Source organism: Marmota marmota, unplaced genomic scaffold (assembly GCF_001458135.2).
Source record: "Marmota marmota marmota unplaced genomic scaffold, marMar, whole genome shotgun sequence".
Taxonomy (NCBI): domain Eukaryota; kingdom Metazoa; phylum Chordata; class Mammalia; order Rodentia; family Sciuridae; genus Marmota; species Marmota marmota.
This window is the reverse complement of record NW_026000021.1, coordinates 2,251,832-2,314,711: the sequence shown is the minus strand read 5'-3', so window position 1 is coordinate 2,314,711 and position 62,880 is coordinate 2,251,832. Positions and strand designations below refer to the sequence as shown.

At 40.8% G+C, this 62,880-nt stretch overlaps 2 protein-coding genes across 3 annotated transcripts in view; both read left to right on the top strand.

Annotated features, from left to right (window-relative positions):
* Positions 1–4,855: 4,855 nt before the first annotated feature.
* Positions 4,856–19,779, top strand: Ddx18 (DEAD-box helicase 18). Its single transcript, XM_015501721.2, has 14 exons — positions 4,856–5,047; positions 6,315–6,689; positions 8,860–8,982; positions 11,092–11,227; positions 11,576–11,676; positions 11,777–11,976; positions 12,063–12,177; positions 13,105–13,244; positions 13,686–13,847; positions 14,301–14,453; positions 14,788–14,901; positions 16,639–16,695; positions 17,010–17,187; positions 18,209–19,779. Exons 1-14 carry the CDS (start codon positions 4,963–4,965, stop codon positions 18,349–18,351), a joined length of 2,082 nt encoding a protein of 693 aa, XP_015357207.1. The 5' UTR covers positions 4,856–4,962; the 3' UTR covers positions 18,352–19,779.
* Positions 19,780–44,508: 24,729 nt separating this feature from the next.
* Positions 44,509–62,880, top strand: part of LOC107155712 (5-hydroxytryptamine receptor 5B) — a 36,761-nt gene continuing 18,389 nt past the window's right edge. Inside the window, exon 1 of one of the 2 annotated variants that reach the window (XM_048810435.1) lies at positions 44,509–45,895. In XM_048810435.1, coding sequence (XP_048666392.1) covers positions 45,278–45,895 — 618 coding nt within the window. In that variant the 5' untranslated portion in view covers positions 44,509–45,277. Of the gene's footprint in view, positions 46,055–62,880 lie in introns of both variants that reach the window. The other variant, XM_048810434.1, reaches the window with a different exon arrangement.

Sequence of the window (62,880 nt, the reverse complement as noted above, 5' to 3'; positions counted from 1 at the left end):
CCACACACACACACACACACACACACACACACACACACACACAAACCAAAAGCTACTTAAGAGAGAAAGCAAGACAATTAGAATGTTTGGGAAAGATAAAAAGTCTGTCATGGGTGACATTTGCCTGAGTACAAGGAGGCAAGCGAGAGTTAGACATTATAAGCAGAAACACGGCTCTATCAAGAAGAATTGAGAGGACCTGTTTAAGAAAGGAAGTCTCTTATCACTGTAGAAAGAAAAACATCAAAACAATTTTTAACTAGCATATGATAATATATGAGCTCCTTTGACATAGGATATTTGTTAGAAGAACCTAGAAAGTTAAAGCTAGTAACCACTGGGATGAAGAGAGGACCAGAAATTTTTATTTTACATTGTAAGTATCACAATACTTATGCAATAGTATCTTTTTTCTCAATTTTTAAAATTTGTTCTTATTAGTTTCATATGAGAGTAGAATGCATTTTGACACACTGTACACAGATGGAGTACAACTTCCCATTCCTCTGACTGTACATGGTGCAGAGTCACATGGGTAGTGTAGGCATACGTGTATACAGGGTGATAATGTCTGTCTCATTCTACTGTCATTCCCATTCCCACATCTCCACCCCTCCCCTCACTTCCCTCTGCAATTTTATCTTGATAGCTTGTTAGTACTTAAGTTTCTGAGAAGGTCTATGGTCAAGGACTGTGATATCTGTGAGCTTTTAAAGGATTCATTTATCCCACTCTGAGTTCTGTTAAAATATATAATTTAATATATTAAGTTACAAAAAAAATACCTATTCTCAAGACTCTAAATAGGGTGCTGATGGAAAAGATGATGGATGTATTTTTCAAACAATGGTTTAGGGGCACAGAAACCTTAAACCCATTAATGGTTTAATGTCAAACTGCATATTTTCAGGCAATATTTTTGGCTGTAAGTTCCTTTACTGACTTAAAAGTGTGACCTAAGTCTGCAGTTTAGCCAATATTTCTCTTTGCTGTGTGTGTGTGAATCAATCCCTCATAGAGACTTCAAGAATTTTTTTCTAGCTGAATAGTTGTAAGAATTGAGAAGCACTCTATTGAAGGAAAAGAGATTGTATCCCTCGTTTTAGAATCTTCATGCTACAAAAGAAAGTAGCTTATTAGAGAAAAGCCCGCTACCTTAGGGAAAATGATGATTTTAAGGATTATGAACCTGTCAGTCTATAAGTTATGAGCTGGAAGCAGCATCTGAAGTTTTGATTAATCTGCTCATTATTCAGTTGACCCTACTTGCTAGCCTTGACGGCAAGGAGAAGGATCTGCAGTGCTAATGTTACTTCAAGTAGAAAAACATGGAATTTGCTTCTCAAATGCAAGATGATGAAGCTTTCTAAGTAGTGGTCAATTCTGTGGAAAAGCAAATCAGAAAAAAAGGTACTCTGTGGCTTGAACTTTGTGCTTCCAAGAAGCTTGGTGCTTCCCCTACCTTTTGGAGAATTCCAGGCCAACAGGTCTGATCTATACTTGTGGTTCACGTGTCTCTACCAAACAAAGAAAGCATGCTGTGTTAGCCTAGAGCATGTCCAGGTAGCTGTGTTGTTGATACTTACCTCCTTTGTCTTGGGAAACTCATTTCTGTGGTTATGAAAGAATGTCTCTTTATTCTCCAAAACCTTTCCAGTTGGTTTACCTGATGTTTTTGAGTAAGGAAAAATCAGCTGGCATCCTCATTACCTATAAGCTGGAACCGAGTTGTACAAATGTGGAGGCAGTTATTTGAAAGTTTTGCTGGCTTAGGTATAAAGTGAGGATAATGTCGGTTTCTATTTTGTAGGGTCATTAAAAGAATGAAATGAGTAAATACATGTCAAGTGCAAAAACATGGTTGTCTGTAAAAGGAAGAAAGCCATTCCAACCAACAAAGAAAGGAGCTCCAACTTACCATGGAAGATCAAGAAAAGAAATGACTTTTTATATTTTTCTGCCTAAGGAACAAGCACGGAAAAGAGAAAAGAAGAAGAAAGCAAGCAGACCACACTTCATTCCTCCCCTTGAAATATTTGGAGGGTCTTGCCTCCTTTGCAGAAGGAAGGAGCTTGCGATTAAAGATGAGATGGACAAGTTCAACAGACCAGATGCTTTAATAATTAAAGATGGCAGAAGTTATGGAGTCAAACTGAAATATTGGTAAAGAATTCCACAGCACAGAGGGTACAGCAGGATATAAGAGTTAAAAGGCAAACACCCAGTGAGCCTCAAGCCATTTACCATAATTGAGGTTAAAAAAAAAACCCTTTAATATAAAAATAATATCAACATCATCTTAAACTATACCAATTTAAAATATGACACTTTTTAAGAAAATTCATAAGCCAAATGATATAATTTGGAAGCCAACTCAATTGTGAATGTCGTATTAACTTAATAAATATTTGATATTAAAAAATTTCCAGTGTAGGAACTTAAAAAGTGCACACAGATGAGCAATTAATTCTTCTGTAATCAGATGTCCATTGACAGATAAGATCAGCAATAAACAAATAAAAGAAGAAACGCTTTACACTTGGATTTGTGACTGGATCCTTGGCCAGACTTACCAAGAGCCACCATCAGTATTGCTTTTGAAATATCTCAGCTTGTTTTTTTCCATGGATAGTGATTAAGAAATAACTTGTAAAGGACAAATAATTTGCTATATAAAATTATATTTTTAGATGCCTCTTTCTGTTTTATTTTGCCTTAAAGATGATATTTTAAAGCTGAAGGTACAGGTTATCATCAAGTTCAGTGTTGACAGGACAAGGCATGAGGATCCCACATTATAGGACCTGATTCCCCCTTCACTATACTCAGAGTTCTCAGCACTTTTCTTTTGGTGGAATTCTTTTCCTTGTTCAAAACCAAGTATGTGATTCCTATTTCATTGCTTTCTCCCAAATTTGGGGAACATGTGAGAATATGTAATATTTTTTTCTGGAATCAACAAGCTTAATGTTCCTGATAGAGACTATTTTCCTGTATCCTGTCCACACCTCATGCCCAGAAGAAAAGCCTTTATAGTCTGCACCCCTCTCCATATCTACTTTGTAAGGCTTATGTTAAATACCTCAAGGTTCCTCAGAGACACTCCATGAATCTTTCCAACAGTGCCTCTGCCTGTCTCAAACTAGATCATGCCCCTAGACCCTCCTGTTTGTGAATACAAGTCAGAGACTCTGTCAAACAGGATTGTTTCTCTTCATCTTTACATAAACTCAAGCAAAGTAATTTTTGGGAATTTGCAATGGGTCATTCTCTGACATAAGCTGGAGAGTCAAACTAATTAGGCATGAATTTCATTTGCTTTATGTCATCTTCAACTAAGATACATGAAGATTCTCCATTTGGCTTTTGATAAGCCTCTAGTCTTTACAAGTATCCTAGTTTCGGATGTTTTGTTTTAGAAACAGAAAAGAGTCTAAGACATTCCTTTGTTCTTCCTTCACTTAATTCCCACATACAATTGGTCATCCAGTTATGTTCATTATTTTTTGGAAAATGTATCTAAACTCTGTCTTTTCTAGTCCTATGACCTTCCTAATATTCCTAATGAATCGTTGCAAAACCCACCTATTTCTCACCAGGAAATCAAGTCATGTGAAGGAAGCAATGTCTTACTTGTGTGCGGTTATTGGGCACTTTTTAAGTTCCTACACAGTGTAGAGTGGTAAACCCTATAAAAACAGCATTTTAAAGTTCGTAGAAAATCACTCAACAGTCCTAAAGCAGTGATTGGAGAGGATGAGTCAGTCATTTCTGACTCACAATTTTAAGGTGTTGGGAAAACAGATTGATTCCTCTTGGAGCACTTTTTATTTGATGAAAAGAAACTACACAATCTGCTTTTTATTTTACAAACACTTGTCTTTAAACTTAAGGATTTGGGGTGGAAATTGAAAGAACAGGTGGATAAGGCATCGTCTGTTAAATTTAATATTTTTAATAGGGTGGCAAAAAATAGAATATTGAGGTCCAAGGAAGATTTAAGAATGTCAAAGTGGTAGAAACTTTATTTTTTATTTATTTAATTTATTTGTTTTGATACTAGTAATTGAGCCCAGGAGCACCTCACCACTAAGCCACATCTCCAGCCCATTTTTATTTTTTATTTTGAGACAGGGTCTCCCTAAATTGCTTAGGGCTTCGCAATGTTGCTAAGGCTGCTTTTGAATTTGCGATGCTCCTGCCTTAGTCACTGGGATTACAGGCGTGTGCCACCAAATCGGCTTCCCTCTTCTGTCTAAGGCTAGCTCAGTGCCTATGCATACATAACAGGCATTGCTTGCATGAAGACGCCATCCCTCGCCCCATTCCCAGACCAGAATGTTGCTCCTTTTTTTTTGTGCTTCCCTTGTCATGGGTCATAACGTCCATCATAGTTCTTATTTTTCGTCTCCATGGAAGTTCCATAAGCTCCACTATTTTACCACCACATCTACCACAAACTCTTAGCACAAATATGCTAAAATAAGAATAGCTAGACAGTGAATAACTGTAGGGTAACTGCAGTCCTAGGAAAGAGATCCCTGTGATAGGAAGTCTAAGTGAGAAGTTTTTATTAAAGAGTTAAACATACGCTGGACGTGAGGGCAACAGGATTTTCAAAGGCACGTGATTAATGGTGCCCTACACTGGACCTTGTTTGTACATGCAGGGGAAACAAACTAAAGAAGCTCTCAAATCTTGGTCATGTGCAGCCAGATCTGGGACAAGGCGAGACCTCCGTCTCCCCAGGGGGCGCTGTACAGAATCGCCCACGGTACCGCGGTGCAAGCACTAGGACTCATTTCCGCCCGGGAAGCATTTCCGCCCTGCCGGGCTCGAGCGTTCCGTGACGTATTTCCAGTTAGCTGAGCTGAGCACTAGTGGCCTGGAAGGAAGTTACGTCCGCTCTGAGGACGGAAAACCGGTGCAGTGGCAGCGAGGTGAAGGCGTTTCTCCGGCATCATGTCTCACCTGCCAATGAAACTTCTGCGCAAGAAGATCGAGAAGCGGAACCTCAAATTGCGGCAGCGAAACCTAAAGTTACAAAGTGAGCTGAGTGGTGGCGGAGGAGGGCCCCGTGCGGCGGGGCCGGCGGCGCTGGGTGGGAAGTCCCCGCGGCTCCTGGATGCGCCGCAGTTTCCCGGGGCACGTGGGATCGCGGTTCGCTAGCAGGCAACCTGGGGCAGCATCCTGTCGGGTCCGCGCCACTCTCCACCAGCCGGGTGGCCCAGGACCGCTTCTGACCCTTTTGAGCATCAGTTCCTCCCTTCAGAGTTAGAAAAGGAGGCCGCTGGGTTGACTTCTTGGCTTTTGCACTTCACCTTAACCCATTTTGACTCTCAGCAGCTTCAGGCTCCACTTCGTCCCCCTTCTCTCCCATTCCAGTCAGACACGTGAACTAACTTTCTACGCATCTTTTCCATCTTCTATTTAATTTCTGTAATCCCAAAACAATTTTTAGATTTTGCTCTCTTAATAGAACTTACCTGATACCATCACCAACCTGCTGGCTTTTCACTCCTTATTATCAGCTCAGAAAGTGTCTTCTGCACATGTGAAAGTTTGCCTCTCCTGCCATTTTTTTATTATTGTCGCTCCCAACTTGAGGCTCAAAGAGCTTCTATATATGTGTGTACTGCCGTATGACTTAATTAGGGTTTGAAGTTTATATTCCTGACAGTGGGCCACAGATAATGAAGTCATTGTGTTATCCATTTGGATTCCATATTAGGTATAAATCCCCCCTATCCACACACACCAGGGGTGGTTTTCAATAGACATTGATTGATTGAAAGAAATTCTGGAGTGAGCAGAATTGAGCAGGGAAACTTTTGTAAAGACATCCTTGGGTATTTGTACATAATATATATTGGGACAAAGAGTGTTTTCATTAAGTGAAATTTCAATTTACTAAAGTCTAGGAGAGTTAGTGTTGAGTGTTGTAAAATTATGAGACATGGTACTTGTGTGAATATTAAATGCCTTTTTCAGTGTAACAATGAGTTATATTTGTCAGATACTTTCAATGTATATTTTGTAACTGCCATTGTCTGTGCCCATCATATTTAACCTCCTTGAAGTTTTCCTTTCCCAACTCCTTAAAGAGGGGTCTTTTGAAGTTAAGAAATCATTGTAACTTTCTGTTTTCCAGCAGAATGTCTACTTTTCCTAAAGTAGAACACCAACTTTATGTTCATTTTAACAATGAACATACAAGAAGTAGCTAAATAATTTGAGTCTCCGAAACCTTGGAATTTTTTATGTGAAAATGTTTACACATAAGCCCCCCTTCCTTCTGTTCTGTTTTTAAACAGGGGCCTCAGATGTGAACCTATCAGAAACTCAAAATGTTGATGTGCCTGAAGAAACAATGAAAGTCAGAAAAGTTAAAAAATCCCTGAAGCGTTCTGTAACTGTGGGCTTGTCAGAAGTGCAAAATGTAGATATGTCTGAAGAAAACGTGGAAAATATAAAAGTTAAAAAATCCCTGAAGCATTCTGTGAATGTGGGCCTGTCAGAAGCACAAAATGGAGATAAGTCTGAAGAAATAGTGGAAAATATAAATGTTAAAGAATCCCCCCAGTCTACCATATTAACCAATGGAGAAGCAAAAACACAGTCTCCCAGTTCAGAAACAAAAAAGAAAAAGAAGAAGAAAAAGAGAAAAATGGCAAATGATGCTGGGCCTGGTAGGTACTTTGTTCTTTGAACTTCAGCCATCTTATTCAAATAGTTTCTCATAGTCATCCCACCTTCCTTCTGTTGTTGCTATTGTGTGACATGTAAGAATTCCCCTGTGCTCCTCAGCATATCAGAGACTAGCTTTGTAGCTGAAGGAAACATTATAATACTAGAGATATGTTTTAACTTTCATCAAAATATTCAGCAGTGTGTCATGTTACATTCTTTAACCTTGAAGAAAGCCGCATACCTAGGTAAGAACTTATTTAGAATTATAGCAGTGTGCTTTTTGTGGGGGTTTTTTGTTTGTTTGGTTGGTTTGGGGCAGTTGTCTGAACTTTTTGTGATAAATAGAACATACTATGGTATAGTATTTTAGGTTTGCCTATTTCCAAACAGAATTGTAGGGTTATTAAAACCAAAGAAATCTGGGCTCGTGGTAAGGTCTCTCTCCCCTGGCCTTTCTGTGTCAAGGGTTTTCACATTAATGATTCTATTGATTTTTCTCATTTTTGGCCCCATATTTTCCTTTTTCTTACCATAAAGTCTTCTCCTTTTAAAAAGAGTCTTAATTGCAAATTGTATAAAATAGCATTTAGGAAAAGTTTTGAACAAAGAGAATGTTAATTTCCAAATGAGTAACATAGACAAGATAATGATGAGGGAGGGGAGAGGAAAGATGACTGCATGTAATAAACTCAAGCATTTTAATGAGATGTGGACGTGTAGAGATTTCCAGGCAGGATAGAACAGGGGTTGTCAAACTATCTGGCTTTCCACCAATTTTTTAAGTAAAACTACTAGATCTCCACATTGCCCATTTGTTTACATTGCTTTTATTTCAACAGAGACCATATGGCCTGCAAAGCCCAAAATATCTATTAGCCCTTTATAGAAAGTTTGACAGCCCTACAGTTAGAAAATCATGAGTGTATCTTGTCTGAAGATAAGGTTTCTTTTAGGAAGGAGCTTTCTAAAAGAACTTTCCTAAAGTATGACTGTTTTCTTGTTGTCTACAAACTAATAAATTTCCGGATGACGAGAAATTGCTTGATAAATAGGGAAAACTGAAGCTTAGGAATTAGTTTTTATGTAAAGTGATTTCAGTCCTAATGTAAAATTATTAATGGCTTCAAGAGTCTTCTGAATATTCTCAAGGAAGTAACATTTCTAATCTAAATCATATTATTGGAATTTTTAACCTATGGGTAAACTTTAAAGAACCGTTCTGCAGAAAACATGGAGAGCAGCTGGTGATGTCCGTGACTTTTGACCTTTGCTTACAGAGTTGACCAGTTCCCAGAAGAATTTCAGTAAGGTACATGGAAAGAGGCCAGTGCTGGGCTACAGAGCCCAGAGTTTTGGGTTACATCTTTTCTGTTCAAACTAGCACCAATGGGTGCCATAAATTTCTATTAAAAGCCCAACATCGTAATAAACCCAGTTGAGCCAGAAGGGATGTTTTAAGAGAGTTATGGGAAGTGTGACTGGAAACGCATTTTGGGACCATGTTATGCAAGTTGTGAATGTAAAGCCTCCTTCACCTCTTGAAACCTAGCATCAGTCTAGTTCTTGTCACCCAGTTAAGTAAATCATTGCCTTTGCTTTATAGTCCATCTCTAGGAAAATGATATCTTCTGTTTTTTCTGTTCATCTTTCAAATTAAAGTGGCTATTACAGAAAATGAATGGTAAATGGCATGAGGGGCATATAAGCACTTGTAAGGAGTTTTTAGAAATTACATTCACCACATATGCTCTTTTTTTACCCAGTGAGGTGTGTGAAAATTGTAACTAGTATCTTTATATTATTTAAGTCAACTCATAAGAAGTTTTTAAATGAGATGCTATAGTTCATTTAGAAGCCTAAAATAGGGGGTTGGTGTAGCTTAGTGGTAGAGTGCTTTCCCAGCATGTGTGAAGAATTGGGTTCAGTACTAAGCACCACATAAAAATAAATAAACATTTAAAAAGAATCCTAAAATTACAGTTTCATTGGAAAATCTTATGTACCCTGAACTTTTAAATGACATCTCTTTTTATGAAAAGGAGATATTCTGACAATATCAAATATGTTAGGCTTTGGAAAATATACCTCTTTGCATCACAAGTCATTTGTTTATCTCATTTGATATTTTTGTTTTAAGAAAAAAAATTGTTTTCTCTTTTAAAACCAAAGATACAAAAAAAGTAAAAGTTGAAGAAGGCTCTGAAGCTCCTGAAGAAACAGAAAACAGTGTGGAAAAGTCAGCTGGTGAGGAAGAGGACAGTGAAGTACCCAGCCTGCCCCTGGGACTAACAGGTAATTTGCAGGAAATTTTCCAGATACACCTTCTCAAAAATATGTGTCTGGCCAGACATGGTAGTGCACACCTAGAGGCTGAGGCAGAAGAAGCACAAGTTCAAGGCCAGTCTCAGCAGTTTAACAAAGGCTCTAAGCAACTTAACAAGACTCTATCTAAAATAATAAATAAAAAGGGGCTGAGGATGTGACTTAGTTGTAATGAGCCCCTGAGTTCAATCCCTGGTACCAAAAAAAAAAAAAGTAGGTTATGGGATTGAAGGTTCAGTTGTGACTTTTAATTTAGCTGGAAAAAAGTAACTGAGAAATTCTTTATGTATCTTTCTGCTGCAGTTTTTCCTCTTCATCTTCTATCTCATGGTGCCATAGTACTTTTGTTCCTTCCTTTGTTCTTTTCTCTGTTCCTAACATATTTTTGTACATGTGCAGCTTCTGGGATCCTATGTTTTGTTGATTTATCCTTTTATAAGGCTCTGTCCTTGTTGCAGTAGGGAAATCATGGCCTAGAAATTGACACCAGAGGTTTAGGCTCAGTTACTAATAAGGAGGGAAAGATAAAATTGACTTTATTGAGGAGCAGACTTGCCAAGTTAATCTCCTTTGACTTTTATTCTTTTATAAAGTCAAGAATTTAGATTAGAATTCACGGCTCTTAACCAGAATTATCTAGAAACTACATGAGCTATTTTTGGCTGGGGCTTTTTTATTAAGATGTTAAGATCCAACCCTAGACATGCTTGATCAGTTATAAAGGTTGGCTGGTGGTGTAGCTCAGTAGTAGATTACTTCCTAGCATGTACAAAGTCCAGGGTTCAATCTCTGGCACATTAAAAAAAAAAAGGATGTGCTAGTTATGGCAGTAATTTTCAACAAGAAATAGGTAGAGTTCTCAACCCTACCAGATGGAGTTACTAAAGCTATCCTGGTTTGCCCAGAAATTTCCCAGATTTAGCACTGAAAGTTCTGTATCACAGGAAATCTCCTGTCCCAGGTATACCAGGAAGAGCAGTCACCCTGTTCCTAGGAGATGTTCTTGGTTGTCAGATCTAGGAGAAGTCTGTGTAGAGCGTAGAAGTCAGGAATGCTGTGTAACTTTATAATAAATAGGCTAGCCTCCCATACCAAAGAGTTATTCTGTTTGAGGATGTGGCTCAGTGATTTAGCACCGACCTAGTATGAATGAGGCCCTGGATTCAGTCCTCAGCACTGAAAAGAAAGAGAATTATATAGCACATAATGTCAGTTCAGCTGTTCCTTAGATGGGACTGTATCCCAATGAACTTACTTCAGGTTGAAATTCTAAATCAAAAATGCATTTAATATACCTAACATCATCACTTCACCCACATTACACATGCTCTGAACTTTTCACGTTATTAGTTCAGATGTTACTTTGATAAAACTGTATCGTATCCCAGTAAACTTACTTTAAGTTGAAAACGTAAATCAAATATACATGTAATACACTTAACTTTATCACTTAGCCTACATTAAACATGCTCTGAACTCTTCTTACAAACCCTGTCTTGTAATTTATCTCATGTAATTTATGAAATACCTGAGAGTGAAAACTAGAATAGCTGTAAAGATGTGCTTTTACATTGTTATAAAGGTGAAAAATTGTAAGTTGAGTCATCTGTCATAAGTTAGGGATCATCAGAAGTGCCAAGGCTGAGAATCCCTGATTTATACTTGCGCAAGGCAGAGTGGGGAACTCCCCAGCATGTGTCTGATGCCACCCCTGCTAAGAACCACCACACCACTTGATATGTGGGGTCATTCTAAATCAGACTTCTTAAATATTTCATTTCTTTCTGGACTCTCACCCTCACCACTATCTTGGCATTTCCATTTCATGTAAGTACCGTAATTCTTCCTCTCTGCCCCTTATTACAGTGTGGAATTAGATTTTAAAGCACACAGCCATCATCAGTGGAGAAACTTAAAAATATATTTAGGACTTTTTTCTTTGTATTATCACATAGGAATGATTGAAGTTGAATTTTTTTTTTCTATAAAAAGATCTAAATAAAACTTTAGGCAACTATAAATGACAATATTAACTTTTAAAGAAATAAGTTTGCTAGTGATAAATTGTCTTCTGCTTAGGAGCTTTTGAGGATACTTCATTTGCTTCTCTAACTAATCTTGTCAATGAAAACACTCTGAAGGCAATAAAAGAAATGGGCTTCACGAACATGACTGAAATTCAACATAAAAGTATTAGGCCACTTCTGGAAGGCAGGTATGATAACATTGATGCTTGGACATTAGTGTCTATTTTTAGGACTGTAAGATTGTAAATATGAGTATGTTTTGTTGATTTTGATGTATCCAACTTGTACTGAAACCTTTAAGTTACTTGCTAATTACTTGAAGAAAGATATTTATTTCTGTTCTATAACAGTTCGTATTTCTGAGCTAAGTATATAACCAAGATGGTTGATTCACCAATAGGGAAGGCAGGAACTGGGTCTGTCTTCATGGTTGAGCTTAGTACCTAAAATGTGTGCTTAGTATGTGTTGGGTATTCAGTGAATATTTTTTTAATGAGTAGATTGAATATCTTCCTATTTTCCTTTTTAATATTTAGGGATCTTTTAGCAGCAGCAAAAACGGGCAGTGGTAAAACCCTCGCGTTTCTCATCCCTGTGATTGAACTCATTGTTAAGTTAAAGTTCATGCCCAGGAATGGTAAGCTTTTGATCAGTTTCTGGCATTATTGCACTAAAAGTTTGCTATGGGTTTTAGAGACTCGTGGTAACTTCAAAGTCTTGCTTTTTTTGCTTTTTAGGAACAGGAGCTCTTATACTCTCCCCTACTAGAGAACTGGCCATGCAGACTTTTGGTGTTCTTAAGGAGCTGATGACTCACCACGTTCACACATATGGGTTGATCATGGGTGGCAGTAACAGATCTGCTGAAGCACAGAAACTTGCTAATGGGATCAACATCATTGTGGCAACACCAGGCCGGCTCCTGGACCACATGCAGGTAGAGTACTGTTACGTAGTGCCTCTTATTATCTTGTATGAAACATACATTTGACAACTGACAGTTTTTCTTTTCCTTTTTATTAGAATACCCCAGGGTTTATGTATAAAAACCTACAGTGTCTGGTTATTGATGAGGCCGATCGTATCTTGGATGTTGGATTTGAAGAAGAATTAAAGCAAATTATTAAACTTCTGCCAAGTAAGTAGGTTACATCTACATGTGACTTGCATAATAGCAATCAAAGATTAATTAATTAATACAATAATTAATTAATAATTAATTGATGCAATAATTTTCCTATGGGAGCAACCATTGCTGAACAACCATATTGTATTAGTATCAGAATTTTATTGTGGCTGTATGATGTACTTGTGCCAATCATTCTTAGAGGTAATTTGGAATGCATGCATCAAGCTTTGTTTTTGTTGTTGTCATTTAGTTGTTGATGAACCTTTATTTTATTCATTTATTTATACATGGTGCTGAGAATTGAACCCAGTGCCTCACAAATGCTAGGCAAGTGCTCTACCACCGAGCCATAACCCCAGCCCCATGCATCAAGCTTATTACTGATTCATATAATAATTTTGCTGTTTCAGAAGTTATAAGGCAAGTTATACAGTGTCAACATAAGTCTCATACCCTCCCCTACCATCTTATGTCTTCTTACTTTGTCTGATGTCTTCCAGGTAACCATAGTCTTGTTGCCTTCTGTATTATATTTGATGTGTACTTACTTTGGTTGTAGTCTTGCAACATCTTATGTAAACTGTTTATATCCATAATACAACCATGATCCCATTTATTATATGATTTATGTGTTAATAAATCATACAAAGCATCGTCAAAATATGCTCTTGGCATAATAAGCAGTACCTATTTAAAATTCATAATGTTTTATACTCTTGCCATGTTTATTCTTGGAAACTCACTGTAATCAAAATGATGAACATATCTTTCACTCTCAAGTTTCCTTATGCCTCTTTGCAAGATGCCTTATGCCTTATGACTCTGTCCCTTTCCTCCTCACACATGTAACTTCTCACAGTGGTGACTGACAGTTTTATGAAGCAATTACAGAGATGCCCTGAAAGACTTGAGTTATCTCGCATGTGTCTATTTCAGCACGCAGACAGACGATGCTCTTTTCTGCCACACAAACTCGAAAAGTGGAAGACCTGGCAAGGATTTCTTTGAAAAAGGAACCATTGTATGTTGGTGTTGATGATGATAAAGCTAATGCAACAGTGGATGGTCTTGAGCAGGTACTTTTTAAAATAAATAACCTAATACTTCAAGGATCTTATTTGGTATTTCCTTGTATATAGGATGTAGAAAAGCATCCAGAAAGCAAATGGATTAATGAGCTTTTAATTCAAATATAGTGATATTGTGTATTTGACCCTTCTGGTATAAAATACCCTGAACTCTTAATAAGGAAATACTGGCTCTGGGATGTATAGCTGTAAAGATGGAGAAGCGGTGATGTGAAAGTGGAAACTTTAAGGTTGAGATTTTTGTGAATAAAATATTCCTTGTAATTAGATGAGGCTTAAAAACCTTTGCTTTGGTTGGTTTTGTTTTAAAATGTTTTCAGAAAGGCTGGGTAGCATATATGCTTTTTTCACAGTGCTCACAATCAGTATTGGCTCATGATGCTGGAAGTTCACTTGGTTAATTTGTATCTTTATCTGAACCTCATGTAGGGATATGTTGTTTGTCCCTCTGAAAAGAGATTCCTTCTGCTCTTCACCTTCCTTAAGAAGAACCGAAAAAAGAAACTCATGGTCTTCTTTTCGTCTTGTAAATCTGTAAAATACCACTATGAGTTGCTGAACTACATCGATTTACCTGTCTTGGCCATTCATGTAAGTGACTGTGATGGGCTTATTGAAAATTGATTAGACTTGCTGAGGATATAGCTTAGTTATAGAGCACTTGCCTAGGGTGTGGGAGCCCTTGGGTTCCATCTGTAGCCCTGGAAAGGGGCAAAAAAAAGAATAGGTTACACTTAGGAAGTTCTATAGATTATGGGATTGGATGTATTGCTCTCTCCTTGAAACATAAGTTATAAGTAGTTGAAACATTCATAGGTGATTGTTCCTATGTGGAGGGATCTCTGCTGGTGTGGAAGGGCATGGGCTACAAAGGAGTGAAGGACACGATCCTCCTCCTGTTGGGGAAATAGAACACAGTCCAGGGATGGCACTTGAAATAAAATAGAATGGCACCTCCAGTTTAGGGTTGCTGCATTTATGCTTCCCAGCAGCAACTCAGAATTCCAGCTCTGATGAATGTTTTTTGGTTTTTATCCATTCCAGGGAAAGCAGAAGCAAAATAAGCGTACCACCACATTCTTCCAGTTCTGCAATGCAGATTCAGGGATATTGTTGTGTACAGATGTGGCAGCAAGAGGGTTGGATATTCCTGAAGTTGACTGGATTGTTCAGTATGACCCTCCAGATGACCCCAAGGTAACTGAGTCTTTGGGGTGTCTTCAGAATGGCTCTATGAGGAGTACATTTATTCTCCATGTTCCCAAGAAGCACCTCATTCATATTTATAAGGGTTAGCCCTACTGTACTGACACTGCAATACTTCTCTAGTATTAATAAATGGTTAGGGCTTTGTGGGTCCCAAAGAGAATTTGAGAGGCATTTGTGGTCATAAATTAGGAACAGTAGATCCTTGGAGTAATGTTAAGAACAGAAGACCTAAAGGAAGTAACATAATTGAAAAATGTGGCCACGTGGTAACAGACATACATGGAAGTCAGTGCCTTAACACAGCTTTTTTTCTCTACCCAAGGAATATATTCATCGTGTGGGTAGAACAGCCAGAGGGCTGAATGGAAGAGGGCATGCCTTGCTCATTTTGCGCCCAGAAGAATTGGGTTTCCTCCGTTATTTGAAGCAATCCAAGGTAAATATCTTTGGTTAGGATAAAAAATTTTATGGGGTGGTGCGGGATGGATCTTAAATTGGGAACAGAGTCCTCTTGGTGGGGATTGTTAGCAAGTACATGCCCCCTCTAAATGTATCACAGAGATCTGAATCAGGGCAGAGTATGGTTAACTGCAGTTGTTCAGCAGGTTAAAAATAATAATATTTACATGCTTCCGACCCAGGAATTACAGACAGAAGGATCTACCACATGGCTCAGCCCTCTAACTGTGTTGTTCAGCTATGCCTTTTATGTCTGTTTCTCCTCTGCCATTCCCTGAAGCCCTATTTAAAACTCTTCCACCACTGTAGGCTCCCTCGCACCTAGTCATCGCTTTCCTACCTCCCTCCCTCCTGCAGTCTTCTCTACACCCCCTCATCTTGGTGTCTTTCCTTCTGGCCTCCTGTGAGGCAATGGAGATCCTCAGTCACTCCTATCTCTGCTGCCTCCTGCTTTCTGTCCCTTGTCTCACCTCCTGGTCTTCCGTCTCCCTCATAGTTAGCACTTTACCACCAGAAGTCTCTCACTGTAAAGTATAATCTCAGCCCTCAACCCATTCTCTTATAACTGCCTCCAAGGTAGCTATTGCCTGCGGCCTTTCCTCCGTTTGCCTTATCTAGCCTCATTCCATTCTACCAGAACAGAATCCATCAAAACCTTAAGTGGTAGTTGGGCGCAGTGGCACACACCTGTAATCCCAGCAACTTAGGAGGCTAAGGCGGGAAAGGGGCTGGGGATGTTGCTTAAATTAGTAGTTAGTGTCCCTGGGTTTAAACCCTTATACAAAAAAAAACTTTAAGTGGCTTGTTTCTAGATGTTGTGGATGCATGTCGGATATTCTCTTCCATGACATCTGTCTCCCTGTCAGCCTGTCTGGCACAGTCTTGCCTGGTGACTTTCCTCCCCACTGAAACTTGGTGTAGTTCATGAAATTGCCCTGTAGCCCTTGTACACTTTCTCTAGAAGCTCTTCTCCTGGTTTTCTGGAATGCTCTGGTTTCAGCTACTGCTGTCTTTTATGGGAAGCTTTCTGGTTTCCTGCCCTCTGTGTTCCCACAGCACAAGTGTTCATTTATCTGTCTCCTCCACAGGACTGCAAAGCAAGCTCTGTGAGGCCGGAGTGTAGAACTTGGGCACCTGTTTCCCCTCAGAACCTAGCACAGGTCTTGTGCTTTTTATTTGCTTATGATAAATGATAACAAATCCCTCTTGTGGAAGTATGTAGTCATTATGACCTCTGGTGTCACCGGGTCACAGAGCAAGATGGTATTAGAGCCCCTCTTCTTACATAGAAAGAAAGGGCTGATGGTCCTGCTAACTAAAAATTTCAGACCCTTCCAATAATCAGGATGATAGAGATCCCTAGAGAAAAGAACTTACTAGCTCATTATCTCCGTTCAATTCCTCACCTTCTCGATCTTTTAGGAAGAAAGAAATGAAGGCTCCTAGCATGGTTCGTGGAAACTCAGCAGAGTAAATGTGGAACTTTCCATTGACATGGAGAGACTGGAGAAAGCAGATTTTGCTACCTGTCCTGAGGGAATTCCACAGGGCATCCTTCTCTGTCTTCAGCTTATTAGCTACATTGAACCATGGCTGTCTGGTTCTATCACTTTCCTCACTGTTTATGGAACACTTTACACTTTCTTCATTCATCCAGAAATGTGAATATTGATCATTCTGGCATAATAATTTTTGTATTTCTGTTGTTTTCTAGGTTCCATTAAACGAATTTGAATTTTCCTGGTCCAAAATTTCTGACATTCAATCTCAGGTATGCATCTCCTCCTCCCTTGTATTTCTGAGTAAACAGAAACCTTTATTGTGTTGTCCCTGTGCTCTGAGGCTGCCCTTTTGTAAGATGGGACCTGTTGTTAAGGTTTCCTGTTGTCCAGTTTCCCACTGCTGTGCTCTTGCTCCTCTCAGTCCACCCCTGAGAGCATTGTTCTCCCCACGGTAAGAATTTACATGTAATCCAAAAACCGGAGCAATGGTATTAGAACAAGTATCTTCTGAAGATGACTTTGTTCTAATAGTTGAGAACTGCTTTTTTTTGTATTTTATTAAAACCAGTGTTTTCTATTTCAGCTTGAAAAATTGATTGAAAAGAACTACTTTCTTCATAAGTCAGCCCAGGAAGCATACAAGTCCTACATTCGAGCATATGATTCTCATTCTCTGAAACAGATTTTTGATGTTAATAACTTAAATTTGCCTCAGGTTGCTTTGTCGTTTGGTTTCAAGGTGCCTCCTTTTGTTGATCTGAGTATCCTTTTTTTAAAATTAAGTCATCCTGGAACTAAGGGGTAAAAACTTTACCAAGGGACATTGGACTCCACAGGGTTAGTATGTGCTCTGGCAACTGCCCAGAGGCTTGGGTGTTTGTCCTGGTCAGCATCTGCTTCTCTGTACTAGCAAAAGAGTAAAAGTATGGTTTATTGAACAGGGGTTAGCCATCAGGATGGGGGTCACGGGAACAAGGCAACTAGTGACTTAAGTGTTGGTAAGATAAAGGACTTTGAGTGACAGTGAGAGGTAGAAGTGGTTGTGCATTCCAGGAAGAAGCACAGAAGTAGAAGAGCAGACATTAGGTGGTTGTCCAGGTCAAAGTTTTAATCCTGTTAGAGCCATTGAATGGTCTTACACAAGGATGAGGCAAATTTGTAAAGGAAAAAAAAAAGTGTTGCTCAAGATAAAACACAAAGGGAATAAGACCTCCAATTGATATTGCTGCATTTTATGACATGTGCTTTGTCCTCGCATTGCCATCAAAGAAACCAAGCCAGCTAAGGCAAGGCTTATTCTTTACTGTTAAGGCAGTAGTTCCTGGGGGACTAGATAGAAAACCCTATTGGGTTGCTGTCCCCGTTGTAGACACTGGGTAAATGTCTGCCTTAATGAGTACATGCTGAATTGGGACAGGAAAAGCAGCTTCCTCACCTGGCCACACATTCCTGAATCAGCTTTGAACAGAAGTGAAAGTCATTTTGTTGTGATACAGGTTACTTTTTAGTGTGTTCCTTTGTCCTCATAACTCCTTATCTCTTCTTGTTTTGAATTTCATTGTGTGAAGTCATTAACTGTTACATTTTGTTTTAAAAATCATACCTGCTAATTTTAGTCCACAGGTACTTTGGTGACACCTAGTTTTCTGCAGATTTGTCCCAGAATGTCCATGTTTTCATTGTTGGGGGGTGATACAGTGCATGCTGGGTTCTCTCTCTGTAGGTGTTAGATTGCAGTTCATCACCTTTGTTGCTTGATTTCCTTAACATTTTCATCTGTAGATGTGAACAGCAGTGAGGGCAAGCGTAAAAAGAGAGGTGGTGGCGGTGGATTTGGCTACCAGAAAACCAAGAAAGTTGAGAAGTCCAAAATCTTCAAACATATTAGCAAGAAATCATCAGACAGCCGGCAGTTCTCTCACTAAAATGAACTTCCTTTCATCTTGAATAACTTTGCCCTGAAATTTTTTTCTTTCTCTTCCAAAAGGAATTTTTGTAGCCTTAGATTCTTTTTGATCTCTACTGTGATGAAATTATATTTTGATTTTAAATACCATACCAAAAAAATCAAATTATGTCATTGTTTTAGTATTCTTGTACTTTATGGTATGTAAAGATTTTATGGTATGATTGCTATAATAACTTGCTATAGAGAGGGATGTTAATACACTGGACAGGTGGTGTTAATGTGGAAAATAGTCTTGGTTTATTTTTTTAGTTTTGCTTCTGAAAATGTTGATTGTATTTTTATCTAAAGAAACACTTTAGGTAAAAAAAAATCACTTTTATATATTCCCAGTTTTAAAATGATGAGCCTTTCTCCAGTTGTTTGTTTTTTTAAAGAGTAAGAAATAAAGGTTATTTACCATTGTTACTTGAATAAAGTGCTCCTAAGCAATCTTCACATTATGGAGGGAGGGAGAGAATTAAAATTGTTGAACCTCACAGTAATAGAAATGTAATATTCTTTTCTTTCATTTGGTAACTTAGCTAAGACCTTTTTTAAGAATAAAGAATGGTGAGTCTAACTTCAATTTATTGTAAGGTGATTTAGAATTTAATAAGCCCTTCCAGCTCTTCAGAGTACTTAGAAGACAAGGCCAACTATCAGTAGACTCAAAACCAAGTCATGAGACAGTGCCCAGTGTACATTAATGTTAGTTGTTTTGTGAGGAAAAAATCTCCAGATCCATGAAAGATACATTTGTACTGAAAACTGAACATGAACCAAGGTCAGAAAAAATAGCAATCAGCTATTTAATCAGTTAGGATTTTTGTCACAGGAGTCCTTCATTTCTGGTGTTCTGTGTAGTACATAACTACAAAGTAGTTCTATTTTATAGCAATTCAAAACCAAAGTTGCTAGCAGCACTTTGCTGTTGTGCCAGTTAATATTCATAGTGTCATTAATGTAATTATGCAGAGAATATCAAGTGGAGAAGAAAAAGTTGGATCAAGGTTACAGTAGGAAAGGAAAGAACTATGTTCCACCTCTAGGCTTGGCTTCTGTCTCTTGAGTTTTGGACCTTGACTGCTGAGTGCCTGCCTTAGCTTCTTAGATTCCTAACTCCTACCATTTAATAACTATTTCACTCCTCAGTGCTATTTGTTTATTCATTTCAGAAATGATTATGTTTAAAAAATATATAAGCAGAGGGAAGAATATTTAATCAGTGGTCAGAAGTAATAATGTTGATATTTTGGCATGTAACATTCCAGGTTTTGTATGTGTTTATACATTTTAATTTTTTATCAAAAATGAGGTCATCCTCTACCTACTACTTGTTCAACCAGCTTGTTTCATAATGTGTTGTTTTCCTGTGTCATTAAATAATTCCCCCCTATTCTTGTAATTCATTTGTGGCAGTGCTTTGTTAATCCTTGCTTGGTCCACCAGGATTTGGGTTCTTGGATTCCTGCTTGTCCCAGTCAGAGTCTCTTGATTCAGTGTCTAGTGCCCCTATTTGTCTTGCCTTTGTTAACCCCTAGTGTGAGTCAGCCTCCAAAGATTTTGTGAGAAAAGTAAACCTGTTACTATATAACTTGGTTTTAGCCATTTCAGAGTTCTACTGAGTACTAAATGCTATTCTGGTGGCAGGATGATCCAGGCTAGGGACATTTAGACAACCAGACTTGAGCAGCCTGGCCAGGATGCAGATGTGAGGGAGTCTGTTGCCAGATCATGCAAGGCCAGGGCAACACCATCCTTAGGGCTCATTAGCACAAGAAGTTTTTTCTCAGGCTCTCAAGAGCACACCTGACAAATAGCATTAAGTGATGTCATGAAGGTTAGAAGGCAGCATGGGCAGGAAGCCAGCTAGATCACTACATGTAATTAGAAGCCCTGGGGTCTAATAGTCTGCAGTGATGGTTAATCATTGCTGTATCTGAAGTTTTTAGTTTGAGCAGTTTAATGTAAAGCTGGACTAAAGATATCCAAAAAATGGATCTTATTTTTCCATAAATTAATGTTTTTCATAAATTTAGTGCCTGGGTCAAATTCCAGCTATGCCACTTAGAACCTTCTTTGGACCTATTTCATGAGATAAACGAAAGTAATATTGCTTAATTCGTAAAAAAGGTAAGAAACGAATAAGGTAACTGGCATGGTGCTCTGTATATGTGAAATGTTTTTGCATCCTCTGTAAATAGCTTGCTACCAAACAGCAGGAGTAGCAAGGGCTAACCCAAGATCCTGAGCCCATGTGGGCTCTTTTGGAGTAGACAGGATTTCCAAACAGCAAACTCAGGCCTAGGGAAATGGTCCAATTGCAACATCCCTCTAAGGAGGCTATGCAGTAGATGCTGTTTTAGCTTTTGCATCACTGTGACAAAAATACCTGACAAGAACCACTTAACAAAGGAGGTGAGTTGTGCTGTAGAGGAGTATTGTCTTCCAAATAATATGAATATGCAGACATATTCTAGCTATTTCTAGGCCTGAAAATCCTGCATCCTTTTTGGATTCCAGTGGACTAAGATTTTCTTGTCCTGCTCCTCCATCCTCCCCCCTGCCCATCCCTCAGGGGAGATTGTGGTTCAGAGGGCTTACATGGGGCAAGGTATCCGAGTGATTTTCATGCAGTTTGCAAACAAGTGAGAATCCATACATATACAGCCTCTTATTAAACTTCCATCTGCTCTGACCTCACAGTGAGAATGTCCAACCCAGGAAACAGTGTTAATATATATAGTTAGCCACAAACTATGATAGCCCTAGGAGACACATACGCTCTGGTGTTCCAGATGGAAAGAGCTATGCTTTTGTTTGAATATCTAATGTGGGAAGAAGCATGCCATAGGCAACCTAGCACCCATGGCACCCTTATCTCCCCAAGCAGATCACCACCTTGAGATCTCAACAGTGCTGCATTCAGTCACTGTCGAAAGGTGTTGACACAGGAGATGAAACTGATTCACTTTGTCCACAAGTCCCTGAGAAGGAAGCCATTCTCTCTTTGGATTCATCATTTTCATCTATAATTTCATGGGGAGAAAAAAAGTGGGCCTTATTGGTTTCATGGAGCAGCCCAGAATCTTGACTTCCTGTTTAGAAACCATACCATTCAATTCCTGGTGGATCGCTGAGATATCTTCCCATCAGAAAAGCAGAAATGCCTTCCCTGTAGCCAAGGGAGAGCTGTGACCTGGGTTAGATCAATTAGAAATAACTGACCAGACCCTGAATCAGATACTAATGAATAAAATGAAGGAGCAGAAATAGTGGAAGTGATGGCCTCCTTTCCAGACTCCAGAGGCAGACTCCACCTCAGAAGCAGGTGGTTTCTGGCTGTGGCACCCAGGCAGTGGCAGGACGGAAAACAGACCGTGTAGCATGACTTGGGTCCTTCCCATTGTGTACTCACCCTCATCTCTGCCTATTTTTCAAGCTGGTTCTCTTCAACCATGTAATATCTTTTCAGTTAATTCCTGTTCAGTCTAGATCATTCATAGTAGCTTTTTGTAGCTCATAACTGAGAGCCTAGTATATAGTTTCTCAAATTCATTTTGTCTTTGCCTCTGTGTGTAACTGCCCAGGTTGCTCTCTACCATTCCTGCACTCCATGCCCAGAGCCTCCCTCTCCTGGGTTCAGGGAAAGAGGTTGATTTCAAAGGAGCACAGGACTTCAAACATCTAGGGCAAGGACACATCAAAGGAAGAACAAGGGGCTAACTAACCACCTCTGAGGACAGAGGAAGAAGCTGCTCTGAATCTGGAGGTTTGGGAGGCAGGAAAAATGGGGTCGTCAGCATTGCTCACAGCCTCGAGGGCAGTTATCTATAGCTGGAAAAGGGTAGGTGGGATTGTCAGACCCTCAGGGACTGTATTTTCTGGAACCTGGCAGAATTTGCCCTGAGGCTTTGACCAAACGACTTCTCTATGTACCTATTTTCTCATCTGCAGAAAGGAAAGAATGATACCTACAAGGCTGGTGTGCACAGAAGGCAGGCAGTCAGCTCTCAGAAACAAGAGCTGTTGAGAGTACCACCAAGAAAATCAGGGGGGAAAGACTGGAAGCCAGACTTCATCTGCTTCTCACATCCTCTCACCACCATCAAAATGGCAAGTTTGGGGTGCTTAAGGCCAAGAGACTGCTAGGAGTTCTTTTTCATGGTTTCCAATGTCCCCAGCAGAGGGCCTCTAAGACGTGCTGAAACCAAACAGGCCAAGTGCTACATGGGGCCTGTTGCCCTCTCAGACCCTTCCTCCTGAAGGAGGAATGATTCTGATTATTTTTTTAATTGACAGATGAGTACTATAAAGGCTTCATTTTCTCCAAAGGAAAGAAAGGACAGAGCAGGGGAAGAGCGGCGACATAGACATGTCAGGCTCTATCACACTCAGAGCATACATTTGGGACAACATGGAGAAATAAACCTGATTCCAGGCTGGTCTTCTAACGTGTACAAGTTCTCCAAGCCTCCCAGCAGCCCTGGGAAGGACGGTATCATCAAGGAGGAAGCAGAAGTCAGAAGACAGCCCGTGAGAGCCCCTAAGTAAATCACCTGGTCTGGATACGAGTGCCGTTCTGCCCGCCCAAAGCCAGGGCATCTTCCCACTCTGACTCCACAGCAGGCTGAGGTGGGCTTTTGTCCCCCTGCTTCCCCTGATGGGATGCGGCTGGTGTCCTGAGACACAGAAGAAGGCTGCAAATGCCTGATAGCCTGAGCCCTGACACCACGGATGGTGCTAGGACAAAGACACAAGGTCCATTGTTTTCATAAGCTTTCTCATCACTGTGACCAAAAGACTTGAAAAGAATAATTTTAAAGGAGGAAAAGTTTATCTGAGGCTCACAGTTTCAAAGGTCTCAGTCCACAGACAGTCAACTCTGTTATTCTGGGCCCCGGGTGAGTCGGAACATCAGTTCAGGACATGACGGTCACAGAGAGCCTATGCTGGGCTCACCCCGGACAAATTATATGCCACAAAACCATGGCCCCAGTGACCCACCTTCTCTAACTACTCCCCATCCATGTACAGTTAACAACCAGTTACTCCATTCAGCTGGATTAATGCACTTATGAGGTTAAGGCTCTCATAACCAAATCATTTCACCTCTAAACTTTCTTGCATTGTCTAACATATGCGCATTTGGGGGATACCTAATTCTAAAAGACAACATCTGGCCTCCAGCCCCGATGCTCTAGTAGAGATGGTTAAGATGGTCAGAGACCACAGGAGCAGCATCCTTGACTTCATTCTCATATCATGTACTTGACCATCTAAAAGGAAGAGCCTAGAAATGCAGGGTGATTTCTGTTCCACAAGCTCATTGTGAGAAGTATCGGAGGCAAATCCTGGAGGGTGGGGATGTATCATAAAGAAAAATAACCATCCCCAAGGGCTGAGCATTCGAGAAGAGCTTTGAGAACGTGTGAGGGAGTTGAGTCTTGAGGGATGTTTAACCGGCTGCAGAGGGGGTGAAGGACACCAGACAGGTGTTCCGACAGTGATTTACATCAGCAAAGGCAACGAGGACACAGCATTGACTGGTTTGGGGGATAAACCTGGACACTGGGGTTTGCCCATATTTGAGTTCTAAGGGTGTCGCTAACTAGCAAGGAAGTTCCCTGCGCCTCATCACCATGATTTATAAAATAAGAACAGTACCATCGCCTTTACTGGCTGCTGTGGGATGGTATGAACTGGCAGAGAGAGCCTGTGAGAAATGTTAGCTATTAGCAAAGCTTGTCATACGTGCTAGGATGGTTGTGAGAAGTAACAGTTGGGGACCTGGGGGGAAATCAGAAACAAGGCTAGAGCCAAGTGAGGTTGGAATTTGAGTTGCTTAGCACTTTGCTTTTTGCTGAGGCTGGCTTTGAACTCACGATCCTCCTGTCTCAGCCTCCCAAACTGCTGGGATTACAGGTGTGCACCACTGTGCTGGCCACAACAGGAAAAATTGATGCTGGTAACTGGAAAAACAAACAAACAAACAACAACAAAACTCAAACCTATAACTGCTTCCTATCATTCTCCAAATGAAGAACCCCTGTTCTGCAGGGAAAGGGAGATGCACAGAAGTAGATCTGTCATAGGCAAGCTTTGTGGGAGCCCAGAGGAGGCACAGCCAGGAGAGTCTGAAAAACTTGAGGATGACCTGAGCATTGGCCAGAAACAGGAAGGACCAGTAAAGGTCTCTGGGGTAAAGAAGAAGAACAAAGTCTGGAAGTGGGAAGGGCCTGTGAGAATGGTAGAAATGCATAGCTGGGCTGCAGTGAGAGGATCATGTGGCCGGAGTACGAGGTGGGAGCCGGGACAGTCAAAGGAACAGGAATCATTGTTTGAATTTGGTTCACAGTGGGGAGAAAGTGATGTACTGGGATTCATCCTGGTTAATATTTAGAGTAGAGCACCTGAATGAAACCCAGACCAGAAGATGGAGAAAAAGAACAAATGGGGTGGGGGGGGACACTGTGACACTGCCATCCTCCAGGCACGGGCAGTGATGCTAGGGTGAAGCCTCAGTAGTTCTGGAATAAGAAGAGGGTGTGGTGATCACAAAGATGTGGGGTGGAGAGAAAGGTGTTGGGTTTCTGTTCACGACTGAAAGGCTCAGGGGTCACTCCAGGTAAACTGGGCTGACTGGGCTGTGCAAAATAACCACACAAGAGACACAGATACCTTTTTCTTTGGGGTTGCTGTGACGGCTCCTCTGACCTTAAGGGTCCGCAAGAAGAGAGAGCGAGAGAGCACGCACTGACCCCTTTTATTGAGAAGCTATTCAAATGAGGCAAGGGGTCAGGTTTCAGGGGGCTGAGTCTATCTTCATGATGTCCACTGTCAGCAGGTTGACTGACACCTGGGTAGGCCACACCCAAGGGCACAGTAAGAGAAGGGGACACACACAAGGCACTTCCATGGAAGATTCTATCCTAAACAGGGCAAGGGGTTATATTACAAAGAAACAGGTGAGCGTAGCTTCACCCATGGGGCTGTAGCAAGACACACCCATGCAGGAGACACCGACCCTCGAACCCAAGAAGGGTGGGGAAAGCTCTGCCACATTTCTGTGACTGAGCGCCTCAGCACCCAGCCGGGGAGTGTGACTCAGTCACATGCAAGGTTGGTCTCCCACAGAAAGGTGTTTTCATTAGCAAATGCGGAGAAGCCTTTAGTGCCTGACTGCCCCCTTAGCTCACTTCCCTCACCATGTGGGGAATTATGGCTGTCAACAAATGCAAACCAGCTTTTGCATAACAAAGGCTAAACAAGCCTGAGTCCTTTTGTCTCCGGTGAAAATGCCATCTTCTGTTGCCTTTTCATTATTTCATCTGGATAAGATTTAGCTTTTGGGGTGGAGATAGACGTGTCTTCAGAGTCTTCAATTTCATTTCCTTTCAAGACACGTCTGTATTGTTGTACTTAAACCTACCTCATGTTGGAGTTTTTTTTCTTGCTGTATCTCTATGCCTCTGTATTCCGACCACAGCACTGTACCTACCTTTGTTTTCCTTAATTCTTTCAAGTGCCTTTGGTAATAAGTGGTTAGAGTGCTGAGGTTTTTAGTCCAGCTTCTTTTTCTTCAACTCTAACCTCTTTACATGGAAGAACAGATTACCATAGTAATATTTTCTGAGCAATAGGTGAGCTAAAGTGCACTATTGAAGGTACCCAGGAGAAAATACTAATAACTTCCTGAGAAAGTCTAATCATTTTCTAGAACCTCAGGACTATTAAAACACTGAGTTCGCTGCATGATCTGAAAGCAGGTCATCTGCAGCTCATAGAAAATATAGTGTAGGAAGCTACAATCATCCCCAAAAGACCCCCAATCTCCTCACCTTCAACCCACCCCTACAAGCTGCTCAAATGACAAGTGATAAATCTAAACTGGGGGGAAACATTTGATCAAACTTGTATCAAAAATTGCTATATCTCAAAGCTCTCCTTGTAGGAATTTTGGGAAGATCATGGCAGCTATGCTAAAATAATGTTTGAATTTTTCTGAATTCCAACAGATAGAACACCTGGAAAGGAAAACCAAGAAGCCTTGGACAACATTTACAACAAACAGGTGACAAAGTATCACCTTGAATCCCAAAATACAAGTGGGTGAGACAGATCACCAAGGAGCCACAAGCCCTTCTTGTCATGGGTTATGTGTGGAAGGAAGCCCAGGTGGGTGACCTCAGCTGAAGGGCCTGAGAACAAGAGAAACCAAAAGAACCCAACTCAAGAACAGAAGCTGAACCAGGAGATTTCTCCCGCTCAGTAGTGAGGGAGGGCAAGGGGTCTTATATGAAGTCTCAAGGGCCTGGAGGGTCTAGTCCCTATGAATTTTAAAAAATTTATTTCTTTTTATTTCTTGTTTCTTTGTTTTGAAGCAGGGTAACTTTTCTGCATAGCTTTGTTGAGATATAATTCACATACTACACAATTCACCCATTTGAAGTGTATAATTGGGTGATTTTTCACATATTCACAGTTATGAAACCATCATCACAGTTTTAGAACACTCTTGCTGCCTCAAATAAACAGCAAAAAAAAGAACATAATGTTTTTCATGAAAAAAAGAACCCTATACCCATTTTGCCATCAGTCCCCATTTCCCGCCTGCCCCCAACCACTGGCAACCACTAATCTCCTTTCTGTCTATAACTTTGCCTGGTCTGGACATTTCCTATAGGTGGAATCATACAATGTAGCCTTTGAGGTCTGCTTCTCTTAGTTATCACAGTGTTGTCAACATTCATCCACATGTAGCAGGGTTCCCTTTTTATAGCTGGGTTGTATGTATGGGGATACCAGCTCTTGTTTATTCATCTGATGGATGAATGGCTGCTTCTACCTTTTGGTTACTATGAATAGAGTTTCTGTGAACACTTGAGTACAGCTTTTCTTTGAAAACCTGTTTTCAATTCTTTGGGATATTTTGTTAGGTAGAAAATCCTGGGTCATATGGTAATAATTCTGTTTAGCTTATTGAGAAACTTTCAAACATTTTCCATATATAACAAACATTTAGTTTGTTATATATGACAACAGAATGCATTACAATTCATATTACACATATATAGCACAATTTTTCATATCTCTGGTTGTACACAAAGTAGAGTCACATCCTTTGTGTCTTCAAAGATGTACCTAGGGTAATGATGACCATCACATTCCACTGTCTTTCCTACCCTTATGCCATTGCACTGTTTTACATTATATTATCTGAGGTTCCAGTTTCTCCACATCCTTGCCAACATATCTTATTTTTCATATATGTTTGTGTGTGTGTGTGTGCACGTGTGTATGATTATATTAAGCTGTCCTAGTGGGTATAAAATGATGTATCATTGTGGTTTTGATTTGCATTTTTTTAATTACTAATATCATTTAGAATCTTTTCATGGGTTTGTGCGCCATTTGTATATCTTCTTTGGAGAAATATCTGTTCTGATCCTTTGCATTTTAGAAAATTGGGATTTGTTATTTAATGAAAAGAGTTTTTTATATATTTTGGATCCTAGATTTAACAAATAATGATTTTCAAATAGTTTTTTCCACTATATGGGTTGTCTTTTCACTCTCTTAGAAGTATTACAAGTGTTTATTTTTTAAGGGGGACCAGGGATTGAACCCAGGGGCACTCAACTACTGAGCCACATCCCAGCCCTATTTTGTATTTTATTTAGAGACAGGATCTTGCTGAGTTGCTTAGCACCTGACTGTTGCTGAGGCTGGCTTTGAACTCATGATTCTCCTGCCTCAGCCTCCCAAGCTTCTGGGATTACAGGCGTGCACCACTGCACCCAGTTTTTACAAGTATTCTTTGATACACAAAAGTTTCAATTTTGACCAAGCTCAATTCATCTATTTTTTTATTTTCTTGTGCCATTCATCTCATATTTAAGAACCCATTGCCAATGTCACAAGGATTTTCCTCTATTGTTTTCTAAGAGTTTTATAGTTTTTACTCTTCATTTCAGTCTTTGATCCATTTGAGTTAAATTTTTTTAGGATGTTAGGTAGGGATTCAACTTCATTCTTTTACATTTGTATATCCAGTTGTTCCAGAACCATTTGTTGAAGAAGATATTCCTTTCTCCCTTTGAACAGTATTGGCACGACTGTCAAAAATCAATTGACTATAGATATATGGGAGTTTTTCTGGATTTTCAACTCTTTCCCATTGGTCTATATGTCCATCCTTATGTCAACACCACACTATTTGGATTATTGTAGCTTTATATAAATTTTGAACCTTCAACTTTATTCTTTATTTTTAAAATTGTTTCAGCTATTCGAGGTCTCCTGGGATTCCATATGCATTTTAGAATTGGGTTTTCTATTTCTGCAAAGAAAGGATATTGTGATTTTAATAGGGATTTTATTGAATCTGTAGATCTCTTTGAGGAGTATTACAATTTTAACAATATTGTCTTCCACCACGTGAACATAAGCTGTCACTTCATTTATTTAGGTCCCTTGAAATTTCTTTCAGCAATTTCTCACTTAGAAGTCTCTGTATTTAAATGTAGCCCTACATATTTCATTCCTTTTGATGCTGTTATAAGTGGAATTGTTTCATTTCCTCTTCAGAGTACTCTGGCTTTATATGAAAATACAACCCATTTTTGCATTCCAATCTTGCATCCTTCAACTTTGCTTAATTCATTAACTACCTCTTAATATTTTTTTTAATTCTTTGGGTTTTCTATATATAAGGTTATGCCATCTTCATTTCTTCTTCATAAGAAAGAAGTTTTACTTCTTTCTTTTCAACTTAGATGCCTTTTATTTCTTTTTCCTTGCCTAATTGCTCTAGCTGGTACTCTACTGAACAAAGATGGCCAAAGGGGCATCCTTATCTTAACATTAGATAGAAAGTTTCCTTCCTTTACCATTGAATACGATGTTAACTATGGGATTTTCATATACACTTTCTATTGTAATAAAAAACTTCCCTTCCAAAGAATGTTTTCTCTTAAAAGAATGTTGAATTTGTTAAGTATTTGCCATATATGCAAGTAAATTTTTTTAAAGATTTGGAAACTAAATGTCATCTTGTCCCTCTATTTCATATTCAATTGACACAAGAAAGAATACCAAGTTTTATTTTCCACTCTGATTGACTTCCATTAGCCCTTTTTGAAGTCATTAATGGAAATAATGACTAATATTTTTTGAGCAAGTTTCTAAAGAAAGAATTTCCAGACTGAAATACATAGCATCTGGAATACTTTCGTCAGCTATATTATTGTATCCTCAATAAAGAACACCAGGATACTTCGAGTTCTGTGTCTTACCAAGAGAATATAAATGTTAACTCAAAAACACAGTAAGAACTAGCATCTCTTTTGACTAGATGAGCTCAACTGTCAAATGGCTCAGGAAACAGAGAAATCTTCACTGGACTGTACAGCCACAATACAAGAAACTCAAAAAAAAAAAAAAAAAAAAAAAAAGAGAAACACAGACAGCCAGAAAATCCTCCATGACAAGATTATCTGAGAGGTAAAAAGAAATGAGGTTGTAAAGCTTCAAAACACAAGGTGTGAGCAGTAGCTTAAGCCCATGAAAATCTTTTGGTTGTTAAGTTTTTCATTCCTTCATGTGTGATTTGAAGTCCACCTATTTCCAAAAAGATTTACAGGGGGGAAAAAAAGAAATGATAAATAACAGAAATAGGGAGATAACTTATAAAATTATAGCAAAGGAAGGGAAAGTATATGCGAAAATAATTTCTGCAATTAAGAATTAAATTTGAGGCCCAATGAGAAAACAGATAACATGAAGAAATGGTAATCTTTATACTCTGCTGGTGGAACATACAATAGGGCAGCCAAGGTGGAAAATAATTTGGCAGTTTCTCAATAAATTAAACATAGAACTACCCTCTGATCCAGCAATTCTACTCCAAAGGAAATAACAACAAGGACACAGACTTATTTATGCACCCCTGTTTATGACAGCATTATTCATAATAGCCAGAACTTGTAAACAACCCCAATAGATGAATGGACAAACAAAATGTGGTTTCTACATCCCAGTTGAAGGCTATTTAGCCTTAAAAAGGAATCAAATTCTGATACATGCTAAAAAAAAATAGTAGAACCTTGAAAACATATGCTAAGTGAAAATAACCAGACACGAACAGATAAATGTTGTACAATTTCACTTATATGAAATATCTAGCACAGGTAAAACTCAGAGAAAGAAAGGCTGAGGGAGAAGAAAATGGGGAATTGGTTAATGGTGAGAGTTTCTGTTTGGAGTAATGAAAAAGTTTGGAAAGTTGAGCACATTGTTAATTTAATTTATGCTACTGAATCATACACTTAAAAATATGTAAATGAAAACTTTTGTATCATATATGTGAGTGTATGTGTATAAAACCACCTTGATAAATCAGAGAACAAAAATTAAGTATGATTCTAAGCATCCTGATGCCCAAGGCAAGAGTGAAATGAGATTAGCATGCTAACAAGTTCAAGGTTGCTGGCTCTTGTCCCAGAAGAGCTATTCCTGGTCACATACTAGATGCCCACTCCATTCACACCCTTTAGTCATAACAAGTTGGACTGTGAACAGCTCCGTGAAAGCCATGGGCCTTAGAAAGAAACTCAGAGCGGAGTGGTGTGGTCCTCTAGGAAGGGAAGTTCATTTTTCCCTTGAATATGGAATTTAGAAAGTTGGACTATCAGGGTGAGCAACAGAGACAGGAACAGTGACTCTTGGACTTCCCAGGTGGCAGCACTTTAGATGCACTCAGGGGGTGTGGCCTGGAACCCTATAGACTCCGGTTCTGACTCCCTCACCCCTACCGCCATTTTCCCTGGCTCCAAATCAGGCAGAGTTGAAATGGTCTTGGCCGTTCCCATTATTGAGGCCAGTTCCCTCCTAATGTTTGTTCCTCTTCCCAGAGTTGCTCCACCTGATTTCAAGTTCCTCCCTCCTCATTGGATCAGTATAACTTCAACTGCTTTGGTTTGGATTTCAAATGTCCCCCAGAGGCCCATGGAGCTACTGGGGGATGATGGAGCCTCTAGGAGGTGGGGTCCAGGGGAGGTCTTAAGGCCACGGGGGAGATACTGTTGAAAGAGATAGTGAGACCCCATTCTCTTCCTCTTTCTCTTGTTTTGCTTTCTGGCCATGAAGTGAGCAGCTTTGCTCTGTCCCATAAAGTGCTGCCTTTGTTGAGAGCCACAGCCGAAGGGGCCCCAGCAAACTTCCAGCTGCCGGCTGATGATTGGCTCACAGTGGCCCCAGCAACATCTAGCTGATTGGCTCCTCTGCGGTGATGCTCATTGGACTGTTTCCCTGCCCTTTCAGACCACGGAGCTGCTCATTGGGGGACTTTTTTGGCTCCACCCACGTGACCCAGCCAATCGGCCTCAAGAGCAGGAGGATTGTGGGAGGTGGAAAGAGGCTTGTGTGGGAGAGAGAGGCTTGTGGAAAGCCGGTGGTGGCAGTTGAGGCTCTGAGGATTTTTCCTGAGAGGCTGTTTTGTTTGGCGTGTGTGGTTCTAAAAATAAAGTTAGTTTCTTTTGACAAGTGGCTCCTGATTGTGCCCAGCCAGACTGCGGCAGCCTTGCCTCAGACCCCAGAGCAACAGGGCCAATCAATCACAGATGAACCTCCAAAACTGTGAGCCCAACAAACCTTTTCTCTTTATGAACTGATTATGTCAGTTATATGTTATAGTAATGGAAAGCTAACTAATATACCACCCAAGAGATTTTCTTCCTCTAATTCAGTCCTAACACTAGCCCATCATATAAACTGCTGGGTAAAGTGATGCTCCCAAGCACACTAACCCATAAAGGCAGAAGGAAGGGAGGTGACATGTCCTGGGTACCCTCTCTCAAAGTCCTGTCATTTTCACCAACATTCCAATGGGTAACAGCAATGGAACCGCCATATGTTCTTAAAATGGCTACCCGCATTGTAAAATCTGAGTCACCATTCTACCTTACAACGAAGTGAAAAATAGTTGATTTTTGTTAAGACAAGTAAAATGAGGAGTGATTTTGTGTATTGTCTTCAGTATTATGATAACATGCCTGTCCACCCAACCCCAGCAATTATTTAGTATTACCTATGTCTAAATAAGATTCATTGTGTCTCTCTTTTGTTCAATATGCCTAATTGTCCTTCTCCTCTTGTGGGTGTTCAAACACCTCAGCCAGGCTCTCAGAGTTCTTCCAAATCTCTCTAGCCACCAGTTAGTTTATCCAAACCACAGGCCACATATCCACCTCTACTTTGCCCAAATAAAACTCACTATTTCACAAACTCGAGAGGTTCATTCTCAAATCACTTAGGCAATTGCCTTCACCTGCAGTGCCCTGTGTTGTTCCTCCTCCTTTCCAAATCCTACCCATGGACAAGTCCCAAGTCCTCCTCCTCCAGGAAACCTCCTCTAACTACTCTTCCTCCATTGACGTTTTCCTGTAAATATGTTCTTTGAATTGCCAATTATGACTCCCCTTTGACCACCATCTTGTATCACCGCTAACCTACTGAACGCATTTCCTTTGTCTATTAAATTGTGTCTTCTGCATCCATCTCATCTTGGCTATTGAAGGTCAGGTTCCTGAGAATACAGACCCTAAGATGAGGATTAGTGTGCAGGAGATTTTCCTGAGGTATCCTTAGAGGGGAAATCACCTACAGGGAGTGAAGGAAGTTGGGGGCCAAGGGAGAAGGGGAGCTATTACACAGTATCAATAAATGTCCCAGACTACTTCACTGGGGTATTCTGAAGCTGAGATGGCCCTATAGACTTGTCTCAAGTTGGAGTGAGGTGCCTGGGTCTCTTATACTTGGTCATGATGGCAGCTGGGGACTGCTCCTGGAAGCGACTGTGAGCATGGGGGAGGTGACCCCAGAAGGGGCCAGGACTGAGAACTGTTTGTCTTAACTTCCTCCGCAGCCAGGGAAGCAAATCCTGAAGGCTTGGTACTCAGTGCAGCAATATTCAGAGGTGGGGTTTGGGGGAAGTGATTGGATTGTGAGGACCCTAATCTCATCAATAGATTAATCTATTTGGTGGGCTTACAGTTGAATAGAATATTGGAGGGTCGAAACTATAGGCAGTGGGTCATAGTTGAAGGAGTGTTTACTGGGGACATGTCCTCAAAGTCTATATTTTATCCCTGACCAGCTCTCCCCTGCCCTTCTTTCTAGCTGTAGTGAGGTGAGAAACCTCCTCTACCGTACACTCCTGGTGCCCTGGTATCCAGATGGTTGCTTCACCTCAGTCCCAGAAGCAATGGAGCTGGCCAACCTTGAACAGAAATTTCTGCAACTATGAGCCAAAATAAATCTTTTCTCTGCTAAGTTGTTTTTTTAAAGTTATTTTGTCACAGTAACAGAAAGCTGACTAACACTCATGGTAATAGCCCTCTCCTACTACCCTCAGGAAATCAGATTCCAAGAAAGAGAAAGATTAGAGCTGTAGAACAGAGATATGGAGGCAAAAGCCAGGGTTCAAAGACAGAGTCAAGTGGGTTGGTGGAATCTACGTGACTTGAAAGTGTTAGTCCCTTCTTCCAACTTAGAGCTGCCAGTCAGAACACCGAGGAAATAGGAAACGCCAAGGTTTTTCTTTGCATCTCTAGTATTTGAATTAATTTCAGAAACACTCTGGGGAGATATGAAAAGTCTAGGGCTTCCAGAAACCAGAATATCTTCTGCCCCAGGGATCTTGGGCAGAATTGGGGTTTTTCACCTTGGAATATGAAACATGATAGCAAGTGAGGTGTTTTTCTAAGAATCTATATTAGACCCATGCCTTTTTCAAAATATTTTATTCCTTTCTTTAAAATCTTACAACCACGTTTCAGCAACAAGCAACACATCGGAAAAGATTTTTTTATGGCTCTTTGTATACATTCTATAAATCTGTGCATGAAACTAACCAAGTATCATCTTGCCTTATTCTGTTTTTCTCATCTATACTTCCCTCAGTGATGAATTTCCTAATTGCCATTTCCAAGTGGCGTGTCTCCAGTTTGGAAATGTTTCGGAGTTTTTTGATTCATGTTGTTTTTAAGCACTTTCTCTTTGCTTCTCTGGAGTTAGAAATTGCATCTATTGGTCTTCTTATGGCGGGTGGTTCCATTACAAGATCTGAGACTAAATTCCCTGGTTCTTGTTACCCTGAACTATGAGCCAGGTCTAAGCAGGGTGCAAGATTTAAAGCCTTCAGGGGAAACATAGGTCATGCCCACACCTCAGTGCAGCCCTCCTTCCCAACTTTGCCTTCTGTGAATTGCTTAAAATGCAGAAAAGCCCGGATGAGACACTTGCTCTCTCCATGCACTTCTTCTCCATCCCCCATCTTATTCTGCTTCTGATGGGGATGCACCCCAGTTGACAAAGATGAGCCAAAGAGAACAAGAACATGTGACATCAAACTGGGAAGAACACTCAACTCTCATGGATCCACCTAGCAGCAAGTGGGTGTGGTCTTTATTATCATCATTGATTCTGGAAAACTTAGCGCTCTTGGCCAAGGGGCTTTGCTATGGAGATCTCTTAATGAGAAAAGTGGTATGTTTCAGAGCTGGAGTTTGAATGCAAGATTTTTAAAAGTACCTTTGGTCATATAAAAGAAAGCAGCTGGGGAAGTGAAGGGGAAGGAACTCATCTGCTAATTAAAACTCCAAGAGTAGTAGGAGGAACAATTACCCTAAGGCACTCTCTCTCCCCACATTCCCGGCAAACAAATTAGTTTCCACCCCCACACAGTAGGAACAACAAATGCCAATTATGCCTAGATGTTTCCTTGAACATGTTTTCTCTTCCCATCTCCATCTGATCCTTAACATCCCTTTGATAAAGGGTTGGAGGTAGGCCATTGCTTATCTGAAGAAATTATTTCCACCCACTCTTATTCTACAGCAGATCCGCCGCAGTGAGGTGGCTGGGACCAGCACCAAGCCCAGATAGAGCAGAACTCTCTGGATGGTTGAATACCAATAATCATTTTTTTCCAGCAGAGGAAAGGAGGGGTTTGCTTTTAATTGTTAGATTTCAGTGGAAAACATGAAGGAATATGGTTACGATGGTTGCACAAAGGCAGAAGATGCTATGGCGTAGGTTAATGTATAAACGGATAATAATGTCTAAACCTAGACTTATCTCCAGCTGTAGAAATAATGGGTAACTGGATGAGGCTAGATGGCATGATTCTTTTTTTCTTGGTTGCTTGGGAGTTTGGGCGCTGATACAATCATGAGTAAAGTTTCTATAAACAGCCATGTGCAGGTTTTCGTGTGGACATCAATTTTCTTTTGTTTCCACGGGAGTTTTGAAAATGCCGATGGCATGCACCAAGGAGTAGGTGGGAAAGAGACAGTTATTTTAAAGTCATAGGCAGCCTTTCAGTTTCTCCGGAGGTGGAGGTCTGACTTTCATCTTTGGTGGCAGGCATCCGAGCCTTTTGGTTATGCCAAGGTAAAGCAGCAATTCTTTTTGAAACACAAAGCATAAAAATGCCCTGTGAGAAGCGTTTCACTGCATAGGGTGCATCTCTGCCGATTATGTTCTCTTTGGGAGAAAAAGTTGCTGTAAATGTGGGTTCTGCTCTCCCTAAAACATTTTTATTTGTTTTCAAGGTGATATGTGTGTGTGTGTGGCGGGTTTGTGTGTTTGTGAGTACACAAACATTCTTGTTCAAGAGTTAACTACCTGTGGGTGAGAGCCGGACGGAGCAAGGCCGAGCAGGAAGGGGGCAGTAGCCCATCTTCATTTCATGTTCTCTTTTTAAAGCTTCACACTGTTACAGAGCTGGGGCCTTTTAGGAAGCTGAGGCAGCATGAAGACCCTCTTTCAAACATTGATTCTTGCAATCAAGTCAGGAAGATTTCAGACATGTCACTCAAAGCAACAGGCATGAGTTTATTCAAAGGATAGGAAAAGGGAAAGGGGACACTCTCAAGGGAGAGAGTGGGTCCTCTCAGAGTGTGCCTCTCTTGCACTCCAGTTTTATTGTGGATCCCAGAGAGGAATCCAGAGAGTCCCACCCAGGTCCACCTCTTGATCTTTGTCTGACAGCAGGATGACATCAGACTTTCAAGTCTCCAGTGCTATGACAACTCTAGGTCACCTTAGCCCATGCTGACAGGTTCTCATTAGATTCTTGACTATAAATTCTTACAGATTTTATGATTAGGAGGAATTATCCTCATCTCCCTGAGTTTGGGGATCTGGTCTTTGAAAAGGCACATAAAGTCTCCCCCTTCAGAGTAACTTGGGTTCCTCCTATTGACATTATTTCAGGGCTGCATTCCTCCTGCAGATAACAGGTAGTTTGGTAAGGAATGCAACATATCCTGTATAGTTAAGCCATGCAGGGATGCAGGTAAATTGCTTCTTAGGAAAGAAAGTATGTGAAGGGTCAGCATAGTGTCCCTTAACCTTATGTTCCCACCACTCACATCAACACAAGCTGTCATGTCAAGGCTGATTAATTCACTGTGACTTGGGAAGTAGGAGGATGCATCTCTTTGGGAGTTGCGGTTTTGTCTAGGTAAGGAGAGAGACCAAGGCAAGACCTCAGGAGAATCCTTTGTTTCTGATGGGAGTGGACATTAGGGTGGCAGACACCTTGGAAATGGCTAGGATGTGAGGAGTGAGGGACTGAGGCTCAAACTGCAGGGAGATGACATCCTTAAGAGCCTTTGAGTGAAGGGAGATGGCTGACCCTTTCAATATGGTTATACAGAACAGGCATATCCAAGTGGTTTTCTGCACGAGGCTCCTTGAAAAGGAAATGTTTTCTCTTGGGAAACCAAGACAAGGAGCCACGCCAATGCTGCAGAACTTTTTGTGGGAGGTTGTAGGAGGGGAACTTGGTTGGACTAAGACTTCCTGGAGTCTAGGACAGTTGAGACAGGACATGCAGCTGGAGACATCCGAATTACCAGATCTACTGTTCTCAACAGAGGCAATTCTGTCCCACAGGGTATACTTGGCATGACTGGAGACATTTTCGGTTGTCACAATTTTGAGGTTGCTACTGGCATCTAATGGGTAGAGGCCAAACATGCTGCTAAACATCCTAGAGTGCATAGGACAGCTCCCCAAACACAGAATTATCCAGTCCAAAATGTCAGTAATGCTTAGGTTGAGAACTCCTGATCAAGTTGTGGAATTGTAAATACATTTATTTGCAAATGCAAATAAAACTGAATCTCAACATTGTTAGTAATGTTAGTAATGTTGATCTAAAAAGAAAATGTCACATAGTACATGACAACATAACAAGGTATATTTATTCAGGATCTAATTTTCACAGGACAAACTTCTGGTCCTTATGGAACATATGTTGTAGCAGAGAGGGAAGACCCCTGGTAATCATCTGCATTTCATACTGTAATTATAATATCCTTTGTGAATTAATTCTTTTGATCCTCCCAACAAGCTTATATATGCTATTATAATCCCTAGAGGCAGAATGGGTTCAGTAACTTGTATAGGTCCCATAGCTGACAGACCCAGTGTGGCTTCTTTACAGCATTTAAAGTTCCTCTTATTAGTTAAACAGATTTTAGAACTAGTTATGTGATTTTGGTAGCATGATTGAATATTTCATGCTTCTTCATGTGTACAATGGAGGGAATAAAATCTCATGAAATAGGTTGTTGTAAAAAAAAATGTATCAATTTACAGGGAGTCCTTAAAACAGTGTTTGGCCTACAGTGAGGGTTAAAAAGTTACATAAAGGAAATGAAAAGTAGATAAGGGTTGTGAATCCTACTGAGAACCTACAGTGGTTCTCAAAATGTGCATCAGGGCCATCAGCATCCTCTGGGTACTTGTTAGAAATGTGAACCCTTGGCCCCAAACCCAGACCTAACTCTGGAAGTGTCTCAGCAATCCGGGTTTTAACCAGCTCTCTGGATGACTCTGGTATATGCTGAAGTTGGAGACCCAGTGAATGACCAGTTCTGAGGTCCAGCTGCGTCACAGGAGTGGACACTTGGTCTTGTCCTAACACCCTCCCTGACCATAAACGTTAAAAACAATACAACTAAATAAAATAAAGATAAGTGTTCTATATTTTTTCTCTTTTGCTGTTTATTTATTTTTACTTCACTTCACGCTCAGCAGATCCTTCTCCTCACCTCCTATGACTGGATGATATCTTCCCTGATATAGTGAAACACCCAGAATTACTGTTCTTCATCTTCAGGGAGCTGGTTCTTAGTTTCTTCCCTTCCTTCCTCCTTGCCTTCCATCCTTCCTTCTTTTATTTCATTTTTCTGAGCCCATGCCAGGCCTTGAGTGGGTAGGATCTTAGGAGAGCCCTGGCCAGACACAAGTTCCTGCCCAGTGAGGCTTCTGGGTCCAGCCAGAGCAGGAACACCATCCAGATCTGAGGCTGGAGCAAATGAGGGCATCAAGACCAGCTTCTCCAAGGAGATAACACTTGGTCTGAGATTTGATGAAACCAGAAAAGAAACTGATAAAAAATAATATTAAAAATCATTTGGAAGAACATTACAAGAACAATGAATGCTTTTTAATAACTGCACAAAAGATAATCATAGGAGATATGTGAAAATACTGAAGAGAAATGAAAGGACCAGCTGAATAAAGATAACAGAAATGTTTTTCTTAGGTTTTCTTTAAAATCAAAAATTGACAAGTCAGAAGTAAATGAACTATCACTTAGTACTGGACACTACCTAGTTGTTCTCTGTGGGTGGTTTGATATTGCTTTGCCTCCAGGGCTTTGTTCATCTTCTTTCTTTCTCCTGCCAGATACCCCTCCATTCTCCTCTCTTCTCACTTATTAATGAAAATTATCCCTTTATTTAAGGCTCAGGTCAAAAGCTGCCTCCCCCAGAAGCCTGCACTCTTCCTCCCCATCAGAGATTTATTCTCTGCAGCAAGGCCACCAACCCTTATTGACATTTCTAACCTTCTGTTAGCACTTTTTTGATGCATTATGGTTATTACACAATTATTACAATTATGGTTATTACACAATTATTACACATAATTATTACAATTATTACTACTAGATCTCATCTCTATTAGATGAAATTCCTCCGGAGTCAACACTATCATACCCATTTTAAAAGTCACAGTGTCTTGCACTCAGGAATCAGGGTTGAACCCCATAGACAGAAATACACACAGCAAGAAGGAGAGATGGCTGCACCCACATCTCCTTCCAGACATAGCCATAGCTCCAGGAGGATCAAAGAATCACATCTGTAAATTATTCATAAACTTCAATAATGGATATAGGACACAGGAAAGCAATTGGTGAATACCAAGCAAATTGAAGATACTGATGGAGACAAGATTGATGTGTTCTATCGTATAAAACAAGAAGTCATTTAACAAAATATAATCAAATAAACGCAAAGAAATTGATGAAAGTATGATGGTGGCAAGTACATCAATTTACAAAATTGATAAATATCCATAGAGTCACTACCTAGAGTCCTTTAAAAAAGAATGAAATATTTCTACAAAAGAATATATAGATAATAAATCACTATGTGGGGAAAATGCAGCCCTTTTAGCCATTAAAGAACTAAAATTTAAACAATGAAAATACACCATAGCATACCAATTAAACATTTTTTAATGATAAAAAATTGATTTGGGACAAAGCTGTCAATTTCTCTCATTTCTCCAAAACCACAGCTAAGAGAACAGTGAATCCATTAAATATCTCTGAGGTACAATTTGAGAATATACAAAAAGAAATAATCATTCCTACATTCTAACTCAGCTAATAAATTTCGGAGAAAATGTATCAAGGAACTATTCCCCAAAGGGAAAAAATTCTGCCAATTATAATTTTAAAAATAAATCAACTGAATGTTCATCAAGTACTGTGCAGATTCTTGAGATTTTACCCTACTTTTAATCTAATGAGCAACCTTGTTACCATTTCATAGAAGCTGGGAGAGAACAGGAGATCACTGGGTCAGAGACAAATGACTTTATTACTCTGGGCAAAAGCTTTAGCCAGGGCTGCCCTGAGTTCAATCCTCAGTACTGGTCGGCGGGGGTGGGCAGGGAGTTGTAGTCAGAGTTTTGAGTTTGTTTGCACTAGTTGCCCGTGTTTTCCCAAATTCCTGTGGGGTGGCAGAAAGAGCCCTGAGCTTGGGACTCATCACTTTAATAATAAGTGGCAGAAAGCCTGCCCTTTGCCCAGGGAAGAGGTTACCTCATTCTTTAAGATTGCTTCCTACAAGCACAGCTGTGAGAAATGGCCTAGGTAACAAGCAGTCAGGGACTCACCTTCTAAGCACACCCAACAAAAATGTTCAAGGATGTTGAAGCCTGTGGATCACCTCTGCCAACAATCCTTTCTTCTTTCAAATGTATCGAGTTACCTACTATGTGCCTGGCATGGAGCCAGAGTCTGAGGATACTTCAGGGTACAAATTTCCTACACACAAATAGCTTACATTTCAGTAGGGAAGGCAGATAATGGGAAAGGAAATAAAATAAATAGTATGATGTCATTTCCGTGATGTGCCAGGAAGAGAAGGAAAATAGAGTGGGGGGTTAGAGAACACCTTCCAGTAGAGTGATCAATCATAGATCCAGTGGTGAGGGATGGCCTGAGACGAAAGCAGTAAAGCAGAGACTCAAATGGAGTCAGAAAATGATGCCTTAAGCATTATTATTGAAGATGGTACAACAGCCATGGAGCCCCGAGAGGGAACGTGCACATCATGTTCAGGTCTGCAGAAGGTCAGTGTGGCTGGACTGCAATCAGCTGGGCAGGGGAGTGGTTAGAGATGAAGGGAACCCCAAGGAGATTTGTAATTGGGATACAAAAGAGTTTTCTAAAGGAAGAGCACAAGGACTTTTTATGTTATGGTTTAGATATGAGATGTCTCCCCAAAGCTCCTGTGTTAAGCCAGGATGTGAAACAATTAGCTTTTGAGAGCTGTGACCTAATCAATGGAATGATCCATTTGATGATTAATTATTTGAAAGTCAACTGTAGACATCTGGTGGGGGGAGGGGTCACTGGGACTATGCCCTTGGGACTATGCCCTAACTCTTCCTTTCTCTGTGCTTCTAGCTGCCATGGGGTGAGCAGCTTTCCTCTACCACTGCTCTTCCATGGTGTTTTGCCTCATTCAGGCCCAAAGTGATGGAGTTGGCTGACCACGGACTGAACCTCTGAGATCATGAGCCCAAAATAAAACTTTTCCTCCTCTAAGTTGGTCTCTTTGGGTATTATGATCATGGTGATGTAAAACTGACTAATAAAGTTAAATGAAAACAATTCTTGAACTCCATAGTCCAGTAAATGGAGGGTACATTGGTGTCATGGACAAAAGAGGAATAGGGAATCAGAAAGTTAAATTCCAGCTGGGAGCCTCAGGCTGTTATAATGAATTAGTTAGCTCAGGCTGTTATAATAAATGCCATACACCAGCTGAATTAAACAATAGAAATTTATTTCTCATTTATGAAAGCTGGAAATCCAAGATCAAGGTACTGGCTAATTCAGTTCCTGATACGGACTCTCTTTCTGGCTTGTGGGCAGAAGCCTTACACTGTGTATTAGTCAGGGTTCTCTGGAGAAACAGAACCAACAGGAGATATATTTATGATTATAAAAAGGGGATTTATTAGATTGGGCTTACCCAACCAGAAGCTGGATAGTCCACAATGGCTGTCTGCAGGCTGGAGAACTGGAGAAAACAGTAGCCGTGTGGTCCAAGATGCTGAACCCTCAGCACAAGAGGGATCAACAATACTACCCCAGAAGGAAGGCTTCTGAAAACTCTCTGGAGAGTGGACTCACCAGCAGAGTCCACTTTGGAAGAGTGAAGGAGCTGGAGCCTGGTGGCTTCAGGCAATAACAGCAGCAATCAAGAAGAATCCAGTTTCTATCTGCTGCTGCTTCCTTGTTCTTCCAACATTTATTCCATCCAAGCCTCCAACCTATTGGATGGTGCTGCCCACACTTAGGGAGCATCTCTGCTTCAGTTCACTATTCCATATGTCAGTCATTGCTAGACACACCCCCATTGACACACTGAGAAACCTCTTAATCATTGGCATCTTTTAATCCAATCAAGTCGACCATTCAAATTAAACATTACACTCTGTGTCTTCACAAGCGGAGAGAGAGAATGAGCTCTCTCCTCTTTTTAAAAGGACATTAATCCTATCAGATAAGGGCTCTTACCCTTCTGATCTCATTGGATCATATTACCTCTTTATAGGTCCTACCTCCAGATGCAGTCACATTGGAGGTTACAGCTTCATCATATGACTCTGGGGGTGGAGGATACAATTTAGTCCATTGCAGCAAGTTGACAAATCTTAGTTTTTTTTTCTTAATCTGTAAATGGGAATGGTGCTACAAAGGTTGTAAGTTCTATTGAAATTAAGTGTTTTGTTGTTACAAATATTTGTGAGATTAAAACTACATAAAAATAAACACAAAACAATCTTATATAAAGATTAGAAGAGAACTGAAGCTAAAGTTTGGTTAAAAAGAACAGGAATGGTCATCATTTACTGAATACTTACCCTGTACTACTGGTCTTACCTAACTTTAGTTTTATAACAATCTCATAACATGGATATTTATCCCCACTTTTAAGATGAGAAGACTGTGTTAGAAAGGTAAAATGGCACAACATTAAAAAGTGTTAACTCGGAAGAGAATATATTGGAGCATGAAAAGTGTTAAGAGAAATTGGCAAAATAAAAAATTGATTTTAAGCATGAAAAATGTATGTGGAGTAGAGCAAAGACTGAGAATCAAAGCATGTCATATATCTGACTGGTGCAATATGAATATTTATACATTTATAGTATTCATTGCTTTTGTTATGCTTATTTGAAAAATGAGGGAGGATATCATTGCAAAAGTATTTTGAAGGCTAGTCTCCATTATATTATAAAGGATGTTTCCCTGCTTTAGGTTAATTCTCCCAAATTCTGCCTTCTTCTGGATCCTTAATATCTACCTGCATGTACACCCCATGTGCATGTGGCTTCCACTCAGCCATTCACAGTAGAGCTGGCCTGCTCTCCTCCTCTCCCAATCTGAACTCCTTCCTTACACTTCTGTAAAATCTCAACAGCCCCCTCCTCCAAGAAGCCTCCCTGATCCCCACTTCCCTATCTCTGTGCTCTCTGAAGAATTCACCACTTCTGATGTTTTTATTAACTACTTGAAGCTTAAGCCTTTAAGTAGTTAATAAAAACAAGTACTTTTACTTTGACTCCTTTAATGTTACTTTTTAGGTCCTGTGAGTATGCTGTCCTATGTGAGTGAGAACTGTCATGCATAGTACCAAGAATGTAGACAGTGCCTACATGTAAAGGAACAAATGAGGGTAAAGGAGAGGACATTCTTAAGGGTTTCCAACCAGCATGAGAAGATGGTTCAGTCAGGTTCTAGGGGGTAGGGTGAACCAGGGAAGAAAATCCCTCCACCTGCCTTCATCGTGGGTGGCCTTTCCAGAGTCCTCTCTGGGAGCTCACTCTCAGGGTGCAGGGCCCATTGGGGTCTCCTGAGCGCCCAGATTAGTCTGCAGCTCTGTTCTCAGAGGGTTAGTAACAAACCAATTATGCTGCCATGAAGGGGGGGGGGGTGTCAGTTATATTTATCTTCTACTCCCACCAACAGAAGTGATGCAGCTTTAGGTTGATTTCATTACAATTGAGGGTTTTTGTTGTTGTTGTTGTTGTTGTTTTTTAAGTATGAGACTGAAAAGGAGGAGTTGGAGTTGGTGGAGAATGAGAGAGTGAGAGGAATCTCATGTTTTTAAGTGTTTTCTACCTTTGCCCAAGGGTCAATAAAAATAACTCCTGGAACTAGGGGTGTAGTTCAGTGGTAAAGCACTTGCCTAGCACGCATGCGGCCCTGGGTTCCATCCCTAGCATGGCAAAAACAAACAAAAAAGAAAACCCTACAGTACGAATTTGGAAGACAGGGATATTAGAAAGTAAAAAGGAAGGGAGGGCGCTGGAAGTTCGGGTGATTTGGGGATGGGGATAAATTCCTCTTCCTGGTCTTTGCCAAACTGCTCAGAAGCCTTTTTTTTTTTTTTTGGCATATAACCAGGGAGTGAACTTCTCAAGGTACTTAGTAGCCCTCTCCTGGCAGAAGGGCTGCGAATGAAGGGGCAGTACAAGGGCAGGGGGCTGTCTAGGAGCTTTATCTTTTTCTTTCTTTCTTTAAAAATTTTTTTTTTTCCAATAGGCACCGGTAGACTCCTCGATTCCAAGAAATCAAAACCCCTCTGGCCGGTATGCGGCGGCACCCTACGTTTTCAGTGTCGAACAGTGCCACCAGACAGGTCCGAGGATTCACGGAGGTGGCGGCTACGGAATTCCTATAGGATTCTAAATCTTTGTGGGAGACTACCGCAGTCAGGGTGCTTTCCGCGCCCCCAGAAGCCGCGAGACGGGTGGGGACGACCTTGCAGGTCTGGCTCTTATTGGTAGGTTCTCCAAACCGCTCCTGCCCAACTCCAGGAGCAGCTCAGCTTCAGCCGCCCAGGGGAGGGTGGGGGCAACGCTCCAAGCCCGCCCCGGCGCGCTGACCCAGAGCAGCGCTCTCGGATTCCCGATCTTCAGACAGCGGGTTGCCCCGGGGACCGCGGTGAGGTGGGAGGGAGCAGGGCGCTGAACGGAGCTGGAGAGAGTGGAGAGGTCCAGTCTCTCATTTTCCCCCACTGGAAAAGAGGGTCCAAGGTCCACGAGGGCTTCAGGCAGAAGCAATAAAGAGAAACTGCAAATCAGAAGAGAGATCAGGATAGGGCGACCTAAATCCACTTGGGTCCTCCCCTGAGTACGCAGTGCCCTCTCTCTGTGCCTGCACCTACCCTATCCAGGTACAGCTTCGGGACAAAGCGAACGTCCCCTGCCCTGCAGCCCCAAGCCAGAGCACCATGGAAGCCGCTAACCTCTTGGCGACCACCAACGGAGCCGCCCTTCTCGTAGGACCTGAGACTTGCACCAGTACCCCAACCCCGAGCGAGATCCTCGGGACCACCCCAGGAGGCACCGACCTGCCTGGCCGGGAGCCGCCCTTCTCCGTCTTCACCGTGCTGGTGGTGACGCTTCTCATACTGCTGATCGCGGCCACTTTTCTGTGGAATCTGCTGGTTCTGGTCACCATCCTGCGTGTCCGCGCCTTTCATCGAGTGCCGCATAACTTGGTGGCCTCGACGGCCGTATCGGACGTACTAGTGGCAGCGCTGGTGATGCCCCTGAGCCTAGTGAGCGAGCTGTCGGCCGGGCGACGTTGGCAGCTGGGTAGGAGCCTGTGTCATGTGTGGATCTCCTTCGACGTGCTGTGCTGTACCGCCAGTATCTGGAACGTGGCGGCCATCGCTCTGGACCGATACTGGACCATCACGCGTCACCTGCAATACAAGCTACGCACCCGCCGCCGTGCCTCAGCTGTCATGATCGCGCTCACCTGGGCACTATCTGCGCTCATTGCCCTCGCCCCTCTGCTCTTTGGTTGGGGCGAGGCGTACGACGCTCAGTTCCAGCGCTGCCAGGTGAGCCAGGAACCCTCCTACGCCGTCTTCTCCACCTGCGGCGCTTTTTACCTGCCGCTTGGCGTGGTACTGTTTGTCTACTGGAAGATCTACAAGGCGGCCAAGTTTCGCTTCGGTCGCCGCCGCCGGGCTGTGCAGCCCTTGCCCTCCACCACGCAGGTGAGGGACAGGCTGTGCCGTTGGGGATGGGGAACTATGAGGGAGGAGGAAGTTTAGCCTAAGGTAGAGCGGGCGGAAGCTTGCAGGCTTGTGCGCGCTCGAAAACGGGAGCTCTTTGGAAGACCAAGTGGAGGGTTTTATTACCTGAGTTTCGAGGGCCCCTGCACCGGAGAAGTGTCAGCCACCTGCTGGTTGCGTGCAAGGGAAGAGGTTCTATCACCTATATATTAGGGCTGGAGCACGAGCTGATGTTGCGGCACTGTGGGGTTGAAGGGGACTTGCAGGTATGGCTTGTCTAGACAGTGGCGAGGTCGTGTCTAATTAGCTACACACTCTGTATTCCTCGGCTTAGTTATGTCTGTATCAGTCCTGGAGCTGCCAACGTCTTGATCTCGGCTAGATAATGTGGGATTGTGGTGTGCTGGAATCCATCTTGCTGTAGAAGACGAAATTCTTGTGGCTGTTCACCCTTTATTTTCTGTCTCCATCAGATTCCAGTCAATCTTTTGCAGTCCAAAGACCATATTCCCAGTTCTTTTGGCTAGCTCCCTGCCAAGGGGAGAACTGCGGTAATATAATTCGAGTATCACTTTCCTTGGGCATCCCAACCCCAGTGCTATCCCTCTAGAGGTCTTAGAAACTGAATCATTGAATCTAGCCCTAAGTACTAGCTTAGGGCATTAGAGTGGTTGCTTAATTTCTGTATGCTTTGTTTCCTCATCTTTAAACAATTTAATTCCTACCTTATATGGCTCTTGGCAAGGATCACATGAGATGAAGAAGGTCCAGTACCTAGCATAGTGCCTGGCACAGGATGGGTGGCAGAACAGGGTAGAGAAAAAACAACAGGGTGTTTGTTGCCTGTCAATATGTAAGTGGAGGGAAGATTCTATTGGAAATGTAATGAATGAGATGAAGAAAAGTACATTTGGTAGCTCTTCCAAATGAATTTATCATTCTGCATGCAGATTTTTTTCCGTTCAGCCAGAGCCCTCCTCACCCATGCTCAACTCCCTCCTCACCCTGGAAACCCAAACTTTCTTATTTAGGGGTCAACTATTTCAAGTAACAAGCTCCCAGTCCTAGAGAATAATGGGATTTATTTACTTGCCCTTTCCAAATACAATATGTGGACTGGGAAGGGAGTGCACAAGGGGCGGGGGCAGGGAAAGTTACTTGTCCTTGTTAGCTTTGTTTGAATGTTAGAAAATTAACCCAGATACTTAGGTTAGTAAGTACATGCTTTTAAAAGTAGACTCTTTTTCATTAAATGGCAGAAGAACTTTGTATCATAAAATAGGAACGTCATGGCCATAATTGCAAAGTGTTAAAAGGGAGAACTTTATTCAGAACTAATGATGTTATTTGAGAGGGCGCTTTGGAAAAGCCTGAGTGATTATAGCTTTTCTGTCAGTGGTAGGGGCTGACTTGTAATTGCTATGTCAATCCAATGTGCACCCAGAGAAATCACAATGAAATGAACTCTGGAAAGGCTTGCCAAGCAGGATTTTAGCGTTCCTTTTTTATGGACCCTATTCAGGCAGGTGGCCTAAGGAAGAGGTGACCAGACAGGAGGCTGTCCAATCCTAGAGTGGCCTGTGTTGGGGAGAAAGAGCTCCAGGAGGTAGGGGCAAGCCCTTATTTTGGACCTGCACTTCTGTAATACACAATATTGGTCTGTCATGTTTACAAGTCTTGAATCACAGAGGCTGAGACTGTAGATGAGGTAACGTCCTAGAGCATCCTGCTTCTAGGGACTCTAGCAAGTCCTTGATCAAAATCCTGAGTAATTTTCCTGTGTCAGCATTTGCAAGTCTCTAGCTATAAAACACAACCACAGATATTTAAAATAATGCCAGAAATGCTATCTCTGTACTTTCCCCCACCTACTTCTTTTTACACTTCCAGTAGTTAGTTGAGTTGAATTTAGGTGCTGCAAAGTGTTTGTACTGTTTTCTGTGGGCGACAGGAGTCCTGTTGAGGAGGCTGTGTACATTCCTTATTTTTTTTTTTTTCAGAATTCTGTGGCTAGGTCCCAATACTAAGATATTATCAGAAAGTAGTCTGCAATAGCTGCTAAACAGTGATTAATCCTTTAGGATAAAATGCTATTTTCAAAAATAGACAAGGAAAAATGTGAATTTACTATTTTTGATGCTTTACAATCATCTTCTTGAGTCCTCATGATGCACCAAAGTTGGCATTTATAATCTCTCCTAGTCAAGAAAAGCTAAGTTGTGCTGCAGTAACATATAACCTTGAAACCAATAGAAGTTTATTTTACTGTCACTCAAAGTTTTATATGGGTCTGGGGGCCCTCTTGCATAGCTCTCTTGCAGACAGTAACTCATGGATTTGGGTCACTTGTCCTTTCTTTGAACATGCGGCTTCTAAAGATGCTGTGGGAGGAGGAGAGATGTGGAATATATCAGATTTTAACAGCATTCTTCTTCTTCTGACAGTCTCCTGGTCAGCTATTAGCTATAAACTAGAGGGGAACATGGGGATATTTGGTGAGCACTAACTGTGTTTGCCACATAGCTCTAATTTCGCAGATGAGAAAACTAAAGGACCCCAAAATGAATCCATCCCAAACCACACAGCTATCAGGTGGAGAAGCTGAAGTTTGTACTAGATTTAAAATCACTGTTCTTTTCATTATTACTCTCTGTGGTTTCCAGGTGCTTAACTCTAAGGGCTTTCCTCCTGCCCTCAGGCATCTCACCTGGAGAGGAATGAGAGGATCTCAGGGAGCAGGATCTTAAAACTATTCTCATGAACTCTCCTTTCAAGACCAGCTGAAAGCAACTGAGTAGAGAGGCACTGCCAGCTTCTCTTAGAAGATAGATTTAATTCCTGGCCTGGAATCCTTTCTTTCAACCTGATATCCTGAGAAACTGAGCTCCACATGCACAGTATGCTCTGCCCACTCCAAAGCAAGCCCCATGGGTTGCTATTGTTTTCTAGTATCCCAGTGCCCATGAGAAGGAGAAAAACAGCAAAACTGTCAATAGACATGATTTCTTTGACTTTCAATGTGTAACATCAAATGTTTTTCTTTGGGGATTTTTTTTCTTTTCAATTGCTTGATTTCTGTGCACAATTGACACCATGGCCTAGAATCTATCCATCAGCCCATGAGGCCCACCACCTAGAGCCATAAGTCTTTTGGAGGCCCATGGAAATGTTTCAATTTTAACTTCCTTTAAAATTAGTGAAAAAAATTAATATACTAATAAATATATAATAATAATAATATAATAATAATAATAATAAATATATAATAATGAATCCAGTCTTGGTGATATTGGTTTTTATAAGAGTATGTTCACACAATATAATTTTTAGCATTTTCAAAGGAGAAAGGGAATGGTAGAGGCAAATATGCATAGAACCTTTGAAAGGAGCCTTGGTGGATACCTTTCATGCATTCTCAGTCAACAAACATGTATAGAGACGGCGTGGGCACCATAGTTAAAAGTATGAGATTTGGAAACAAGGACACCTGGGTTTTCAATTTTGCGCCACTCATTGGCACTTTCTCTAGTTGACTTAATCTAAGTCTATATTTCCCTATATGTAAAATGAAAATATAACCATTTGTCTCATGCTAGTCTTATGAAGAGTAAATGTGATCATAGTGTGTGTGGAGCACTTAGAATACTAAACTAAAAATGACAGATGCAGTATTACTTTCCCTGTTATTTTTCTAATCTTATAAGTTAGAAGTAATGAAATTACTGTATCTCCCTTACTACTATTACTTACCATCATGGGTGGATTAGTTGTTTATTGCTTGTGTGCCAAAGCTTGATGGCTTAAAATACCCAATGTTAGCTCAGTTTCTTTGGGTGAGGCAGTGGGAACAGCTGAGTTGGGTTGTTGTAGCCAGAGGTCTCCTGGTTATGGCCAAGATGTCAGATAGGGCTGCAGTTATTGGAAGGCTAAACTGAGTTGAAGATTTTGCCCCTAAGGTGGCTTACTCAGATAGCTAGTGGTGAGAAACTTTGGTATCCTGTCAAAAGGACATCCTCATAGGACTGCTTGAGTGTATGACCATGGGCAACTAGCTTCCCTCAGAGCAAGCAACCCAGGAGAACAAAGCAAGGAGGAAACCTTTCATGCTCTAGTCTTGAAAGTCACATATGATCACTTCCACTGTATTCCATGCATTAAAATTTGAGTCACAAAGGCCAACCCATACTCAAGGAGATAAAAATGAGGCTCTATTCTTGAAAAATGTGACAGTATGGGAATACTTTGATGGTGATTGACTTACCTTCTATTAGCTAATGTCACAACCTCTGAGGTTTCAGAGAATCAGTGAGCAGGTCCCCACTCTCAAGGGACTGGTTTTAGTAGGCTATAATTATAGATGTGATAAATGCAATGAAATCTTGGAGGTCCTTTGCTTGGAGGTACCCTGGTCTTTCCAGGGTACAATGATACCTGAAATATTGAATAGTGTATGGAAAAGCACTTTGAAATGTAAAGGGCAAAAAATAAGTATGAGGTGTTGAGCTGTAGGGTTTATGTCACCTTGGATCTTGGTTTTATATAATGCTATATTACAAAAAGTTGACTCCTCTAGAAATTTGTATTCCATGGCCAACATCTGTCTCTCTCACCGCATCCCCCAAACTCCAGTAATTACATGCCACTCTAACTATACATGAGGCTTTTTAAGATTTCATATGTAAGTGAGACCATACAGGGTTTTCTATACCTAGCTTATTTCATTTACATAATATCCTCCAGGTTCATTCATGTTTGTCACAAATGACAATATTTTTTTAAAGGCTGTGTTGTATTTCATTGTGTACATATATCGTATTTTCTTTATTAATCAGTTGATGAGTACTTAGGTAGAGTCCATAATGTAGCTATTACGAATAATGCTGGAATGAATCTGGAAATTAAGATGTCTCTTCAATAGATTGATTTCAGTTCTTTTGGATATATACTCAGAAGTGGGATTGCTAGATCATCTGGAAATTCTATTTTTAGTTTTTTGAGGAAACTCTATACTGTTCTTCATCAAGGTTGTACTATTTTGTATTTCCACCAACAGTGAACAAGAGTTCTCTTTTACCAACATCCTCACCAACACTTATCTTTCACTTTTTAATAATTGTAATTTTAACCGGTATGAGATGATACCACATACGATTTTAATGTCAAGTCCCCTGATGATCAGTGATGTTGACCATCTTTTTTTCATAAACCTGTGGGCCATTTGTAATGCCTTATTTTTAGAAATGTCTACTCAAGTCCTTTGCCTATGTTTTAATTGAGTTGTTTTCTTACTATTGAGTTGAGTCCCTCATATACTTTGGATACTAATTCCTTATCAGATATATGGTTTCCAAATATTGTTTTCTCTCACTCTGATAATTATTTTCTTTGCTATGCAAAGGTTTTTGGTTTGATGCAATCAATTTTTGCTTTTATTGCCTGTGATTTTAGGATCACATCTAAAAAACTGTTGCCTACATCAGTGTTGTAGATCTTTGCTCCTGTGTTTTCCTCTAGTAATCTTAAAAGTTTCAGGTCTTATATTTAAGTTGTTAAGACATTTTGAGTTGATTTTCATATAATAATAGTGTGAGATAATTGTCTAATTTTATTATTCTGCTTGTGGATTACAGTTTTTCCAACATAAATTATTGAACAGGTTATACTTCCATTGTGTGTTTTTGCACCTTTATCAAAAACCAGTTGATCATAGATACATGGATTTATTTCTGGGCTCCTTGTCCTATTCCATAAGTTGAAATGTCTCTTTTTATGTCAGTATCATGCTGTTCTGATTGCCACTGATTTTTACACATATTTTGAAATCACGTTGTAGTATGCCTCCAGCTTTGTTATTTTGAATTGGTGGGCATTCTAGATCCAAACTATAGCATTAGTATATAGAAGATTGTTTTGGCTCTTTTATGTCTTTCATGGTTCTACATGGATTTGGGGATAGTTTTTTCTATTTCTGTGAAGAATCTCTTTAGAATCTTGATAGGGGTTGTATTGAATCTGTAGATCACTTGGGGTAGTATGAGCTTTGAACAATACTAAGTCTTCTGATCCATGAATATGGTATTTCTTTTCATTTATGTTTGTCTTCCATTTCTTTTCATAAATGTGTTGTAGTTTTCAGCGTACAGGTCCTTCACCTCCTTGGCTAATTTATTCCTAAGTATTTTTATGCTATTGTAAGTGGTTTATTAATATTTGACAATTTGCCATCAGTTGTTAGTCAGCTTTCCTTCACTGTGACAAAATACATAGATAATCAGCTTTTATGGGGCAAAGGTTTATTTGGCTCACAGATTTAAAGGTTTAAATCCATGGTCACTTGGTCCTATTGCCTTGGACCTGTGGCAGCACAGTACATCAAGGCAGAAGAAGCTAAGAGAGAGGCAGGAAGGGACTAATATCTCCTTCACGGCCATATCCCCAAGGACCTAACTTCCTTCTATTAAGTTCCATCTTCCCAAGTTTCCTCCACCTCCAACAGCACCACAGGTTGGGGACCAAGCCTTTGGTGGTCATTCTAGATCCAAACTATAGCATTAATATATAGAAACACTACTGATTTTTGTAGGTGGATTGTGTATAAGTTCTACCAGTTCTTTGAAGTTTTCTGGGGTTTCTGTATATGAGATCATGTTGTACAGGGTGGAGATGTAGTTCAGTAACAGAGTACTTGCTTAGCATGTGCAAGGCTTGTGTTCAAATTCTAGCACTACAAAAAAGGAGAGGCTGGGGATGTGGCTCAAGCGGTAGCACACTCACCAGGCATGCGCACGGCCCTGGGTTCGATCCTCAGCATCACATACAACTAAAATAAAGATGCTGTGTCCGCCAAAAACTAAACTATAAATATTTAAAAAATTTTCTCTCTCTCTCTCTCTCTCTTTAAAACAAAAAAGAAGGAGGAGAAGGAGGAGAAGAAGAAATCTGTCATTAGAGATAATTTTACTTCTTCTTTTTCTACTAGGATGTTTTTAATTTCTTTTTCTTGTCTAATTGCTCTAGCTAGGACATCCAGTACTATGTTAACTGAAGGTGGTGAAAATGGACATCCTTGTCTTGTTCCTTATCTTCAAGGAAAAGCTTTCAGCTGTACACCATTCAGTATGATGTTAGCTGTGAGTTTGCTATATATGGTCTTCCTTTGTTAAGGTTCATTCCTTCTATACCTAATTTGTTGAGAGGTTTTTGGGTTTTTTTTTTTTTTGCTTGTTTTTTAACTTAAAAAAATATTTAACTGAAATATAAAAGTTGTAGATACTGGGCTGGGGTTGTGGCTCAGCGGTAGAGCACTTGCCTAGCAAATGTGAGGCCCTGGGTTTGATCCTCAGCACCACATAAAAATAAATAAAATAAACATATTGTGTCCAACTACAACTAAAAAATAAATATAAAAAAAAGTTGTACATCCTAACAGGGGTACCTTGTAATGCTCTATACTTGTGTACGTTGTGTAATGTTTAAATCACGTTAAACGTATTTACCATCTTAAAATTTATTTTTTCATTATGGGAAAACTTTGAAAAGCCTTTCTTTTATTTTTGAAATGTGCAGTATGTCATTGTTGTCTGTAGTCACCATGCTGTGCAATGCCACATCAGAGCTTCTTGCTATTATCTAACTGTAACTTAGTACCCATTGATAACCTTTCCCCACCTCTCCCCAATGCCTCCCTACCTCTGGCACCATCATTCCACTCCTAACTTATATACGATCAACTCGTTTAGATTTAAACATATGAGATCGTGCAGTCCTTGTCTTTCTGTGCCTAGCCCTTTATCATTATATAATGACATTCTCATTTTGCTGCTTTTGATTTAAAGTCTATTTTATTTCATATTAGTATGGCTATCTGTTGTTTCTCTTCTCGTGAAGTCTTGAGACTATCTTTCACCTGGAAAGCTTGATTATAAGATGTCTTGAGGTAGACTTGCTTGAGCTGCATTTGACCAGTGACCTTTCATCTTTCTGTGTCTGGATATTTGTTTTCTTATCTAGGTTTGTGAAGTTTTTGCTTTGTTTTGTTTTGAGTAAAGTTTCTACCACTTTGGCATTCTTAAATCTTTCTTGGACCTCAATATTCTCAATATTTGCTCCCTTAATACTGTCCCAAAGTTCTCATAAACTTTTCATTCTTTTTTCTCTTCCAGTTGTGTATTTTCAAATAGCCTTTTTGAGCTCACTGATTCTTCTGTTTGATCTATCTTGCGATTGCTGCTTTCCATAGCATTTTTAATTTCAGTGAGTGTATTTTTCAGCTCAAGAATGTTTTAGGGTGCATCAAGGCCCCCACACTGGAGGCAGTGGTGATGCAGGCCACAACATGAGCCCATCTTACTGTAACACAGTTCCCTGGTTCCAGGGACCCAGGGTTCTAGTGTCCTCTGTGCACTGGCCTGATGATAGCTGTGCTGCCTGAGGTTGTTGGATGAGTAGTGGAGACAGACCCTTGGCCACCAGGGCTGGCACTAGGCTGGGTCAGACCTGAGTCTCAAGCCACATGGGCCCAAACAATCCTGGAGGAGGGGAGGTATATCCTAGGCCCACTCCAAAGCTGTAACTCATGCAGCCTGAAACTCAGGTATGTCCTATCGCTGCACAAGTCTCTCTCTCTTTTATGGTGGAGCTGGTCTAAAGGCTCTGTGAGCTCTAGCCTGCAATATGGGACCTTCAATTTCTACCAGGTGCTGGGTCTCACCTCAGCAGGCCTGGCACTGGGCTCTGAGACAAAGGCCTGTGCAGTTTTCATGCCTTTCTCCTTATTCGGTGGATTCCTACCTGGCCTAATGAAGTTCCAGTGGCTCAGTTGGAGTGTATTGGCCTGGTGGTAGGGGTCACAGGAGTCTGCCTACCACTGGGTTTCACCTTAGTGCACCTGGTACTGGGTTTCAAGTCTAAGGCCAGTATTTAATTCCCTCCTCCTCCTCTAAGCAGAGGCATCTGTCTTCTTGCTGGGTTCCTTGGAGTTGGGTTGATCTAGGCAACTCCTTCCTTCCTGCCTTCTTCAATTCACCTCTATCATTTTGTTATACAAAATGCTGATACTAGGGTCTCTTGCCTGATTTCCTTAAAGCTCTCATGAAGGTGGTTTGGTGTGTGATTAGCTGTTCCACTTGGTGTGTCTGTGGGGAGAGATCACCAGACCATTTTCCTCAGCCATCATCTTGTTCTGTCTCCTTTGAGTTTTTATCATGAAGCAGTGTTGCATTTTGTCAAGTGCTTTTTCTTTATCTATGGGAATGATCATGGTTTTGTCCTTCATTCTGTTAATCTGACAAAAATATCATATATCACATTTATTGATTTGTCCTTAATGAACCATTCCTTGCATCCCAGAGATAAATTCTGCTTGATAATGGTACATTCCTTGCATCTCAGAGATAAATTCTGCTTGATAATGGTAAATAATCCTTTTAATGTGCTGTTGAATTTGATCTGCTAGTGTTTTTATTGAGGATTTTTACACCAATGTTCCTCAGGGCTATTGGCATGTAATTTTATTTTCTTGGAGTATCCTTATCTGAACCTGTGATGTTTTTGTTGCCTGTCTAATGCTTACTTCCCATACCAACCATCCCAAAGACTAAGCAGCCAATGGACTTATAGATAGAACCACACATGCAAACAGTGGTGTTTGGCCTGAGCTCACATATGGGAAGAGAACAGTAGGTAGTCATCACTTTTTGTTCTGATATCTGCTAAAAATACTGTGGGCTCAAACACATTCCCATGGTAGACTGCAGGGCTATATTAACTAGAAAATTAAATTTTACAGATAAAATTGCATTAGTGGCAACAAAACACTGGCTTAAGTTTAGATACTTGTAAGATTGGCACCTACTTGAGAATTAAAAACAACCAACCAAACAAACAAAAAATAGTTGGGCTTACCAAGGAGTCTTTTCCTCTACCCCTTCAGAAATATCTCTGACTCTCCTTTCCCTACAGAAGTCTCCTTTGCTCTCCCTACATCACTGTATTCGTCCTGACTCTTTACCACTATTTCCATTTCTCTTTTCTCTCTTACTGGATTGTTGGGGGAAGTGAAAAGCAGGTCGGAGAGAAACAAAGAGAGTGTAAACAGGTATGATCCACTTTGACCTTGCAATTAGCTAGTTGTTAAATCTGTGTAGTTCTTAGAGAAGGTTGGGCCTCCCAGAAGGATGTAAACTCAAACTCCATGGCTCTAAAGTTTTATTTTTTTTGTTGTTCAAAACATTACATAGCTCTTGACATATCATATTTCATACTTTAGATTCAAGTGTGTTATGAACTCCCATTTTTACCCCGTATACAGATTGCAGAATCACATCGGTTACACATCCACATTTTTACATAATGCTATATTAGTAACTGTGGTATTCTGCTACCTTTCCTATCTTCTACTATCCCCCCTCCCCTCCCCTCCCATCTTCTCTCTCTATCCCATCTGCTGTAATTTAATTCTCTCCCTTGTTTTTTTTTTTCCCTTTCCCCTCACAACCTCTTATATGTAATTTTGTATAACAATGAGGGTCTCCTTCCATTTCCATGCAATTTCCCTTTTCTCTCCCTTTCCCTCCCACCTCATGTCTCTGTTTAATGTTAATCTTTTCTTCCTGCTCTTCCTCCCTGCTCTGTTCTTAGTTGCTCTCATTGTATCAAAGAAGACATTTGGCATTTGTTTTTTAGGGATTGGCTAGATAGATTAAAGAATTTCTTGAATAGTAAAATAAGTTTTGAACTTGCTGCCCAGTAAAGTATGTAGCTCCTAGCTTGCCCAATTTGCATTTGTTTCCTGAAACCCTTCCCTGCAGGGTGATGCTCTCTCAGCCTTCTTCCTGCTGGCTCACCTCAAGGGTTGGAACCCACAGTGCAGGAGTAAGTAGGACTCTTTGAGAGGGTGATCTTCATTCCTGGAGACAGGGCCCCATAAGGTGGCATATCAGAACACTGAGTCTGGACAATGCAAGATCTAAAAGACAAAACCTCCTCTTTCTCTATTGCACCCTTCCCCTGCAGTGAGAATCACTAGTCAAGGAGTCCAGAGACCCAAAGGTAAGAGCTCAGGCCTCCACAAAGGACCTTCCATTGTCACCGACATGTGAAGAGGGATGATTTTGGATTAGATGGAGTTAGAGATGAAAACACAAATGTGATCTAACCTACTTGACACTCTTGCTTTCATTTTCCCTTTCTCAGCCTTAACTCCAGTGAATTCTTTGCCTTGCCAGAGTGATTAAACTCTCAATAAAAAAAATCCACGTTTTCCAAATCTAAACATTATAACAATTATGCCTTCAGTTACGATCATACCTATGTGACAGAGATATGATCTACATCAACTCTATTCTGTTGTGTACTTTATTACACTGAATGAGCAGTTTATTTTCATCAACCCTAGCAGTCCTCTGATTTTCTTTTTACAAGAAAGTTTCCTTAAATTATTTGCTTGATTTCTTTTGCACAAGAAAAGCAGCTGAGAAAATTCCCTGTTCTAGGTTGTCAGACAAGCTAGACAGCTTCTGTTTACGTTAGGTGATATTTTAGTTATCTCCTTAAAGTACCTTGGATTTAGAACTTGATTATCTCAGAGAAAAGGAAGCCACAGTTGTTTTGAGACCTGATCTAAGGGCTCTGGTTAGAAATGGGCCTTCCCGTTATAATTCAGGTTGCCTTCAACCATAATTGGGCAGCTGTCAGTGTGTCCCACAGATGTTGTAAGGCATTAAAGGATTACTGTGGTTGCCTGATGCTTGCCTTGTAGAGTCTTGCCATAATGGGTGTCTGACCTGTGAGGTCACGGTGTAAACTGGTAGGTTCCATAAGTGGTGAGGGACCATTCTCCCCCTTAGTGCTTTGCTTTTCTAGTTCTTCTTATTAAGATGTTCATCTTATATTTGCATTAGGGCATTGCAAATGTTGTAGGTTCTTTCTGTGCAAGCTGGAGTTTTTCCTAGAGAAGCAAGGAATGGGGACAGGAAGCCGACATTCATTGAGGTCCTACTCTATAATACCATTTTACAGAAACACTGAAATAAACCTCTGTTATAGATAAGCTTTTCTTGGTTCTAGCTGTAGAAATAAGGACCTCAAATTGGAATCATAGTTAGTCCCTAACTTGCTCTGAGCCTTGGGTTTCCTCATTTGTTCCTTACACAGTTGCTGTCGTAACTGAGTATGATCGTGTATGGAACACCTAGCCAGGCACTAGACAAATGTGCAGAACTGTGAAGGGCCTGTGATTTTTCCTGATTTACACGCTAACAAGTCAGCCTGCCATAACTAACTGGCTGCGGGCAGAAGACACTAGACTCTTGGGGTGGAGTTGAAGGATATTATTACACAATGTGAGCTTTATTTATGTTTATATCTGAGACTCGCTAATTTACAATGAACAGAAACTTACTGGCCCACAGCTCTGGAGCTGGGAAATTCCAGCATCTTGTGAGGGCCTCATCTCTCCATCATCATGTATCAAAAGATAGAATGGCCAAGACAGAGGGCACGAAGCCCTTTCATTCAGGCATTAAGCCCACCCATGATGATGGAGTATTCATGGCCTAACCACCTTTTAAAAGCCATACCTCTTAAGACTGTTAATAGCCAATTAATTTTCAACATGAGTTCTGAAGAGGACATATATTCAAACCATACCATTATATTAAATGTATTTTATATTATTATAAAAGAAAAACATATTTTTGTAGTGGGTTGCTAACAAACCTACCTTTTTTCCACAAGGAGATACCATTTTTATTTTCCAGTGCTGTTTGCTGTACAAACATCCTTGAAATGGTAGTCTAGTACAAAGGCTGTAAGGGTCTGTGCTAGCAAAACCTGCAGGAATGCAAGAGTCTTGCCCCTTCCAAACATTTGTTCTTTCAACACGTATTTATTGAAACTATATGTCTTATGCCAAGTACTGGGGAGTCTCCAGTGGATGGGACTCAAGGTCCCTGCTTCCTTGGAGTATTGATTGTGACACATGTTCTGAACAACAACTCAGAATCCATGCTGTGACAGCAGAGTACTTATTAGAATGGTGGGATAAGATATTTGAAGTGGAGACTTGATGTGAAATTTCAGTACGTGGCCCCTAAACCCACACTAGGTAATCAATAAGTGTTTGTGCATTTGTCATCTGGCAGTCTTGGTCTTTGATTAATTTTGGATGGAAAAATCTCAGTCCATTTAGAGACATTTAGCTAAACCCATATTTTAGGTCCTGTCTCAGTGTGGCAGAAAGAAACCCTATAGGCCAGGGACCAGAAAGACTGGGTAGGTGTCTTGGCTCCACCTTCCCTGTTTGTGTGGCCTTGTTCTTCCATCTCACTAACCTGTGTTCCTCCTTGTACAGCAGGACTGGAAAGTGCCAGGTACTGCTGATGGTGTGCATCCCACAGTCATATTCTTGCCTTCTGGATTAGCAGATTCTAAACCCTAGGTAAGAGGTCTCTTGAGCGTGAGTGGTCATCAGACAGGTATGCAGGGACATCAAGGGCACAGACTGAAATTGCAGAAAAGAAGGAGACTTAGGAATGATCCCAACACAGGTTGCCAGAGGCCCTAGATATTGCCTAGGGAGCCATAGATACCCACTCTGAAAGCATCCCAAGCTTTAAATAGGATCTGAAAATAATTCCATGAGAAGGTACTGAGATCAATTACTTTTACTTAAGGATGAAAAATAATATGTAAGAGTAAGAGTGTGGACTTTGGTTCAAAATACCCAAGTTGGACTTCCAGCTCTACCAATAAGCAGGAGTGTGACCCTGGACAAAGGTATTTAATCTCTCAGAATACTTTCTCAACTGTGATATGGGAATAATAACAACAGAGGTTGAGTATCCCTTTTCTGAAATGCTTGGACTAGAAGTGTTTAGTATTTTGGGGAGTGTGTGTGTGTGTGTGTCTCCATATATATTTATATTATATATATATTACATATTATTAATGAATATAAAATATGAAGCATATATTTATTATACAATAATAATATATAATATGTATTTATCATATATATTTTCCAATTTATTAATGTGTCTGTGTTTTGACTGTGACCCATTACATGAGGTCAGATGTGGAATCATCCACTTGTGGCGTCATGTTGATGCTCCAAGAGTTTTGGATTTTGGAGAATTTTTTTATTTCATATTTTTTGATTAGGGCTTCTTAACCGTAATGCCTCAAGGACTTGATGTGTAGATGAATCAGTGCCATTCATTGCAAGTGTTTAGCACAATGTCTGTTGCTAGGAGCTTCTCGGAGATAGTTCTTCTTCTTATCTTTCAGTTTCTGTTCCATTTTGAACAGAAAAAGCCAAACTGGTCAGTCTCCTATTGAACCAGGATTACCCACACGTGGCTTATTTTCTTTGAGGCTGTTTCTGGAAAGATCCCATAGCCTTCCAGCATTACTCTGCACATGAATACTTTGGGAAAATTATGAAATCAGCCTGAAATTCAATCGTGTACCAGGCTCAGGCTGACAAGCTGTGATCACAGGGATTCTGGCCAACGGACATCCTGATGGAGCCAAGGTGGGCTCTGATCAGCACTCCCGGGATGGAGCCAGGGGTTTCAAGTGCACATATTTAAACAGCAGGCTTGCCTTTTTTCCCCCTCTCTTTCTATGGAATTTTTTTCAACTTAACTTACTTCATCCATTTTTTTTTTCCTTTTTACTATTGTTGTTGCTGAGCTGGAGATGAATCCTAGGACCTCATGTGTGCCAGGCAAGTGCTCTATCACCAAGTTACATCCCCAGCCCCCACTCTTTACTTCATTAAGGATTTAGAATTTGCATTACATACAGGGGGAACTCAAGTGTCTGGGAGGTCATTTAGATCAGCTGAGAAATGGAAGGAAAAGTGGCCACTAATGAGCTCAGTGGGAAGAAAACCACTTTTCACTTCTTCTCATGCTCTGTCAGGACCTCGGCCTCCTGATAAGAGATGGAGAAGTATTCATGGAATGATTGCAGGATACCTAAGTGCAGGATACTTGTTTTCTCACTCAGACTTCTTTGGATGACCTGATGGTCTTCTGAGATGTGGGGTGGGTCAGACTTTTTCCTCTAAAGAGGAGGGTAACCTGCAGCCCCTGCCTGTGCACTGGGAAACTCTGGAGGTTTATTAAAGAGGGTGCTCTGGCAGGTTAGCAGTCCTCCACTGCCCACTTAGAGAACATGTTTGCCCACAGGGGTTGGAGATACTATGTGTTCAAATGCTGGAAAGCTCACCTTTTCATTCTCTTCCCAAATGGCAGGCGAGAGGATGCTGGATGTGCATCGGTACAGGAAAAGTCTACTTTTGCTCAAATTTTCACAATTAATTCTAGACCGATTTAATGATTTTCCAAATAAATAAACGTGGGGGTCTAGGGAAGAGGGAGCAGACACAGCATCCGAAGGTAGTGCCAAGAGCAGGCCTGACCTTGCATTAGTCAGGCCACGTGGAAACTTAGTTAGAATCACCATCTTGATCCCGGTAAGAGAAGAAGAGTCAAAGCGCTTTGAACAATGCCAAGTGCCCCAGGTGGACTCAGGTGCCAGGGGCCATGGTGGGAATGGAAATGCATTTGTAATTCATCTCTGTGACATCCTTAGTGGGGAGAGGACTTTCATTACCTGTTTTAGTCAGCTTTTTCTCCACTGTGACTGAAACACCTCATCAGAACACTGTAGAGGAGGAACAGTTTATTTGGGGGCTCACAGTTTTGGTGGTCTCCATCCATAGACAGCAGACTCTATTTCTCAGGGCGCAAGGTGAGGCTAAATATCATGTGCAGAAGGAAGCAGCTCACACGATGATCAGAAAGCAGAGAAAGACTCCACTCACCAGATACAAATGTATACCCCCAAACCATGCCCCCGCAATGCCCTATCTCCTTCAGTTACCACTCAAATTAATCCCATCAAGGGACTGATTCCCTGATTGGGTTAAGGCTCTCATAGCCCAATCATTTCTTCTGAACCTTCTTGCATTATCTCACACATGAGCTTTTGGGGGACATCTCACATCCAAACCATAACATTACCCCAACTTACAAAAGGGGAAATAGACTTGGAGAGGCAGAGGAGCTTGCAGGGACTTACACCTGCATCTGACACCAAGACTCCTGACCTTATTATTTGGTCTTGTGGGTTTGGACCATTATTCTGTCTCCCTGAAGAATCTTTCAATCTTATCTTAACATATATTTTCTGTAACTTTTTCACCTAATGTTTTTTGATGGATTATGGAATTAATGCTTCTTGCATGAGGCTAAAGAAGTGTTCAGCAGGAGTGGAACAGCCTCATGTTGCTTTAACCATTCAGTAGTATGTTTTATTGGTTAATAACTGAGAGAAGTTTTAGTTTCACAGCATAATTGGGTAAAAAGTATAGTGTCACTGTATATTCCCTGTCCCCCTCCCCAACATAAAGCCTCCCCATCAACATTCTTGTACCATAGTGGCACATTTATTAAAATCAACCTACATTGACAATCATTAGCAAAGTCCATAGTTTACATTAGGGTTTACTGGGCCACACTGGATGAATTTATAATGACAAGTACTAATCATTGTAGTATAATACAGAATAGTTTTACTGTCCCCAAAATCTTCAGTTCTCTTTCTGCTGTTTTGTGCCAATGTCTGGTATTCTATGATTTCTTACTGTACAGAATGTCAAATACTCGGAATCATTTGGTATATAGTTTTTCAGATTGGCTCCTTTCACTTAGTAACATGCAGCTGAGCTTCCTCCATGTCTTTTCATGGCTTGATAGCTTTTTAGTGCTGCATAATAGTCCATTGTTTGGATATGAAGC

Bases quoted from the DNA above. Each gene is read 5' to 3' on its own strand.
- Ddx18 (XM_015501721.2), top strand. From the start codon at position 4,963: ATGTCTCACCTGCCAATGAAACTTCTGCGCAAGAAGATCGAGAAGCGG. The intron at 8,983-11,091 runs GTAATTTGCAGG...TCTTCTGCTTAG, and splicing joins CCTGCCCCTGGGACTAACAG to GAGCTTTTGAGGATACTTCA. The intron at 16,696-17,009 runs GTATGCATCTCC...TTTCTATTTCAG, and splicing joins TTTCTGACATTCAATCTCAG to CTTGAAAAATTGATTGAAAA.